Below are 71,378 nucleotides of genomic sequence, written 5' to 3' on the forward strand. Positions count from 1 at the left end.
TTTGGGGGCTGACCATCCAAAGATAGTCCGACAAGAAAGCTTGCTACATATGACTTTGTTGTTCCAACTTCCTTCTGCTTATTGTTTGCCTGCTATATATTTATCCGTCGTATTTTTTGGTGCTGGATATTGAACTAAGCAAGCTTCCTGTCACTGAAATACACTTCATCCTCTTCCCCTTGTTTTATTTTAAACTCTTCCAGGTACTTCTAATTACACCTTAAAAACAATCCTGAACTCTATGTCCTGTAAAATAATTCAGCCTGGGGTTTTCTTTCAATAAGAGGGTTTAATTCATATGGATTATTGGCATATTATACATCTATTTCTGCCTTCACAGTTCTTTGTGTTTGCTATTTGCCATGTTTTCTATGCATCTTTCCATCCCTTTTTTTCTTGCCTACTGAGTATTCTTTGAAAACTGAAAGAATTTTTTTTTGGGGGGTTGGTTTTTCAAGACAGGGTTTCTCTATGTAGAAATTTTTTTTTCCAAAGTAGAAAGATAACTTTACTCAAAGGAAACAGTATAGATTAACAAAAGATATACTGTCAAAATTGACAGTGGCTAAAATCAGGTTACAACTCGGGGTGTCCTTTTATGAGGTCTAAAAGAAGCTTTGTTACTTGTACATCTGTTTTTAATTTTTAATAATAATTAAAAAGAGTTTTCCAAAATTATTTAGCTATCTATATTTTTAGCACGAACTAGAGTAAAATATCTCCCAAGCCTATTATATTCTTCCTTGTACATATTTTTACATTATATTTTGGAATATATACTGCATATATATTATTATGTTTACCTTGGAAATTAATTTAAATGACAAAAATGAGGACAAAGGAACTCTCCCTTTTCTGTTGTTGTACATCTACTATAAGTGTTTTTCTATAAGTCTTCATTAACACTCCAAGTTTTTGAGACAGAATCATTTTATGTAGGCCAGGCTTGAGCCTCTAGCTGTGTAAGTGCTGGGATTACATGCATACACTATCATACCTAGTTTTCTTCAATTCTTTGTGGTATCTTTACAAAGCCTTAGTCTGGAGAACTGGGAACTTTCTCTTAGGCTGGGAACTTTATCTCTTGATGATAGATACACTTTACCTTTGGTAAGGGAGAAAGGACAGAGAATAATCATTTCTGAATATTTATTCTGTGCCAAAAATAGCCCTGGCTGGCCTGGTATTTGCTATATAAGCAGCTGGCCTCAAACTCACAGAGATCCTCCTGTGTCTGCCTCCTGAGCGCTGGGATTAAAGGCGTGTACCACTACATATGGCTGATTCATTTTATTTCTAAATATGTGTATGAATGTATATCTGTATGTTGGTATGCACATATACTGGGTACAGGTGCCTATGGAGGCCGGATGAGGGTGTCAGATTCCCTGGATCCAGTGTAATTCTCCTGGCTTGGGTGTGGGAACTGAACACAGGTCCTCTGTAAAAGCGGTATGAACTTATACTGCTGAGCCATCTCTCTAGTCCCTAAAAGCAATTTAAAAATGTAATATCTCTTACATACTTAGGCATGTGAGCTAAACCCTACTCTGGTAGGCCTCTCGTTTGAAGTTTTCATAACAAATTCTGTTCATCCTTTGGGATGTTTCATGAGTATCATTTATACAGTGCTTCCTGAACTGGATTAAAGTCCTTCTTAAGAATTCATCTGGTTAACAAAATAAAGTGGCTATCATAAACCCTATTAAAAAGTTTTAAAAGATTTACCTTAAAAAAAAAAAAAAGCTCATCTGGATGGTATAATCCTAGATTGCAAAGAGGATGTGAAGACCAAGGGTCTCCAAACTTGTCAATCACTAATTTAGAATTTGAATACCTTCAGCCATCTGATCTAAAGAATTCACCTATCTAAATGAGGTACTTACTAAGATACAAAGAATAAATGAAATTATGCCCTGGAGATGCTGAAGCATGCATGGGCAGCCCATATATGTCAGTTCTGTTGAACATGTCCATATTGGGTTTCATGGTCTAAGTTGATGAGGACTACTGACCAGGTCTCTTCCTCAAGATACAAAGACTCTATTCACTGAGCAATTTACATGTTCCATGCATGAGGGTTAAAAAGTGATAGTAATTAGGTAATCAATAAGGTGCATAGAATTATCAACAAAACCCCTTTATTGTTTATGCAGGTCCTGCTGCTACTCCTCCTCTGTCCCTTAACCAAAACAACTGGAATTTTGGAAGGACTAATTAACATATAGTATGTTTAGTCATTGCACAATGGCCATACTGGAGCTGGCTTCTACTATTGTCGGACAAATATACTGATGGAGTGCCTAAAAGCGTTTTCAGGCAAGTAACTGCCCATTACAAAAAGCTGATGGTGATGGTAGGAAGGATTTTTATTTTGTGGGGTAATGGTGGCACACACCTTTAATCCCAGGACTCAGGGGCAGAGGCAGGTGGATCTCTGTGAGTTCAAGGCCAGTCTGGTCTACAGAGGGAGTTCCAGGACAGGCTCCAAAGCTACACAGAAAAACCCTGTCTCAAAAATCTTTTTTAAAAAAGGATATATTATTTTAGATCTAAGGCTGCATATGGTGAGGAATGCCTTTAATCCTAAAATTTGGGAGGCAGAGACAGGCAGATCTCTGTTCTAGTTAGGATTACTATTGCTGTGAAAAAACATGGCCAAAATCAAGTTGGAGAGGAAAAGGTTTGGCTTACACTTCCACATTGAAGCCCATCATTTAAAGGAAGTGGGGACAGGAACTCAAGCAGGACAGTAATCTGGAGGCAGGGGCTGATGCAGAGGCCATGGAAGAGTGCTGCTTACTGGCTTGCTTAGGCTTTTCTTATAGAACCCAGGACCATCAGTTCCACAATGTATAGGGCCCTTCTCTGTCAATCACTAAGGAAATCCTCTACAGGCTTGTCCATAGCCAATCTATTTATAAAGGCATGTTCTCAGCTGAGGGTCCCATCTCTCAAATGACTTTAGCTTATTTAGTTGACAAAAAACTAGTCAGTACAAAGGCCATCCTGGTCTACATGGCAAGTATCAGATCAGCCAGGGCAACACAGAGAGATGCTGTCTCAAAAGAATTTATGACTAGGATAAAGAAAAGCTACTTTTTAAAAATTACCCTGTATTTTTAAGCTTTACTTTCCTAGTCCACTGTTACTCGTAGAAAAATAATTAAGGATACCAACTATGTGGCCTTCATATATGCTGTGGATATATGAACATGCTATTGATATTATGACCAGTCTCACAACTTCCTCCATGTCGCTTCATGATGAAGCTATTTAAATATTTATGTACTTAAATCTACCCATTTTTGATGGACACTTTGCCAATAATCTTATATTCAGAAAGGGCATATCTGAGTCAAGATGATACAAACCTCTACTTTAGGGCAGCATCCTTTGGTTTCATTGATGAAATGTGAACCATTAATCCATTTAGAATATATTCTATATAGTAAAATATAATGCAAAGAACTCCCTCCTCAAACCACTCCCAGAAATAGTTTCTCAAAATGTTTCTTGATTCTATTATTCTTTCACTGATTCCTATGTCCCAACACATGAAATACATATATTCATTCACTTAAAAATTCTGTTCCTCTATTTTGGTGGCTAAAATACTTTTTTAATTAAGTGCCACTTTATACCAAATTTTGCTCTGCAAAAACTTTTTTAAAATATTTATTTTGTTTTCTGTGTGTTTTGCATGCATGTGTGATCCTCAGAACTGAAGTTATACATGGCTGTGTGCTACCATGTAGGTGCTGGGATCAAGCCCATGTCCTCTGCAAGGGCAACAAGTGCTCTTACTGCTGAGCTGACTCTTTAGGCCTCTCCTTACTTTTCAGAATTTTCCCACTTGACATATTCTTTCCACTCCCAATTTAAAAAGAGACCATGAGTTTGACAGCAAGCAAGGCAGGGTATATGGAAAGGATCAAAGGGAAGAAAATGGAAATATATAGTTCCAAAAATCTTAAAAGTAGCTTTTTAAAAATGGAAAGAGAAAAGCACCTCCCAAAGCCACAAAATAGGAGTCCTTTTTATATCAATCTCAGGGACAAAAACATTTAAATTATATATATATATATATATATATATATATATATTGATCTCACCTTTATTAAAATATGCATTCATAATTCTATGGGCATATGGTAAAGTAGTAATTATGGTTATTTCGTGTACGCTAGACAGCCCCATTGTACCTCACCACCTTCATCCATTTCTCTTTGCTCGTGTACCTGAGGCTTCCCAATATAGCCTACATATAAAAGGTCCTCCTTCTCTGGCTTCCAGTTTGGTAAAAGGGAGGAGGCTATCTGTATACTGGGAATATGCAGAAGTAAAATAGAGGTTAGTCATTTCTTAGTTTGGCATCTTTGTTTTCAGGATTCAGATGTACATCACAACTGCTGTCAGATGGCCCCTTCCCCCACAGCTGTATACCATTCCAGTAACCTTTGCCCCACACCCCATCTCCCCCTTTGCCTATTACAACTCAAAACGTAGTTACATTTCAAAACAGTCTTTACAGAAATAATTAAGTGATGTTACCACACCAGGCCCTAATCCAATGACTGGGACCTTGTAAGAAATTTGGAAATAAATATACAGAGATGGTCGTGGACACTGCTTAAGAGCCAGCTGTCAGCATCATGATCCTTTGTGGTACAGAACTAAGAAATTTCTGTCCACCAGTCTATAGCATTGTTATGCTTGTCCAAACTGAACAATATACGCCATGACTCTGCCTCTCTGCCAATGAGAAAAAAGCTCCAGGACTCTGCCTGATCTCATAGGATTCAGGAGTCTTCCAATTTGCCCTTAATCACATTTTCCAAATTTCAACAAAAATCCTGTTAATACTTTTCCTGCTAAAAGTGTAAAAACAGCCATATGGGGAAAAAACATGACCAGGAACTTCTCCTAGGACTTAGAAAAGCAATCAATCTAGCCCAGAGAAGCCACACTGAGGGGAAGTGAACTGACAGGACATAACCCTATCTCCTACAGCAAGCATTTTGAAAAGATTTTCTCTTTTAATTATGTGTATGTGTGGGCCATGTCCATGCAATTACCTGAGATGGCCAGAAGGTACCAGATCCCTTGGGGCTGCTGCTACAGGTGGTCATGAACTGCTGGGAACCAAACCTGGGTCCTCTGAAAGAGCAGTACAGGCTGAGCCATCTCCAGTCCAAGTAAGGGACTTTTCTTCTGGGAGACAAATGCTTCTGTGCCATCTAAATATTTAATGAGCCTGCATTTGTTAGACTCAGTAATACAAAAGGCACACCAGAAAAGTTTTTGCTTTGAAATTTAGAAACAAGTTTATTTAAGATCTGAAATACAATTCCTAAAATATCAACTTTTCAGAAAACTGTGGCTACACACTAATGCATTGCCTCTATCATGTTAGAACGTGCATTAGACTCAAACACAAAAGCCAGAAAACAAATCACCATCCTTCCACAATTTGAGCAAAGAGAGAATGAATGCCTAAGGAACAACAAAGATGGATTGCAGAGGATGGGCTGTTTACATCAAGCACAAAAAAAAAGAAGCACAAATGCATGGGTTTGCGGGTATATACATTAAGTTGAACCTTTGGCACTAGGAACCAGGGCATCTTATCACGTAGCATTAACACATATTAGAAAACTGTGTAGTGTCAAAGGGATAGGACCACCAGCATTCAAGCAATGTTGTCAACTAGGCAATAAAATGTTCTACTGAATTTCTTCTTTGTCTAATTACTGCATACACTGGTAGCAACTCTGAAATGAGGAAAGGAGCCGAGCACTCCTTTTATTTTCTGCTTACAACAGAACAGCAAACAAACTGAAACATAAGCCCTGTTTTACACTGACAGTTTTAAGGAACATCAATTATACAATGAAAGGACTAAACAGAAGTGTTTACAGATACCAGACAATAGTGAGCGGTCAGTAGACCTTCACAGGGCTTTGCGATGATACTCAGCAGAAGCCACTTTGTAATCACTGGCAGTAAAGAGAGAGGCAGAATTCTTTGCCAGATACTTAAGGAAATCATGCAAATAGCCCAACAGTAATGCAAGGCTTTTCTCATCAAGGGGCGTATAAGCCAACATTGCCCCAATTCTCACAAATAATCTCAGTAGGTGTGGTGCCCCATAGATCTGCGACATTGGCGCATCGGGGTGAGCCAGAAGGATCTCAGCATACTGAGGCCTCTCAAACTTGTAGAGCAGCTGAGTGCCCAGCATCACATTGAAGTACTCCTTTATCCCTCCCACCACCTCATTCACTGCATACTCCTTATTATCAACATTTCCCTGCGATCTCTTACAATTGGCATACTCCTCAAGAATGGCATCCACATTCTTTTTAGCAGGGAGCTGGAACAACTGCTTCTGCCGAGTAACCAAGTCCCAGTCCTCCACCAGCCATGGTTTTAATTCTTCAGGAATCTTCACTTTCACCTCCATTCTATTCTTAAATGCCTCCTCACTCTCCACAGTGGGGTCAGCCCGTGCCCTCTTCTTACGTGGGGGCTGGGGCATTTCGCTGGTGCTGCCGCCATCGCCGTTACCAGGAGCTTTCTGCTTGTTCTTGCGTGTCTTCCGCACAGAACCAGAAGGGGGGTTCTCAGCAGAGCGACCGCCCCATCTTCCTGGGAGGGCTGGTTCAAGATTCTTTGGCTGGGAACCAGCTGACTTCTTTCCGGAGGCAGCTCCCCTCATCTTGCTTCTCTGCATGTTGCCTCGAGTTGGCTTCTTAAAGTTGTCTTCTTCAGCAGATTGTTGTCCACGAGTTTGAGAAGTCTGCTTTCTGGAACTCATTCAACCCTGTTTTTATTCCAACCACTGTAATATATAAAGTATTTTATTTGGTTGTTTACTATTGTGACTTTGAGGCCCATCAGAACACAACACATGCCCAAATCTGTTGGCTATGGATTCCAGGTCCTATTTCTGGACCATTTATAAGTGCATTTCTATCTTCTCCTTTCTCTAATCCTTACTACCACCCACAACCCTTGCCTCACTCAACAACTCATGAGACATGCCCACAAAATCGTTTCTTGATGCTATTTAAAAGACAGGGATTTAATTTTAGAAAAAGATATTGTGACAAAACCATAGAAGGAAGTGGAGGTGAAATTCAAGACTGGAACAAGAGTAAGAATTTCAAAGTATAAGGAAGAATGGCTTAATGGGTTGTAGGTAAAATGAATTAACAGTAAAAGTCTGTGTGTACAAGTCTAGGTATGCCTTAAGTAGTGTAATGGCAAAGAAACGACACACACCTCACACAGCGGAATACAATAATTGAAGGTTAGAGTCAAACTGGCTTCTGTAGCACTAGGCCTGGGTAGCTAATTAAAGCACAGATTTTTAAGGGTTAGTTTGACACCATCAGAAAACAAGATTAGCCCAGTGATCGTTACACAAAGAAAACAGCTCAGTAACTGCTTACTGGAAGAGGAGAGCCTCGGGTAGGTGTGAGCCACAACTTTCAGGTTTTGAGGATGGATGACCTTATTTGTACCATCATCAGATGAGATGTATGCACAAGTAAAGTGCTCAGAGGAGAAAGATGCTTGGTTTGGGACTTTTTATATTGGGGGCGTGCACTTGAACAGAGAAATGTTCACACTCAGGTAAGAGGCAAAGAAGCAGAGATTTAAGTAGCTGTTGTACAGCTGGTAGCATATACTATGAACCAGTGAACCATTTCATTGAGAACAGAGGAATTTCATATAGAATTCTGGAAAACCTAAGGAAGGCATTAGGTATTAAAAAGGAATTATCAAGAAAGAGACCACAGATAAAATAAAATGGTGAGATCTTCATTGGAGAGGAAGAATGTGATTTTGGAAGCCAAAGTTAGGTTTCAAGAGAAAGAATGTTCAGTGAAAATGAGCTAAAAAATAAATCTCCTGCTACTCTTATAGCATGACTCATTAAACAATCCCCTGGACTTACACAATCTTCCTTCTTTCCCTTCCAAGGACTCCTAGTAATTTCCCAGATGGAATCTTAGAGATCTCCTAGGATGGTCTGGAAGGAAGAAGTGAGAATACAACCTAAAAAGGAAAGTAGGTATCCGCAATGAAGATGAACTTTTGTGAAAACATTCAAGAAAAAAAATTACAAATGTGTCTTACACATATGAAGGAAAATATTAAGATTTTTTGATCTGCCAAATGGAGTTGGAAGAACTCAAACAAATGATACATGACAAACGATTCCTGGTCTGTTACAGGTGGCTATAAGCATGTCATGCTGTGGCTGAACAGCTTAGCAAAGCACCTCACACAAACATTTCCACATGTGAATGTAGATACAAAGATTTCACTCAAGTGGCTGCACACATTTACATATTCAACAGGCAGACAGTAATATGAACTACATATACATACTACTGAATAAAGGTTCATATACTGACACTTAAAACTCCATTGGCTAAATAGGTAAGAAGCACAGAAAGGGACCCTAAAATGGACAGATAGCACAGGAAGAACTCAGCCCAATTCTTATGACCAATGCGATCCATTTGTTTTAAACAGGTGTGTAAATGTGTAAAACATGGCTGTTACATATCCATGGCAACCTCTGAGAATAGGATGACAGCCTATCGTTAATTAAAGCCAGATTCAGCCAATCATGTGGGTAGGTATCGTGGAATTCCCGTGGGGGAAAATTCAGACTTAAAGACTGGCTTAGAAATGAAAGCCACAGGTGCTTAGAATATTAGGCAGTTCAAGGAAATACCGTTTAATTCAAAAGACACGAAGGAAGCTCCATGCAGATAGTGAAAGGTGATACCAGCCCTTTAAGCACTGAAATTGGTGAATACAGAAGCTAACAGTATGGGAATGAAAATCATTATGCTAAGAGATAAAAAAATATGCCCTGTAAAAGTTTGGTGGTGATGGTAGCTAGAAATGCTATTTTCTTGTAAACTCTCATCCTCACAAAATGCTGCTGCTAGGTTTTTCTTTTCTTCTTTAAAATGTAGATTTGTGAGTAGGAGAGAAAGAGTGAAATCCAAAAAGCTCATCCTGGGGCTATTTAACTAAACTAAAAAAATAATATATAAAACAAAACACCCAGAAACCATTTTGGAAGCCACAGTGATCATCAGCACTTCTTTACCAATGAACTTGAGAATGACAGCTGAACTTATTAGATTGCTCTTGATTATATTCTATTATCCATACATATTCATATGCTAAATGCAATGGCTTGACATTTCTATACACTCCAGAGCTGGGATTAAAGTTCTACATCCAGTTCTATTCTCTATGCTCTGTACCTTTCCCACAAATTTACCACCACCCCATGAACTTTGTATGTCTCTTCCCTGCACCTCAAACATTGCTACTAAATGTTGTTCAATTAGCTTACCTACCTTTTACTCCAGACTTCCTCTCCCTCATTTAAATAAAATTCAAAGTTCTAACAGTTAATCTTGGATCTTTTGCAGTAGCACACAGGTCTTAGACCAATACACCACTTCCCCACTAAATCCCTGCATACTAGCTCTAGAATAATCCAAACAATCTATTATTTTGTTTGCCCCTATTTGTGTATTGAAGTAGAGGTAAGCACATGTTATCTAATCTTGGATCTCATCCTCTAAAAAAAAATCTTTTAAAGAAAATTATGTCCCCATGTTAAGGTTATAATACGCACCTTAGGCTATGTTCAGACATTTTTTCTTATATTTCTTCTAACACTCCAAGCTGCTTTACTTAGTGGACCAAGGTGCAACATATCTAAGGTGTTTTACCTGGTGCTAAATTGTTTTCCCTTAAAAAAACTATGAATTTACAAACCTAACTGAGTAAAAATGACCAGTTACACACTACATCCTCTGGTAAACACTAGAAAATCTTTTTATTTTTGCCCTGCATGTAAAGCAAGTCTTCTACTGCTGAGTTATATTCCCGAGCCTTAACACCTTTAATTCAGGGCCTCCCACATCTTAGGCAAGCACTCAACTGCTAAGGCAACTAGATCCCAAGCTGCGAACATTATTTGCTTTTTCATTTGAAATGCATGATCTCAAGCCATCTTTTCTTATTTCACTGGTCAGACCTCTTTTTCTCACATGAGCATTTTTATTTCCTTTTCTTCTAGGGTGCTTCTTGTTTCACATTGATCATACCACCAGTTTTTTTGTTAAGATCCCGGCTGGCTTTTCCTTTGCAACCTTTGGCTTTGTTATGCTCAGGGGAAATGATGCTAAACAAATTTTGTAAATTAGTGCCTCTATTATTTCTTTGTATGTTTTTAGGTTCTCCCAAATTTACAGAAGTATTTTCTCAATGTTCATTACTGATGAGCCCATTCTTTCCTCAATGAGAAATGCTATTCTATAAATATAGGTATTCATAAGTTTAAGTGACTTGACTTTTAAGGGGCTCTCTTCCCAAGCCCAGGCTAGCCTGAAATTTGCATCAAACCTCCTGCTTTTGCTTTCCAGCCACTGAAATTACAGGCCCAAGCTGCCACACCCATTTGTAGGCTCTATCAGTGATAATTCTGGTTGTGCTCGTAACAGTATAATGGTTCAATTATTATGGTTTAAGGGCATAAATGTTGCTCTAGAATATTATCTGTAAATGGATATAAAAGGTAGTTTATGTGTTATTATTTTAGCAGCAAAATACTGGGGATAACCTTACAGTGATTTGAGGAAAGGTGATACATTTGTAATGTGGAATATCATGTCAGATAAAGAAATGTCACTGTGAAAGAAATACCATGAAAGAAGTTAGACACGAGATCTATGAATGGAAAAAAAGACACTCAACGACTATTTGTTAAACAAACATAGGTAATTAACAGTATCTATATTGAAACCATAGTCTGTACTTAATAAAAACCATAAAATATTCTTGTGCACATCTGTACACTTTAGATTGTAATTAGGTAATCTAGAAGGAAATGAAGAAAGCTGGTAATTGACTGTAGAGAGAAGGGTTAGTGAGAAAAAAAAAAACACACACACACACACCCCAAAACCCTGAGCCATACACATTATTCATGACTTTGTGATGTGCTCATCCATGGATTTTACATATATTTTCATTTCATTACCACTGCACACTGTGTGCTTCATAGGCACACTACTCAGATGGTTCCCAAAGGCCCAAGTCAAGAGCCTTTTCCTCTGTGAGGTTTCCCTATTTCCGAGCTCTCTGGCCCTTGCTTTGTCAGTCCCTATTGATCCACTTTCAGCCCCCAATCATTCTCCAAATTGCTCTTCTACCAGGGAAGCGCTCTCCGCAGAAACCTAGCTTTTACAAAGGAGAAAAATTAAGAGAATTATTTAACTCCTTTAAAAACGTTGCTGTGAATAGACTGGGACACACCCCTTCCTTTCACTGCTTCATGCAATCCGACTCCAAATGCAGTTATCAATCCCGACAATTCACTGGCAGAAACCTTTAGTTAACTGTACATGTGGGGACCACATCGTTTACACCATTTTCCCCATCTCTTGGTCTCTGTGTAAAATCAGGCATATATAAATCTTCTCATTTGCATTATGAAACATTTCTTATGCTTAAAACCATTTTTTTTAGAAAGGGTCTCATCTCAAGTGCTCCAGGTTAAACTCAAACCCACTATAAAGCTGAGGGTAACTCTGAGCCTCTGAAATTCCTGCCTCCACCCCCCCCCCAAATATTTGATTGCAGGCATGTGCTCCCACAGTTGGCTTGTGCACAGCTGGGGAATCAAACGTGGAACTTCATGTATGCTAGGGAAGTACTCATTCCCAACCCAACAGATCATTTTCAGTCTGAACAAAAGAGGAAAATGATATTAAAGAAAATGGTTAGCTGATGGTAGCTAAAATTATAGTTCTGGAAATTTCCTCAAAAGTAATTATACTTAAAACTTTGATCAGATAAAGCCAGAAGTCTTAATTTCAGAATTCAGCTCTAGTAGTAAATTGCTGCTTCTGGAAAATGAGAGAAACAAAAAATATTAATTAAAAAAATTCCATGAAAATTATATTCATGATTTCACAAAAATGTGTTCTTGTGTGTGTGTATAAAATGTTTCATGACTACTAAAGCTAGAAGTATTATTCCATCAAATACTTGTATGAGGGCATTCTGGAACAAAGGAAGTTTCTTGTTCACAATTACACAGTAAGTGGCACCGCCGGTAATCAAATCCATCAATCCCTCATTTGCTCTTGAGAAAAAATATTCCATTATTTGAATCTGTGAAACCATTACGTAGCACTAATTTTCAGATTTTTTTTTGAGATGAAGATTACATGGCCCATATCTAATGTGTATCCTCACCCTTTCAGAATTTAGAGCACTTTCTCAGATGGGAGCTTATTAATCTTCAAAATATTCCTAGCCATTTAGGAAGGTTATGTGATATGATCTTGTTTGTGAACTGAGGCCAGAAGGAAAGCACTTACCCTGTATTCTGCAAACAGGAATGGTTCTGCAACCAGGGTCAGATCTCCTGATCCTTATTGTGTAGCAAACTTAGCTTTTCTGATGATGACCTAGAAGGTCAAACAAAAAGATGGAAAAGGACAGAAAAGATGTGAGACGGTGATTTTCTTTTCCATCCGTCACTGCAATTTTATCTCACACAAAGGACATCAAAGCTGATAAATGCGCAATTTTTATTTTCCTGTGGTTATATTTTCAAATGTACTTTATTGTTTCTTTATCAATTTTTGAAAAAAAAATTAATAATTTCTCTTAAGGATAATGTGAAATAAATAAAACTGTAACGGAACACCATTACAAATGGATGCGAATCCATCATCCAGCTTCAACAATTACCAACAGAAGGCCATCTTGTTTCATCTGTAACCCCACCCACTGCCCCCCCCCGTTTTTTAAGCTACCGAAAAAATGACTTAAGAATTATGAAAAAATTCAAATATATACCAGGGGGAAAAGACAAATACAGGAAACCCCATCTGCCCACCCCTCAGCTTAAAAACGATTATTAATCGAAGGTCCCAGTTATACCCCTCCCATCTCTCTCCACCGCTGAAATTATTCTGAAGCAAATCCTAGTCATCCACGTATTCTGAAGCCATTTTCAGACATTATTTAATCTTTACGCAAATATATACAAATATACATAGATTTCCACAAAATAAAGCAATCTGAAAACATAACCACACCGCTACCAGAAACGTCTAAAAAAAATCTGACACCCGATTTCATTAAAGAATATTAATTCCGCATTTAAAAATTCCCGATGAGTCTTAAAGAAAATTTTACAATTGGCGTGCTCGATCAGGTTTCAAACAAGGCCTACTCATCGCATGTGCTTCATACCTAGCTTGTTCTCATTCTCCTTCCCCTACCTTTCTCTCCCGCCGCTCGCTCGCGCGCGCTCTCTCTCTCTCTCTCTTTTTTTTTTTTTGGTTTAATGTGGGAAAATTCCAACCCCCAGCTATTTTGAAGCGATTCTCGGCTAGCAAATTTTATCCATAAAATAATTTCTTCTAAAAAAAAAAAAGGATGCGACGAAAATGATAGCGAATCTGCGTAATTTATAATTTTCTTCGGCTGAGCAAATATCTATCTTTAATAACAACTGCTAATATCTTTCGAGAGACAGGCTTCACAATTAATGCCGAACATGCACTATTTTGCTGTGCACATTTGAGTGCACGGCTGAGATGGATACTATTATCGCCGATTCACAAACATGGAAACCGAGACACAGGAGCCTTGCCCGAGTTGGGCGTTGGCGAGCAGGAATACGAATCCAGCTTTGCCTGAATGTGAAGCCGCTAGCTAATCCTGTCCAAAGACGCGGAGAAAAGAGGAAATCATCGACCCTTCCTCCCCACCCCCACCCCGAAACCTGAAGCGAGAATCCAGTTCTTTCCAGCAGCCGACGTGTGTTCACCGCTGCTGCTCCAACCGCCATAGTAAAGCCAGGTTTCTCTGGCAACTGATATCCATAGGCAGACACGTCACCCTGGGGGGCGGGCTTAGCCTTTCAGCCAATCACAGTCGTCTTGTCTCCGGTTTAGAATGTTCCATAACCAAATGATTGGCCCGCCACCCCCACGTCAGCAGTGATGCTCCGCCGCAGTAAAGGCGGGTGCTAGCAACCTGCTTCTTCATGGTTCGGGCCGAAATCAAACCAATTACCGTCCTTCTTCAGTGCCGATTCCAGCCAATGACAGTCTCCCTTTTAGGCTCTTAGCCCGCCCTCCAAATGCGCTGCAGCCGTTGGGTCAGAAGTCTATAGGGCAGCGTGTTCACGTGGCCTGTTTTCACGACCCAGAGTTCCCCTGACCGTGGGTTTTTTTTTTTCCCCCACCTCCTTTCCCTCGCTCTCTCCTTTTCTCCTGCAGGGAGGCATTATGGGTTTGTGTGTCCGTTCCCCTCCCCCGCCCCCGCACCACTGGGAAAGGAAGTGTCTACGTGGCTTGCGGAAATAGGATAGGCGGAAATGAGCTAAGGTTCCCGCGAGTGGGAAGAGCGAGGTCAAAGCGAGGGCCACGCCCCCGAGCCTGTTGCGCAACTCTCGGAACAGGAGAAAAAAAAGGAATAATGAAGGTTTTGATGTGTGTGTGTGTATGTGTGTGTGAGGGTGGTGAGTGCCACAGGCGGATGGCGTGAGAACCTGGGTGTAGGTGCACGGGCACGCTCGCGTGGCCGTGGACTGTGGGTGTGGGCGCCTACCAGCCCTCGTGGCGCCGGAGGTGGTGGGTGTGCGCAGGCGTGCACGCCGTGCGGTGGCGGGAGGGGCCCGATTGTGTGTTGTAGGTGAGATGCTTTATATTGGATTTCTGCTTTTTTATATTGGCAAACTGCATTAATGGAAAGGAAGATAATTAAGACTAAGTACTAGTAACATAAGTAAAGGGCTTTTGTTAGAAAAGGCCTGCGATTTCATTTAAGTTATTTACTCCCCTCCCCCTCCCTTTTTTTTTTCTTGAGACCCGGTCTCACTATGGGTCTTGGCTGGCCTGAAATTCGAGACCCACCAGTCTCTTTTTCTTCCTCTCGAGTACCTGGGATTAAAAGCATGCGCCATTCCACCCAGTCTGATTTAATTTTAGACCATATAGATGCCCTTTATTCCCACGTTTTAGTTCACCAAAATGAACCCCTCTGGTTAAGATACAACACTATATTAGCTACTTAAAACGGCGCGTCTTTAAAATTTTCAAGTATACTCCCCTTCTCGCCATCACCGAGACCTCCCCTTTGCAGCTCACGCATTTTACTGCATAATCGGCAGAAATAATTTGCAAAGCGAACATACGGAATTAAATTCCCCTCTGATAGAGCCACCTCCAAATTTTTGCGGGCTCTAAGCTTCACCTACCTTTTGTCCTAGTCTCCAAGCATCGTGATCCTCAGGCAAATAGGCTTTCGGTCAGTTTTCCAGAAAGTTCACTGGGTGAGGTTTATATCTCTTGAATCTGCCACTAGATGTCACCAAATTCCAGCAAAGGATTTGCTGTTTGGTTCCCGGGGATGGTGAGATTTATTTCTTTTTGCCCCACCCACTTCTTATTTGATGAATTCAATAACCTCTGGTTTCACATATATCATAAATCCCCAAAGAAGAATGAAATCACTAGGCAGGGAATTATATATCCAGATATTTTTGTTATTTCCTTTCCTTACAAAGAAAAAAGTCATCTGTTCTTCCAGATTTTCCTTCTCCCTTGTATTTTTTTTTTAACTCAGAGTTGATAAGAGCCTAAACACTGGTGCTAAAGTCCTCTGTGGGCTTTGGTGGTGCATCTGTAATAACAACCCTCAGGAGGTAGAAGGACCCCAAGTTGAAAGCCAGTTTAGATTATATGTTGAGATCCTGTCTCTATATTTAAAAAAAAAGCCTAATGAAAGAATATCCTTTTTGGGTTTTTGCCCACTTCATTTTCAAATACTGACTGTTCCTCCCAGTGGTAATTGCAGACGACTATATTCAGTCTGTAAAGATAACCCAGAGGTAAAGTTAGACCTCCGTATTGAAAATTATTGTCCTTTCCTCTTGAAATTTTTAGCAGATACGCGTGTTTGCTCCCTAATTTAATGCGATGTCTCCGTGTTGCTGACAGTAAGGTAGGTATGCTTAGTCGGCTTAAGAAAGTTCTATTTTCTTATGCGGAGGGCCATCACACAAAGTTCACACTCTTTAAGTTCCTAATTATAGTCTTAAGCCTTTCTCCCCAAGGTTGCTCACCTGTGCGGTGTATCTTCGAAGATCAGGTCCAGTCTCTAACAGAAGTCTCTGATTAGAGGGACGGGATCCCGGGGAGACGCTCCAGCCGAAGGAGCCGTCTCCAGGTGCACAGAGGAAGAACAGTGCTCGTGGTCTCTTTTTATAGACTGCTCAGAGGGCGTCAGAGGATTCTAGTCCTGTGTCTGGTTATCTTGAAAGTGATGTCACTGGGTTCTGGTTATCAGGTATAGCCTTGGGTGTAGTGGACTTCCTGACGAAGCTCTTTTTGTGTGTCTAAAAGGCGTTTTTTTTCCTATGCTCATTGCATTTTGCATATCTTGGTTGTGTCTTTAAAAATCAGATAGTAGATAGTGAAACATGTTTCACACTTAATTGTGCTATGTTTCAGGGCAACTGAGGAGGTAGCCCTGTGGGTTTTTTTTTGTTTTGTTTTTTGTTCTTTTTTCTTTTGCTTTCTGTGTGTATGCACATGTGTGTAGGAGTGTTTGTGCATATGCATGTTGGGGCTAAAGGTAATCTTCATTTTAGGTCTCTTCCTCTGTTTCTGTCCACCTTATATTTTAAGAGGCAGGGTCTCTCAGTGAACTTAGGCTGTTCTACATGGGCTATACTGGCTTGTCGATGAACTCCTGGGATCTGCCTGTCTCTACCAGTAGTCCCCTTAAAACACTATATGTGCCCCATGTTAGCTTTTATGTAGGTGCTAGGGAATTGAACTGAGGTCCTCTTGCTTGAGCAACAGACACACTTTACCCCCTGAGACATCTCCCCAGCCAGACCCTCAATTTTTAAATATTTTCTGTATATTAGATGTTGAAGTAAATGCTTTTTTCTTAACAAAATTGTATACCATTTTCAACCAGCAAATATCAGCTTCACTTATCAATGATATGTACTTGTGCACATGTCGGTAAAGGTTGTTTTTTTAGGATTTTAATTTCATTGTTTTTAATTATGTATAGGTGTATATATCTACATATGGGTATGTGACATGAGTTCAGAGGTCAGAGGCTTTGGATCCCCTGGAGCTGGAATTGCAGACTGTTCTGAGACACCTGGCATGCGTGATGGGAACCTAACTCGGGTCTTCCGGAAGAGCAGCGAGTGGACCTCCTTGCTGAGCCCTCTCTCCAGCCACAATGGTGAAAGGTTTTTACAGCAGCCTGCAGCTATATTTCCCAGGCCGACCGGAAGCATCAGTATCACCCGGTAAGTGGTCAGAAAATTAGACTCGTAGGCCCAACCTCAAATCTCATAAACCAAAGATTCTCTGGATGGAGTTTGGAAATCCATGCCACTACAAGTTGTTCCACTGAATCCAAGGCTCTCTAAAATTTAAGAACCACGGCTTTGTAGGGCAAAAATGCATCCCTTACATCTGTACACCACTAGAGGGCGCCATAGAATGCAAAGCAGAATCAAAAGGACCTCTGTTTGGACATACCCTGCATAGTATCAGTCTTGTTTTGCAGATTAAGGGATGTAAAAGTGTCACCATAAGTGTTTATCTTTCAGAGTCTGAAGCAATCTTTGCATTACAGATTGTTCTCTGCTTTGACTATGTTGACTGAACCATTAAGAAGATAGTAGAAAAGCAAACTAAGTATGTGGAAATGAATAGCTTGATGATTTTCATATCTTTCCTCCTCTCCCTTCTATAATATAACACAAAAGTCTAGGAGTAGTCTCCTTGCTATTGCTTCTTTCTCAATGTTCTTTCTGTTCTGTAGTTACCCATTTTAGCGTGTGTCATAATATTTTATATATATATAATAAAGGCCTGAGGGTGGTGAGTAAAACAGAAATTTGAAAAACCCAATACAGTGGGTCACCCACTGTATTTCCCTATACACAGAAGTCCCAATAGTAAGCTTATAACTTAGGTGAAACTTAACATCTTTTTATAGTGATGAGAGTGAGTTCTGGGGTCCAGTTGCTTTCATTCATCATATAATTTACAGGTGATAAGATCTGACTAATTCCTGCATTTGTAATTCTAATATTCAGTTAAGCTTTCTAGTTCTCTGGTTTAGTTTCTATTTAAGTGATTTTCCTTCTTTCTTATTTGTGAGACATTGATACTTTTTGACCCAAGAGAAAATGTAGAGAAGTATCTCTCTTATGTTTTGGCCAGGTTTGATCTGACCCCAGATACGCACTCTCTGGGCCCCCTCCTCTCAGCCCTCCAATGGTAGGATTTTGGCTCATCCAAGCACTTTTTAGAACCAGTTGAAGGAATCTGACATTGAGTGATGCTGACCAAGTATTATGACACACCACATTGGGGTGCTTTGTAGAATAACAAGTGTATTCAAGACCAGAAGTGTTTCAGACTTCAAAGTTAGTCAAATTTAAGTGATTAAAAAAAAAACAAGTTCTAGATTTTATAAATTTTAGTGTCATACCACCTATTAATGGAAACAAACATTTTGATTTCGTGATCTTAGAGCCACCTTGTATAATACAGTATCCAAGTAGCGTATGTGACTATTAAAGTCACAATTCATTAGACCACAAAAAAGATCGGTTCGGTTGGTTACTCTGACTGTATTCCAAAGGTGGCTACATAGTGTTACTAGCTGTCATGTGAAATGGAATGTAGACCTTTTCCACCGTCACAGCATGCTCTGCCGCACAGTGCTGGTGTAGATGACAGAAGGGATGGAAAAGGGCCTAGTGTCTATAGTACATGCCTCTTGACAGCTGTCCTCCAACGGTGATTTTTTCCCCTGCTCTTCTCAGGATTAGAGCTGGGGTGTTCCATCATGTTGACAGGGTCAGGAAAGGGAAGTAAGGTAGCTGAGGTACTTTAACAAGGGATATCCTGCTGCTGGACCCTGTATTTGTGGCTGCTGTTGCGGTTTTCTCATAGGTCTGTCCTTGTGCTTTCCTGGGTAGGGTTGCAAGAGCAAGACCATGAATAATGTGAACTAGTTTTAGAATCAGAGTTGTAGCAAAAAAAAATGGCCTAGAAACAATGTTTTCTGTATTCCAGGTAGCACAGGACTCAGCTCTTTCCAGCTGTTATCTTAGCAAATCCTCACGGAAGCCTGGAGAAGTTAAACAGTCACCTAAAGTTGCTCAACCAGTAAATTGCTGAGCAAGACCAGACTTGTTCCTGTCTTCAAAGCCCAGGCTTTTTCGTCTTAGACTGTGTTACCCCCTCAATGTGACCATTCCCCTGCACCCTTAACATTTTAGTGGGATAGAGCCTCAAGTAGATTCCTCACCTAGAGTCGGTTCTCAGAAAATGAGAACCTTTCTTTAGAACTTACAGCTGCACCATTATCTTTGCATGATTTCAACTCGAAGAGAAAGATAGCTTAATTTTATTTGGTTCCAAGGCCCAAGGCCAGACAGAAAGTATTTAAGGTCTCAGCCCTCACAGGATATTCATTGGCTCCATGAACCCTGTATTAATTTGCAAGATCAACGTTAGCTCATATAATGCCTTTGTGGTAATCAGAAGTATAGGCCACCTAAGGGCAGGCAAATTGCAGAGATATGTGCACTCCAGTGGAACAACGAGAAAGTGCCCCTTTCCTTGCCCTTGCTGACCGCTGCAACCTCACCAAGGTAGTTAGTTGAAAAAGACATTCCAGCCAGGAATTTTGTCCTCTTAGTTGAGTACCATTATGTAGGCATGTAACCTGCCTGCTGTTGTATGTAGTCCTTGCTTGTAGTACCTTGTGAATAATAAAACCATCCTTAGCCGGGCGGTGGTGGCGCACGCCTTTAGTCCCAGCACTTGGGAGGCAGAGGCAGGCGGATCTCTGATTGTTCGAGACCAGCCTGGTCTACAAGAGCTAGTTCCAGGACAGGCTCCAAAACCACAGAGAAACCCTGTCTCGAAAAACCAAAAAATAAATAAATAAAGCCATCCTTGGTTCAAAAAGTAGTGATCTGTAGTGGTCAGACTGTTCTTTTGTCTATCCCCAGTGGCCTCCCATGTCTCATACGTAGTAAACAAAATTGTTCTATCCTAAGCTTTATTTGATATCATATATAATTTTATTTTTTGTATGTACGCTTCATCTACATGCATGTGTGTGCACTGTATATGTGCCTGGTACCTCTGGAGGCCAGAAGAGGGCATTGGATCCCTTGGGACTGGTAGTACATACAGTTTTAAGCCAATATATGGGTGCACCAGCCCTAAATCAGAACCAAACTTTAAAAATATCAAGGAGAAGCTGGAGAAATGACTCAACATTTAAGAGCACTCACTGCTCATACAGAAGACTAGGGTTCAGTTCCCAGCACTCATCTGGTGGCTCAGAACCATCTATAACTCCAATTCCATGGGGCATGACACTTTTTTTTAACCTCTGTGAACACAAGGCACACATGTGATGTATATGCAGACAAAACACTCATGCAATACAATTAAATAAATAAGTCTTAAAGTGTTTAAAAATTGGTTCTGATTATCTTATATAATATTTCCTAAAACAATGATTGTTTAATATACAAGTTAAAACCAAATCCTAATATTTCAAGGCAAAGCAAAAATTGCATTTCTACGATAAAGATGTCTTTCTATTTATATCACCTCGTTCCATAGGAATTTCAAAAGGCCATTCCTGCGAATTTCTCTGAATCAGTCTAGTTTGTTAGTCCATGACAGAGCAAATGGAAATAGTGTGGGGGAAAAATTGTCCTTTTAGTGATATCTGTTTTCTCTTCTGTAATTAAACTACCACCTCATGGCTCCATTTGACGTAAAAAAGCTTATTTCAAATGACCAAACCATTGAGAATTGAACCTAGTCAGCGATGACCTTAGATGACCTTGAGATGCCAGAGTTGCACATGATCCCTTGTTTTTCTCCTTCTGAGTTAATAGTTTAGCTTGGAGCGTGCCAAAATTCATGGTTCTGTCAGCAGCACTCTTTACTTGGAAGGATCACTTTAAGCCACCCATGGTATACATTAACTCAGAAAGATAAAGACTGCTTTTCGCCCATGATAGCTTCTGTCTGTAGTTCGAACTTTGCATCAAGTGGTTGCTTTGAATCGTTTTTCTCTAGCTAAGTTTATGTTTGTAATTTCCTCAGAGTCTACATTTGACTAGAAGTGATAAAAATTATGACTTTTGAAACTATTAACTGCCATATTTAAAAGTACATGTCTATACTGTTTAATGGTAGATACAGGGTTGCTTGTACTATTTCCCTACTTTTGTGTAGTACTGAATGTTTCCTTAATAATTCTTTAAAGAAGAAAAAATTGAAAACTACTTCATCAGTCATGGGTTAGAGTACAAACATGGGTTTCTCTTTAGCCAAGACATTGAGTATAATTTATACTTTGTAGTAGAGATGGATCATATCAAATTTAGGGAAAGAATCCAATTGAAAAACTAAAACAAAACCTCTTTACTAGAACTTGATAAGGTCTCCTGAATGTACAGTCTCTCCCTACCTCTTCCCCTCCACCAGACGCCATAGGAAGCCTTGCTGTAATGAGCTACATAAGTGGCCACTTCCAATCCCTCAGGCAATTAGGACCAGAGAGAGGTTGAAAGCCACAGAATGAACCATCCACTTACTGGTGAAACTATTAGCCAGAAGGCAGAAGAACACAGGAATGGAAGCTAGAGGCAAGAGAGAGCCTCATTGAGTGCTGCGGAAGGCAGCGCTGCTATGGAAACAGGAGACAAGATGGTGGAATATGTGACAGAGTTCGTCTTATCTCTTTGGGGAAGATGCCTTTCCTACCTTATTTCTGGTTTTGAAGAGCAGGGAGACCATCTGAAAGCAAAATGTATGATCATGCACATGTGAGTGAAAATGTAAGCATTTAAAGAAAAGGTGTCTTATCGCGCTGCTTAGAATGACAGGTTCGACAAACTATACATTGAAACAGTGCTTTTGGTCTATTTGTGGCAGTGTTTTACCATATGGGGAAGCAAATGAGACTATACACTACTGTGACAGAGTAGTGGTGTGGGGCCCTCGGAGGACGTGTTCCTTCAAGGCCCTGGGGTTGAGGTAAAATGATTGGTAACAGAACAGAGAAGAGAGTAGGAGCAGCTCCTAAAAGGTACAAAGCTGAGGTACACCCAGCTGCTCCCAGCCTAGCGTTCTTGGTGGGACGTCAGTGGGACCCAGGAGGCTACAGCCAGCTTTCAATAAAGCTGGTCTGTGAAAGCTGGCTGGCTAAGAGGACAGAGGAAAATTGATGTTTGCTCCAGAGTGGGGCTGTCAGCTGTGCTCACCGCCTCCCCAGGCTCCCAGCTGTAAACAAAAGTCCTGGCCCTTCATGGCACTGCAGAGCAGTCCAGGCTGGCGTAAGTCTCTGAGGACAGCTAGACCATTTTCTCATCCTGGCTGACAACCAGGAGACAGAAGAAACAATAGAAGGTAGAGAGGGGGAAGGGGCGGAATGCAAGGGAACAGAGACCATTGGGAGGGATTTGTGTATTTCAGACCTTAGGTCTTTGGATGAAAGTAGTAGAGAAATATCTCCAGACCCCCTTCCTTGTGTAACTATCCCAGATAATAGTGAATGACAGAGGGGCTTCAGAGACTCTAGTGTATCACCCACTCCTTCAGTTGCAAGCACATATGGTCATCACCATGCTAGCTGTTCTGGGTGATGCTAAAGGAATCAATGATAGCTTACACATTCAAGGGTCTTATAAGGAGTTTAGGGACATGTGTGACATTGAGTCTTAACAATACCAAATAGACTATTTATTTATTTGTTAGTTTGTTTTGAGACAGAGTCTCATGCAGCCCAGGCCACCTTTGAACTTTCTATGTAGCCAAGGATGGCCTTGAACTCTTCAGTGATCTGCTTCCTCTCTCCACAGTGCTGAGATTACAGACACATAATGCTATGCTCAGCAAATAATAGACCTTTTAAAATACTAAGCGACTAACTTGAAATAGAAGTATCGGAGCAACTTGTCTGGCTGTGGTCACAGAAGGTGGGATTTGAGAGCACTGCAGTAAGTTAGACATGGTTTGGCTATGAAGAAAAGCCATCTGGTATTTCCAGTAGAACAACATTATTAGTAAAGTTGAGACTGGTTTTGGTTGAAACAGTCGATTAGAGTGCTACAGACTCTGTTTATTTCTTACCTCCTTGCACTCCTCATCATGTCTGATCCAGTATTCAAGTCTCCCTGTAGTGTCACTTCCTCCCCATGTTCCTGCCTCATCTCTAGGAGCAAGTTAAGTACCTTATTCTACGTTCCTAGAGTCCCCGCTGGTTTTGCCTTTCCAAGATACCACCATTTTCACTTGATGAACTAATTATATTTCTTTATATTATGCAAGTAGGAAGATTTGACTGTTTTTCCTCCTCCTTTTTGCAAAATTGAAATCTGTTCTTTCACGTGTCCTTAAACTGTCTTGTTCCTGCTCAGCTCTGGTGGCAGAGGCAGGCAGATCTCTGTGATTCCCAGTCCAGAGTGGTCTACATAGTGATGGTAGCAGAGGCAGGCAGATCTCTGTGATTCCCAGTCCAGAGTGGTCTACATAGTGAGTTCTAGGACAGCCAGGGCTTGTAGGAACTTACAGGAAAATTGCCTGAGTTTAATAATATGCTAGAGGATTTCCCTTATACTCTGAGTGGGTCTAAAGTAAGAATAGCTTTAAGATAACTTCTGAGGCCATTAGACATCCTCACATTGGGGTAGGTCTTAATGCCAGGGGATTGGCTTGTTTTCATCTTTGATTCAGGTCCTAAGCGGTTGGAAGGCCAGCGAATGAGAATGTCAGTGGGGCAATACCCACCTATCACTGTCAACGACAGGCCACAATGACTTATAATTCAGCACGCGACACAACAGGAGGGTCTTCTCTAATCATTCACTCTTGTCTCTTTATCAGACATAAGGTTATTGAGGGCTTGCCTGAAAGCTCAGGCCCTCCTTTTAATTTCCCTTACCCCAAAGATGAATAAAAAGAAACAATAATATTGTAGCTAAATTAGTATTACTCGGTTGAAGAATAACATCAGACAGTGACATTTTTGAAGACATATTTGTTAGTTTTGACCCCCCTTTTCTTTTACTTGACTCCTTTTCCTTTTCTCTACCACCAGGATATTTTAAAGAAAGTTTGTGGCTTTCACAGGTCGATGTGAAAGCGCACCTGTGATTAATTACTTTTCTCTCTTAGGTCTCTGTCGGGTCAGGACAGTTGGTCCTGAATCGCAGGCCCATCAGCTGGCCTAGGAACAGATGAAGTGATAGAACAGATTTGGTTCCTATCACAGGGAACGCTAAATGAAATAGAAATCGAATGGATCCCTAAACTCATGAAGAACCTCTGCTGAAGGAAACATGCAGAGCTCAGCATGATTCCCGGAATATTGCCCTAGATCAGCCCGAAATTTGTGCTCTCAGGAACTGTGGCTATTTGGTTTTTATTTTTGTTTTCTGAGGCAGGGTTTCTCTGCGTAGTTCTGGAGCCTATCCCAACTGACTTGTGAACCAGGCTGGCTTCGAACAGAACTGTGGCAAAAGATAAGGAAAGTAGGGACTGAGGACTAAGTGGTTACAATCCATCCCCACAAATTACCATTAGCATGAATCTGTTACAGACTAAGCCAGGGCAGTCCCCAAATGAATGTGTATAGCTAATAAGTAACACTTTGTTAGGGAACAAAGGGAAGTTAAGACAAGGGCCTGAGCTTTCAGTCCAGCCCTCAATAACCTTATGTTTGCTAAAGAGATGAGATTCAATGATGAGAGAAGACCCTTCTGTTGTGTCAGGTGCTAGGATAATAAGACATGGGGTTTCTTGACGGGTGGCTTACGGGAAAGCCTATGAGATAGGAGCTTTCTAAAAGAGTCAAATATTTGTTACTCTGTATGAGAATGAGATGAGCATTAAATGTACTCAAGATAACCCATGTATTGCTGTGAGCAGCGTCTGAAACAGTCTTGCTCTTCTTAGTGGTTCAAGTCGTATATCTGACAGTGAATCTCCTATCTGAATGGTTCAGGAATTGTGAAAAACTGGGCAGACGGTGGGTGGTACACACTTGTAATCCCAGTACTCAGGAGGCGGAGGCAGATGGATCTCTGAGTTCGAGACCAGCCTGGTCTACAGAAAAAGTTCCAGGACAGTCAGGGCTACACAGAGAAACTCTTGTCTCGAAAGAATAACAACAAAATTGTGAGAAACTGAGGACTGATATGGCAGAGATCAGCCAGTGGACATTGTTCGCAAGTGTAAAGGGAAGTCCATTAGTATATCTTTTTAGACTTCTATAGGTTGATCGCTTGAAAAGGGAATTACAGTAAGAAAGTTACCTAATTATTAGAGTTTTTGTCACAGCTGTTTTTTTCCCCACTTTCGTCTGTTTGCTCCTGTGATGATTAATCTTTGTTGTCAACTTGGCTGGATTTAGGATTACCTAGGAAATTACTGAGGGCACTTCTGTGAAGGAATTCCCAGGGAGGATTAACTGGAGGGAATATCCACTTTTAATGCAGGTGATAGCATCCCCTGAGGCAGGGTCTCAGACTGCCTAAAAGGGGCAAGAGAAGAAAAGCAGCATCAAGAGTTCCCTTTAGAGCTCCGCTTCCCGTGCACCATCCAGTGAAAAGCTCCCATTCCGGTCAGCTCTCACTCTTACCTCCAGGCACATGGGGTCAGGAGATCGTGGATGGAAGCCATTGAAGTTGTGAGCCAATATCACTCTTTCCTCCCTCAGCTTATTTGTGTCAGAGATTCTGGTCATGGGATTAACAAGCCAGTTAATATGCCCCCAAACAAGGCTTTCATATATCAGCCAAATGTATAACTGGAGCACCCTTTGACATTAAATGGCTTATATCTGAAAGTTATAGACAATACAGTTTTGGTTTGTCACAAATTTCAAAGCACCAGTAAAAGCAGTAAACTATCTCCCCATCTCCACCAAACAAAATGCTGTAGTAAAGCAATTCTATGAGCTAAAAGTAGGGTTACTCTGATTGAATTCATGCATCAGTGAGTGCGTGTGCGGATGTGGGAGGGTGCCTGCTTTTTCTTCCCTTAAGACCTTGGAGTCTGTTGAAGATGTGAAAATCTCTTGCCCCGCTGATAAGGCAATGCACTGAGAAAGAGTGTTTTGCTTCTGTTGTGAGACTAGAGTACGTTACTTCAATTTTTTTTGTTCCCTACCCTCACTTCTTGCCTGGATACCTCAAAGGTTTATCTTCATGGTGAAATGCTACTGAAATGTTGGCAACTCCCCCACCCAAACAAAGCATGCAAGAATGCATGGCAGTCGAAGAATATGACCCTTTTCAAGGAAAATATATTTGGAAAGAACTAGCATTGCAATTCAGTGGCTGAAAAAAATTTAAGAGCTACAATGTCCATTACATAAAATATTATATAGCAAACACTAATTCCTTTTATGAATAGATTTGGTATGGGTCAGATAGTGATACATACATTTTGATTCCTAGCTTCAAACTCAAATTTCTGTGTGAGAGACACAGGCAAAACAGCATATATAATCTTATATATAGAGAGCTAATACAGAACATTATTGGTGAGTCTAAATCTATCTGAACACTTCACAGAAAACATGATTTCTGGGTAAGTTTTGACAGAATGAAAAAAATCCCTGAGGTGGCAGAAGTCAAGGCAAGTATTTCAACACTAGGGGATAAGCATGCACAAAAGCATGGCGTGTGAGACAGGCTCTGTTTGGTATCTGTGGCGGGATTCATGATTCTGTAGCTAGATCACCATGATTAAATGGAGAAAGTAGTTTAGAGACAGGAGTGGTAAATGAGTAGACACGCTGGTGGGGCCCAGAAGGAAAAATCCAGGGTAGGCCATTTGAGGAACATGGGCTTTTTCCTGAGGTGTGGAGGAAGCTACTCATGGCTTGAAAACTCAGATGTGTGAGAAATAGACCGTTTATAGTGAAATTGACAACACTGTGGAAGGTAGGACAACCATGGACTCAGTGCTTGAAGAAAATGCAGTCAGGGAAGATAGGGGAAAGGGGGCTATTTTAAAAGTATAGTATTGGCAGGCGGATCTCTGTGAGTTCGAGACCAGCCTGGTCTACAAGAGCTAGTTCCAGGACAGGCTCCAAAACCACAGAGAAACCCTGTCTCGAAAAACCAAAAAAAAAAAAAAAAAAAAAAAAAAAAAAGTATAGTATTCAGTAGGAGTTGGTGATTGATGTGTTTGTGGGCTATGGAAGGAGTTGTTAAAGATCTTTGACTCTAAGATGTCTGGCTTTGGTGACTGAGTAGGTAGCCTCCTTCCTTCCTTGTTAGGATTATTCAAGTCCCCCTTGTCGAGATTGAGAGGACTGGGCAAGAATAGCAAAGTTGGAAGGACATTATAAGTTGTTCAGTTCTGAGAATGTTGAATTTGGGATATTTGTGGAATGGAGTAGTAAATAAGAACCAATATTGGTTGTCCTAGCCATGAAAATGGTTACAAACATTGAAGCTTTAGTGTACAGTGAAGATCTGTGAACTCAGCAATGAATAGAATGTCTGAAGAATAAGAACTCAAGGGGCTGGGGAGATGGCTCAATACGGAATACCACTAACTGCGTAATAGGAGGAGCTGAGTTAAATACCTCCAACAGCCATGTTAAAAATCCCAGAATGGACAGGGTGGTGGTGGCACATACCTTTAATCCCAGTACCTGGGAGGCCGAGGCAGACGGGTCTCTGTGAGTTTTGGCAGCATAGTCAACAGAGGGAGTTCCAGGACAGCCAGTGCTACACAGAGAAACCCTGTCTCAAAAAACAAAACTAAAGAGAACGGAACAAATTCAATAATGTCTGGCTATAAATGCCTGTAAGCCCAGCATTTGTGGGGCTGAGTCAGGCAGATCTTGGGAGCTGCTGGGCAGCCTGTCTAGTCAAAACAGTGAGCTCTCAGTTTAGTGAGAAACCTGGGGCTCAGGAAGTAAGGCAGAGAGTGGTAGAGGAAGACACTTGACATCCTCTTCTGGCCTTCACATGTGTGCATATAGGTGCGTTACCTGCATAGTCATGTATATGCTCTACACACACACACACTCACACACACACAACTAACAAATGGTCAGAGAAGCAAGAACTGGAGACTGAAAGCCACGGCAGAAGAGATGTGGCAAAGCAGATGTGGCAGCTGTGGCAAATGTGAGAGAGTGAAGCATGAGAGATTAGAAAAGCTTTGACTTAATATAGCAATTCTGAAGGCAGTATAAGGAATACAGAGAGAGCATTTGAAGACTGGGTAGGAGGAAGAAGCAAGAGATTACAACAATAAGGAGTAATTGATGAGGAGGGGTGTGGGAATCATAGTGAAGGCATTTATTTGAAGGAACTTGATGGTAACTAGAAGTGGGGCACTAGAATAATACTTACAGAGAAGTCCAAAGGCAGATGGATAGTAGTTTTTTTTTTCCCTTTGGTTTTTCGAGACAGGGTTTCTCTGTAGCCTTGGAGCCTGTCCTGGAACTAGCTCTTGTAGACCAGGCTGGCCTCGAACTCACAGAGATCCACCTGTCTCTGCCTCCTGAGTGCTGGGATTAAAGGCGTGCGCCACCACCGCCCAGCAGATAGGAGTTTCTATTCTTCATTTTGAGAGAAATTCATGTTCATTCCCCCCATTTCTCTGTTGTTTGACATTGGCAGCATGGTGTTGTGGTCTACAAATGTGTTGTAGAAATTTATACCTGTCCTGTAACATAGACAGACTATTAGCTGCAGGTTGTACGTGCCTGAAACCAAACAAAGCATAAAGAAACTGACTAAGGCTCAGAGATATTCAGCAATTTCCCATGGACAGTTTTTTAAAGCATGCTGTATCTTAGTAAGTGTCTAGTGCCACCGAAAAGACTGATAATGTAAGAGAAGTGATTGTAGCCTGGCTTTTCTTGCGAGTGCGGCTTTAGAGAGAAGCCCATACTTAATTTGGAAATGTGAAGTCCTAAACAGGTCCAAGTATTAGAAACTTGACAGGTGAGGAAGAGAGACTTTTAGGCAATAGCTAATTTTTATTGAGCAATTTACCGTGTGCTACATTCTGAGTTAAGTACTTGCATTGTCGAATTCCCACAGTGACACTCCGAGGTAGTTACTGTTATCTTTCACTAACAGATGTGATGGCCAAGGTGCAGAATAGTTCAGTCATTTGGTCAAGGTTATGTAGTTACTGTGTCGTGGATTTCTTCAAGCATTGTAGAAGAAACCGAGGCTGAGGGAATTGTCGTTCAGATCTAGGCTCTGTCTGGTACTAAAGTATCGCACTGTCTTCAACATCAAATTGTCATGAAAGGAAGCTAGTAAAATAGAGACTTTGCTTGTGTTTTTTCCAGATCCATTCTGTAAGACGAGAATGGTCCCCAGATTCAGGTGATGGCAAGAATTTCCCGTTATTCTAGGAAATGAATAGTGAGATCATTTTTTTTTTTTAAAGTAACACACCACAAAGCATAGCACAGCAGGGCATTTGTATAAAGCTTTACAGTGACAACAGAGGACAGAAAAGAGCTACTCAGTAGTAGTGATAGTTGAGTTCTCATGTGGCTTCTTCAGGTGGCTTCATGTCAGCAGACTTTCTTTGCTTTCCACAGGGAAGATCGTTTGTGAGGGAGAATTGGCCCAGAGGCTGTTTCTCCCTCAGCTTAAGGCCCACTAACAAGCTGATCTGACTAATAAGCCATCAGCCTGCATTTGTAGACTATAAACATTCGAGCTGGAGACTGTGGGAGAGCAGAATGTGAGGCTGGGAGGAACATCTTAATTGCTTTCCCTTCCGAGATGACTGTCTCCTAAACAGAAACAACATGTAGAACAGGCGGAAGCAGATGGTAGCGCTGTCTAAATTCCCACTACTCTACTCACGTGTCACTGACAGTGTTTATCTAGTGATTGGGACTTTAATTATAGCTTGATCCAAGTCTTAATATATGGTATAGTATTAATGTTTAATAAGAACATTATAATTCTTTTTTTTCAGTGATGAACCTCCAAGGTTTTAGTGTCTTCTTAATTTTGTTTCTGTTATATCTGGAGATTGCATTGTGTACATATCTATATGAATTCTGATTTTGTAGGCTTTCTTCCAGATCTCTTTTTCTATGCTCGATAAATTAATGGAAAGGGAATGAACAGAAACATATGATATAGCAAGTGGAAAGATAGGCTTTTATTCTAATTGCATATATTGTGTATTACTAGGCACTAAGAGCTATGCAGGCTACAAAGTTATATAAAATGCATCTCTTGCCCTCAACCACTGAACTGATGAGTGGAACCTTGCTTTCTAATCCCTGGGGGGCTCCTGAACTAGATTGGTAAGTGTTCCTTAACAGTGCATCCCAACAAAATGAATCCCAAAGTAGTCAAGTCCAGTTTTTGAGATTTTGGTAGCTAGAATAATGAGATAAGACTAATAATACCAACACTGATACAGACCATTGAGTGGTGGGATAAAAAATTTTGAAGTAATATATTCTGGATAAAGTTGAGGGAGGCATTTCACAACTCAGCACAAAGAAAAAGTAAATTTGAATCAGTCTAACACTTTAAACAGAAGGGTGCCTGCTCTTTTTCGATAGGTGGGAAATGTTTATGGTAAAGATAAAGGGGGGGGGTATTTTATTCAGTATATTTCTTCCACTTAGAAAGCTCCTTTTTGCTTGGCCTGTGAATGTGGAGAGAGCAAAAGAACCTACTAGTAGATTAAAGGGAAAGAAGAGGCTAAACCCACGGCAATTCTATAAGGCAGGACAAGCTGGAAGGGAGGTGGAGATACCAGTAGCCTTAACAACTGAATAAATAAAGCCTTTCCTCTTAAAATATATTTATGAAAAACTTATCCAACATTAAATATTAACAAAGAATTAATGAAAATATCCCAAACACTTTATCTTCAAAGGAAGCTCCCACCCCCGTTTAAAAATGCTGTTTAAATCTCAGAATCACATCAGATGTGATTCAGACATAAACTAGTATTGGTCTCGGGGGGTGGTAAGTACTGCAAGAAAGCTGCTAAGTGGGCATGACCTCCAAGTGAGACTCTTCTGTCACCTTTTATCAATTCATTGGTAAGAAGGACCCAAAATTTAGCAATTTTGTGATTGAACAGATTGCTAAATGTCAAACTCCCTCAGTAAGACCTGTACATATGTGGGAAGAATAAAAAAAAATTGAAATCCATTTGCACTGGATTCGATTTTGGCATTATGCAAATACTTCCTCTGCAGGGCCTCCAGTGAGAAGGATAATACCTTCCACCTGGCATTGACTCTGAGTGGCTTTGTGAATTCCTTTGGTCTATTATGTTGGTTGGTACTTTGGCTTCTTCGGCACCCAGCACCAGCTGATGCCCTGATCTGAGTCCCAGTTGGACAGCCTTTATTGCTCAGTACTGTAGCTGTCTCCAGGGCATTGTTCTTGAGACTTCCAACAGCGCAGATTTGTGTAGTTGGCCCATCTGGACAAGATCTGTAACAAGTAGAGCTCTGTGCAGTAAGCTCATCTCCATAGTCCACCCCCACTGTCCCCGCCTTCGGGCTGCAGCAGCCTGACACCCCAGCCCCTTCAGGGACAGTATCAAAGAGATACTCTCTGCTTCTTTCAAAGGGGTATTGCTTGTGGCCTCTCATTGATTGGCACTACCTGGGCAGAAATAGGAACACAGGGGCTCTCTTTTCCCTTTTCAATTTAATCTCCTCCTATAAATGAATTCTTAAATTTGATTCTTTGTATGTGAGTGCTAACATGTCTGGTAAAAGTAATTTCTAGATCTGAATATGGTAATACACACTGTTAATCCTAACACCATGAAGGCTGAGACAGGAGGAATATGAGTTCAAGGCTAGCCTGGGCTGCAAATAAGTACCAGGATATCTTAAGATATATAGAAAGACCTTGTCTCAAAAAAAAAAAAGAGAGAAAGAAGAAAGAAAGAAAGAAAGAAAGAAAGAAAGAAAATGGAAGGAAAGGAAAAAGAAAGAAAGAAAGAAAGAAAGAAAGAAAGAAAGAAAGAAAGAAAGAAAGAAAGCTAGGCCAGCTACCTTGGTCATTCCAAAGTACTGTCTCCCAAATCAAGGGTGATCAAAGGGTATCTCAATGAATAAGATAAATTCAGTAAGAAAATGGAGAAAGAAGGCTGGTCTTGTCTGTGTACTATAGAATTTACATTGACCATTGGACTTAATTGACTTGAATTAGGAATGTATGTGGAATGGAGAAACAATTAAGAGCTGAGATAGAAGAAAGGGAGAAATGGGAGAAAGAAGGAGGGGAGTTGGAAGGGAGGGAAGAGAACTCATATTACATAGTTAATTATTATTCTGGACCCAGAGAAAAGGACACAGTATTTTAAGAGGTTATTTGTCTGTGTGTTCCAACTGCTATCATCATATCTGTATTTTTCTCATCTCATTTCTCTGTTCTTCACAGATCACTTCAGCGAATACATTGTACTAGACCAGTGCATCCCTATGACACAGAGCGACACACCAACCCACTCTATCCTGACCTTTCTTGTATCTGAATCCTATGAAGAAGAAAGGGAAGCACAAAAAGGGTAAAGAAACAACCCAAACTATGGCTCTCTAAGTTGTACAACTACAACCCGAGGTAGGTTGAGTTCTCTAGATGCCTAGATAGGGACACCCTCTGCATGCTTGGTTTCTCCTCAGGAACATTGAAGCCTACGCGATTCAGAACAAGGTTTTATGGTGCCATTATTCGCTTGCCAAGAGGAGGTGCAGTTAGAGATTCCTGGAAATTAAGAGACTTCAGAGAAAAAGAAGAAAACGTAAGCGTCTCTCTAAATATTGCTTCTGAACTCTTCCTAGGTTTAGTACCTTTCATTTCCCCTCTTCTAGATGATCAAATGCATTTCTTAAACAATAAGCTCCCCCCCCCCCACACACACACCTTTTTCCTACCCAGCAGCATAACAAAGCCTGTGGCTACCCTAATTAAGAACTAGAGAAAATACTTCTGGGACAAGGAAGTTTAGTTAGATCTAGAAGGGTAAACTTTCTGAGAGTCCTAGGTTTTTGCCCCAGTTCTAAAAATGGTAGCTTTTCTAGAAGTGAACCTCTCTGCTGGACCAGTCCCCTAGCCCAGAGCAGCCGGTGACTGCCACATCCTTGTTAAGTAGTGGGAACGCGTGCTTTTGTCTCTCTCTCAGTAAGGGCCTCTGACTAGGTCATTTAGAGAAGTACTTGTGGACTAAAAGGACTCCATATCTGAGCTTGCAGTGGGAGGGAGAGAAGTGCCAAATAAAGGGCAGGCTCTGGATGGGAGTAGGAAAGATGAAGATGACCAAACCCAGAGTCCAGTAGTCTAAATATTCTTCACAGAGGATCCCCAGCAATGACAGACAGTCACTCTGGCATCAGGCACATGGACAAACAATGAGAAATGCAGAGTAAGCAGGAAATCTGGATTGAGTAGATAAGCCGTGTTTGTAGTATAGCCACTGTTGGCACTAGGCAGTTCTAGTATAACTTGGGAACTGGTGGTTGAAGTTATGAGGGGGAAGTCAAGAAGAAACTGTTGAAGCTCCTGATAGAGTTTGATGGAAGGGAAAAGCCCACCCGGGTGAAAGCAGGAAGCCAGCAGCTGTATACTATAGCCCCCACCCTGTTCACAGTGCCTGGTGCATGTCTTCCGACCTTAGAACTTTATAGACAACCCAATAGAAGATATTGAAGACAAGAAAAGTAAAGGGAAAGACAGCCCTGGAGATGGTGTCAATTCTCTTGGCTCGGTCCACATAGAGTTTCCTCATGGTTTCTCCCTCCTTTTGAAGAGGGGCTGGAGGTTGGGGACTATAAATTCTGGAACCTTCCATTGGACCTCCATCCCTTGCTTGTAGGCAGTGTCCGAGGCCATAGCCACGAAAATAGAAGCGGCTTTCTCGTATGATGTCTTCTTCCTATAATTGCAAGAGATAAAAGGTGGTATTTGAAGCCAGAGTAAAAGCCAGACCACTCATAAATGCCTCATATCCAATGTCATACAGACAAATGGCTCACTAAACTGGCCCACTACATGCTTTTTGTTGACCACAAAATTATATGCTAAGCAGCTATATGTTGTGCATAAGTGATATGATTTCATTACCTAGTTGCCTTTTGAAAATGTGTAACATCATTTGGAGTCATCTAAAACCACCAAAGTGTCAGCATCTCAATGTCAGATTATTTCTGACAGGGAAACAGAACAACAGCCACAGTGAAGCTGAGATATTTTGACTTGATGAAATTGACTTCAATGAATTTAAAAAGCTTTAGAATTAGATTGTTTGGTATATAGTACTTTTAAAAGTGATTTTGACTTAAAGCTAAGAATTCTAAAAGTTCTAAGTGACCAAATGAGCTAGACAAAGTAGGTTACAGTTGCTCACTCTTCAAAGAGCTGTATGATTCTTTACAAATTAGCTGATCTTAAAAATAAATAAATTAATTAAAAAAAACAAATAAGCTGATCTGAAAAGGGAATCAGTAAATCTATAATAACACTTATTACCCAATGTGCATTACATTTCTGTAGAATGTATGTCTTTTGATAGACACATTAACAGAGAGGAGGTGTGTTTTATATTTTATACAAGTAGTGAGCAGTATGTTGTAGACAGCAGAAAGTCTATTAATACAACCCCTGACTTACAACATTGAGTAGCTGTGCCACAGCTGGGAAGCAGAAAGTAGGGACAGAAAGAGATAAAAGAAATAGATGGGGTCTGGGGGAGAAGAGGGAAGAAATACCCATATGAGAAATATGTCCTTTAAATAGAAGATGATTACATAAATGAAAGTATTGAATTCTCTGCAGGAAAAGCTTTAGCTAAGAGATTGCCTGAAATGAAATCTCCTTTCTTAGGATGTTTTCACCTACCAACTCAAGTTTACCCAGAACTGCGGAGGCTCCAGAGACTAGTAGTCTCTCATCGCTAACACTGGAGAAGTTCAAGGTAGAACAGGAAGAGTAAGTCACCCTAGTTACCTGATGTAGTTCTATAAATTATAAGCACAAGATACATGTATATTGTGTGGGCTTGCCACATGTGTGTATATATATGTGCTAAACATTTTGCACAGTTCAAGGGACATGGAGGGATCTTTATAACAAGGACTCTGCGGCTACAGAACCCAACTGAAAAGTTGTTTTGTAGATGAGATATTGGTATAGCTGGTCATAGTAACTCCTAACTATTACATCACTCAAAAATGAACTGTTAGGAGGGCAAGTCTGCTACTGGGCTTCAGTGGCACACAAACTCAGGCCAGAAATTCACAAAGAAACCCTATCCCTTCCTCTGCCATCTGTTAATTCATATATAGACTTGTTCACTACTGTATTCCCAGTGACAGGTGCCATGCTTGGAACCTAATAGACACTCAGTAGATATCTGTTGAATGGACAACTGGGCTAATGAACCACATGCTTCAGGACATAAGGAATGGAGTAACCTTTTGTTTTGTGATGCCCATATCTTGCCAGGGTCCCAAACTCAAGAGTCCGCTCAGAAAGGGTTCTCACTCAGTTATGAAGCACTTCCCCCACTGTACAATGGCTCCGTAGCCTTTGGCTTCTCCAAAGGGAGTAGCACTTTGAACAGAGGAAAAAATTAAAGTCTGCGCATCACAGAACTTTGCTGTCCTACTCTTGATTTATCAGGGTCTTCAGGGAGAGTTGTATGTGTGTATATATATGTTGTATGTATGTATGTCAGAGTGAGTTCACTACCCTGCTCTTCAACTTGGACTGGTTACAGTTTGGCGGCCTGAAGGCTTTGCTCACTTGCCATTTTAGCCTCTGTTATCAAAGATCTTGATTCATCTCACATGCGTTCTGCAATTAATTTTCACACTCTTTCTACAGGAGAGGTTTGCTGGGTCCATTATACAGGTAAAGAACCAGAGGCAAACAGAGTATCTCAGAAGGAATTGAAAAGTGAGAGCGGTAAGTAAAGTTTTTTAAAAGAATCCTGCTAGTGATCGAGTTCAGGACCTTGTACCCCACTCTTCACTAACCCAACTAGAAGATACAACTACAGAATATAGGTATTGAGAGAAAAACTTCTAATGGAGAAAGTTAGATCGAACTGCTAGTTCTGTTTTTATAAATCCAATTTTTCTCCTTTTATCCAGTAAATCTGAGGGAAATTATTTGGAAACATTTCCCAGGCTTAAAAATGTAATTTCATAGAGAAGGGAAAAATATATCTAGTAAAGTAAGCTGCTCTTGGCTCTTTTTAATTTTAATATGTATCTTTTATGGTCCAGGAAAGATGAATACCCTAAAATCCAAGGATAAAGAGGCCTGGGTTTAGATATTAGATATTTACGACAGATTCTGAGTGGTAAGTATTTATGTGTTGGGGAGTGTCAATGTGCCATTCAATATTACTTTGCAATTTCCATGGTTATTGAAATAGAATTGAATTTTTCTGCATATCTAGGAGCAGAGTGCTGAGAGGCTAGAGAAGGAAGCTAGACCCTAGCCAGCCTGGGAAATAAATGCCCAGTGGAGAAGGGGTATGAAGATGGGAAGGAGTGATAAATGTCAGGGGAGACAAGCAGGATAAGAAATTGGAAATGGAGTGGAGTACTCAATAGCGGATGGAGAGGTGAACAAGCTTCCGAAAGTAAGTTCCCGAGAGGATTTGCTGCTATTTTGTAATTTTTCTAGTTCTCAAGTTATTGTATTAATAACATCAAGAAGTTTTGTCTGTGCAGTTTGACAGCCTTTGCCTTTGGCTGCTGTGTTCAGAGCCAGGGGCTAACCCTGCAGGGATGGTGAGAATCCACCCTTTCCTCTGAATCATTTAGACCATCTGGGAAGACAAAGCAGAAGCATGTGCAAAACACCCACTATTTTTGGCAGCACTGCGGGAGAAGACCACTATGTTGGGGAGACAAGTGGTTGAGGAGAGGTTAGAAAGACAATGACTAGCCCTAGAGCTAGACGGACAGTTGACTGGCTCCTGAAGAACCCTGTCGTGACCTTGACTCTGGGCTCCTGAGAATTATAATATTTCTCTCTTCTTCCATTGGGTTTTCCCAGGCTGAAGGTTTCTAGTTCTTTTACTGGAACATCAAGGCCCCAAAAGAAGGTCTAGACAAACATGAGCTCTCTGTCAACTTCTTTAGCCAGTTTAGGGCATCCAGGATTCCTGTTTAGTACACTGGGGTCACATTAGCTTTAGGAAGCTCAAGAGAGGGGTATTATGGCACAGATTTGGGTTTCAGGCTTTATTCACATTAATAATAAGCCACAGCCCACTTTTAGGCAAGCCACAGTGTCCTATTTAGGCATCAAGCAACTACTAAGTAACTTTGTAATAACTATATGGTGGCACACTCTGTTATAAGCACATGCCAACCTGCATATAAACACGAGCAAACAAAATGTGGGCAGTAGCTGGTTGAATGGGCACAGGATAGGAGGTGGGACTGAGGTCAAGCTGAGTAGCTCTGTGGTAACTAGCAATCTTTGTTACTGGGACGTCAACACAGGCATGTTAGGTAGAAAAGGGACTCTAGACTATTTGATGACCTGCTGTTCATTCCTAGGAAGGCAATGTTAAAATGCATCAAAAACTCCTATGAATGATTTTGGTACCTGCAGACAAGTTTCACACAACTAAAGAAGAGGTCAAGATAGTCTAAAATAATAAAGATACTATTTTAGAAAAGGGATAATCTGTTTTCTTTTCCTCTGCTAACTCTGTACATGTTTTCCTGTCCCCACTATGAGGCAATAAGTCTTTTAAAAAACCCAACTTTTTTCGTCATAATACCCAATCCAAATTCCCACTCCCTCCCCTCTTCGCATTCCCTCCACCCCAACCCACCCACCTTCCATCCATTCCCCAGAGAGGACAAGGCACACTGTGACCCTGGGGAAGGTCTAAGGCCCTCCCCACTATATCTAGGCTGAGCAAGGTGTCGATCCAAAGAGAACAGGCTCCCAAAAAGCCAGCACAAGCAGCAGAGGCGAATCCTGGTGGCAATTCCAGTGGCCCCTCAGTCTGCCCCAGCCATGTAACTGTCAACCACATTCAGAGGGACTGGTTTCATCCCATGCTTGTTCCTTCCCAGGCCAGCTGGTGTTATAAGAGTACTACTCAGCAGTAAAAAACAATGACATCTTGAATTTTGCATGCAAATGGATGGAATAGAAAATACCATCCTGAGTGAGGTAACCCAGACCCAAAAAGATAAAGATGGTATGTACTCATAAGTAGATACTAGCTATAAACAAAGGATAGTGAGCCTATAGTTCATGATCTTAGAGAAGCTAAGTAACAAGGTGAACCCAAAGAAAAACATATAGATCCACCTGAAAAGTCAAAATAGACAAGATCACCTGGTAAAATGGAGAACATAACAGTGGAGGGAGAAGGGAGGGGAAAAAAGGAAGAGGAGGGGAGAAGGGAGGAGTTGAGGAGGGAACCATTATGGGGTTAGCAAGAAACCTGGCTCTAGAGAAATTCCCAGAGATCCACAAGGATGACCTCAGCTAAGACCCTAAGCAGTAGAGGAGATGGTGCCCAAACTGGCCTTGCCCTGTGGTCAAACTGATGAATATCTTAAATATCACCATAGAACCTTCATCCAGCAACTGATGGAAACAGAGGCAGAGACCCGCAGTAGAGCACTGGACTGAGCCCCCAAGGTCCAGTTGAAGAATGGAAGGAGTGAGAATATGAGCAAAGAGGTCAAGACCATGATGGAGTCACCCACTGAAGCAGTCTACCTGAGCTAATGAGGCAAGAAGTCTTATGGAAAAATGTATTCAAAGAAATGCAATTGTAGATCCATCCACTAGAGGGCTCACTATTTAGGACCCGTGAATAAACTAAAGAGCAAAGAATTGGTATTCAGAAAAATATACATGAGACAGGAGCCGTTTTCCCCAGAAAGAAATGTGAAATCATGCAGTTTGTGTGATCATTAGAAGTCATATGGGAGGGGTGCTCTAGGAGCAACCGAGGTGGGAGTTGGGTATTAGGAAGAACAAAGTATTACTATGTCTCTGATAGGCTAGAGTCAGAATTTGTGTGTGTATGTGTCTGTGTGACACTGTGGATCAAATTCATGATTTATGTATATGCTAGGCAAGCACTTTGCCCCTGAGCTACATCTGCTGCCCCCTAGAGTCAAGATTTTTAACAGTAGGTTTGGTTAATTTGGTTTTTGTCCTCCAAAAGTACTCATGTGCTTGGCTTTTTGGTTTTGAAGCCTCTGGATTAGGCAGAAAACAAGGAGTCAAAGCTTGAGACATTGTGCTTCTAAAGATTAAGCAACCAGGAGCAAGGCTTTTGATTTTTCTGTAATTGGAGCTTGCTTTTTTTTTCTCTGGGTAGCTCAGACATCTCTGTTGTCATGACAACTTACCTAGTGCCTATTGTCTGGGCAATTGAGGGAAAACTGCTTCTGTTGTCATGACAACTTCCTCTTCTATCTCCCCCCCCACCTTGGTGATCACTCTGCTATGGAAGGAATGGGGCTAACAAACAGGAGTGAGGAAGGACACCACTCAAGCCTAACAACTCCGAAGTGTCTGTTGAAGATCAGCACACATCCTACAGTCAGAAGAGGCAAGTAGTGATCTTTCAATTACAATTCAAATATAGGGACCATCTTACAGTACTCCTCTTGAAAGGTACTAGTGTCTGACTCTGAGTTCTTGCCAGTAGGATAACTTAGAGTACCTTCCTTCTTGATATAAGGAAAACCAGAAACAACGATTATTATTACAACTAGAAACTGAGTATTGCAGCTCAGATGGAAAGGGATCCTGGTATTTGGGAGCCCAGGAGTACCACAGAGTCACCTTAAGTGTAGCAGCTTATAGTCCTGCCCCAGGAAAAGGTTTTCCCAATGTAACAACTCTACTCTGGCAAGGGAAGGTTTCCCCAGCAAAGTTGTTACAGTTCTGCTCAACTCGGCTCTGCTCCAGCCACTCCATTCTGGTGAAAGAAGACCTCACCCAAACCTCATTCAAGAGATTTATTGGGAGGGAAGAATCCAGGAGGGTGGCTGCCTCTGCCAGGGTGGGAAAAGAGCAACAGCAAACTCAACAGGCACAGGGCTTATATAGGGCTTCATAGGGGTGAAGTTTTTCCAGGGTGAAAATTTTCAGGGTGGGAATTGGTCAGATTTCAATCCCTGAGTTTGGACAATCTCAGATATTGGCTGGATTTCATGTTCAGGGATTGGTTGGTTTTTGTGCTGAGTTGATCAGGGACAGAGTGTGTTTCTTTGGCTCCCATTTCAGGACCAAAGTATGTTTTTTTTTTTTTTTTTTTTTTTTTTTTTTTTTTTTTTACTGACCCTTTTTAACCCTTTGGCTCTGGATTCAGGGCCAGGGTGTCTTTCTTTCACTGGCTCTGGTTTCAGGGTCAGGGTGTGTGTTTTGGCTGGCCCTTTTTACCCTACAGTTACTTCTGAAAGCAGTAGCATTTGTGCTAAGTCAATAAGGATCTAATACTGGCAAATATGCTTTTGTTTATTTATTTTTTGAGACAGGATTTGTATGTAGTCCTGGCTGCCCTGGAACTCTCTCTGTAGATCAGACTGATCCCAAACTCACAGAGATCCTCTTGCCTCTGCCTCCCAAGTGCTGGGATTAAGGGCATGCACCATTATGCATAACCTTGGTTAACATATTTTAAGTGCTTACTATATGCCATACTCTTAATCCCTCCACTACCTTATAGGGGTTAATGTCCCATTGGATAGATAAAACAAACAAGTATTTAATTTTACTGTCACCAGCCTGGGACTAGAATCTGGGATTCCTGGTTGCCCAGTACTAGAGCCCTAGATTGGGACTTGGTTTGTGGGAGGGTTAATAAAGAGGAAGGAGTTCAAAGGAGAAAGGAAGTAGAACCCTCCCTGTTGGTACTCACCATGCGTTGCCGTCTCTGCCTTCTACGAAGTCTCATAAATTCCTTGTGCTGACGAGAGACAAAATTGACGGCAGCATACTCAAGCAGGGCAGCGAATACAAAGAGTAGGCATACAGCCATCCAGATGTCAATTGCCTTCACATAGGATACCTGAAATATCCATCAATAGAGCAGTTATCCTTCTGGAGTCCTTCCATAGACTATTCAGTGGATTTCCAGTCCATATCAATTGCTTGTTATTGTTTAGTTTTATCCTGAAACTTCTGTGATTTAAATAAGTATGTCATGATATGGATGCCTATCTGAAGGCCATGTCAATGAGCCTGGGCTCATCCTTTCTCAGCAGCCTCCACCCTTTGTGTCTATGAGCCTTTCCTCCCTACTCTTCCTGTATTTATTCTTCCTGCATTCCTCTTTTGCCTTCTGATTCTTCCCTTGCAGTAAGTAGCAATCATCAAAAATCATATTTGTTGGCTCTCTGGTGTCCCCTGAGTTTCTCATAGCCACAGTGATAATTGGGGAGAGTTCACAATTCCCATGTGAGGTATGTGGACATTTAATACTCAGAGAGAAATGCTCTTCTAGCAGAGATCACTTAGTTAGAAAGGCGGTATTAGGACTGGGCAATTCTGAGCTTTCAAATCAATGACCTTGACAGTTACCTAGGTACAGGTTTACTGGCAGATAGGAGCTCCTCCATTCCCATCCTCTGTTGATCCTGTGAAGTTTGCTGCTGCCTTTTCAGGCCTCCCTGCTAAGCCTCCATCTCTCACCTTGGACAGAATGGCAGAATCCTGAAGGAGTGCCACCTAGCCTTTGTCGTGACCTTCAGTAATGGCATCCACCCATCTGGTTCCAGCTGTGCTCCTCTAGTACCTGCCCTCGGCAGCTTTTAAGAGTAGTTGACCACCAACCTCTCCAGGAACATGTTACAGCTAGGTGGTTCTAAGAGAAGGGACAGAACTTTAGTATATTAAGATCCTTTCACTTCCTTAACCAGGGGCATTCCCTGTGTAGTTTTGAGCTCTCTCCATATAGCTTCCTGTCAGGAGCAGGATTCCTGAAGAGTAACTTCTTTCTATCAGCTTCTGCACTACATGGCACTGAAGGTGCTGCAGATCCTGGGGAAGGAAAGGTTCCATGGGGTAGGTTTTCTACTTGTTAGCTTTCTGTGATAGTGGAGATTGACCTCATGACTTCATATATGCATAGTGCTTTACCAGTAAGCTATATCCCTATCCTCCCATCTTAGTGGTTCTTAACTGGAAACAACTGCTCCACCCACAAGAGCGTTTAGCAATGTTTACCAAAAAATTTGGCAACATGATTTTAGAGTGATGCTAGCTACTGGTGCATCATGGGTAGAGGACAAGGATACTGTTAAGCATTCTAAAGTGCATACCATTCTTCCCTCTAAAGCATACACACACCAGAACTATCTGCTCCAACTGAGGTGTTAAAGTTGGTAAACCCTGCTTTCATTTCTGGACAGTTCCACAGAAAGAGCGAGTAGTATTGTGTTACTGGCTAACTCTGATTAAGAATTCCTTGGTGCTGTCTTCGCTCTGCCACCTGTGAAGACAGCATCTCATGTAACTGTCTATCCGCCCAGGCCCACTGGGATCTCAGGGTTTTTAAAGACCTTCTATGAAGATCAGTAATGAGGCAGTTATAAGGGACAGTAATGAAGGGCTTTAGCCTGTTAATAAAAGGTACACCTTATGTGTTTATGGCTTATTAATAATAAATGTGTCATTAATACATTTAAAAAAAGTCCCTGTGATCATATCACAACCCCCCAAGACCCTTTGGAGGTTCTCTATAACCCTTGTGATCTAGATGTGTTACACTTACTGTCTTTGATCTCTGCCTACCTCTTTAGCCTCAGTGTGCCGCTTATAACCTATGATCCCGCAACAGTGAAATATTTCAGTGTTTTTAAAGAAACCAGTCTCCTCTCCTCTCTGAGATTTGGCAGAAATTTGGCTTATTCTTTAGCTTCCACATAAGATGCTCTATTTTTGCGAGGCCTTCCATAATCATCCTAGTGTTTATTTTCCTCCTATATGGACTGGCTTACCTAGATCTCTTTAGCATTCATCACATACCTAAACATTTCTTTCACTAGCCTGAGCTTTTCCATGTCAGGAACTATTTTTACAGTGTTCAGTGTTCTATCCCCAGTACCTGAGTGCTTGGCACACAAGAAGTAGTTTTTGAATGAATGGATAGAAGATGTAGCGATGTGATTGTCTTTGCCGGCTCCTACTTGCTGTCTCTTTCCTTCTTTCCTTTCTTTGTCTCATGAGCTAAAGGCAAGATATAGAGAATTTTATCCTCCCTCCCTAGTGCAATTTTATATCATATCTTTCATTTAGCTTTTCCTCTTGCTGCTGTGGAAATCAAGAGCCTGGCAAAGAGATGGAAATCAGTGCCTTTAGGGTGTTGCACAAAGCAATGAAGGGATGGTTTCTGGAGACTATGGAGAAAGACTACCCTAGCTGAGTTTCCTTTCAAAGAAATCTCCTTTGCTCTCATCCTAGATAGTACAGTTATGTTTTTGGGTGGGAGTGTTGTTGCTATCAGATGCCTCTGGCATCTCCTTTGTCTAATGTTGCACAGTCTCAGGGTCCATGGATCTGGTTAGCAAGACTAGTCAGTTTAGGGTCCATGCCTGAATATTTTGCCTACTGGCTAATGAGGCTATTCAGAAGTCACGAAAATATGACAAGTAGTAGTCACGGTTGTAAACAAATAACCTCTTAGCAAAGTTATTTCTCTGTATTAGGAAGCTCTGCCACTTTGGAATGGATGGATAGTGCTCACTTGCAAGGGGGAACCAGAAAGGAAATTCTTTTCAAAAGAAGGCATAAATTGTGGTATCTTCCTGGGTTACAAAGAATCTTCTTACTTGACAGAGATAAAAAATTGGGGCAGGGCTCTTAATGCAGTGATCCCCATATAAGGCTATTATAATAAGTATCATAGCCCAGACTGGCCCAATGGCTCTCCTCTAGAGATGAATGTAGTGTTTTTTCATTTGTGTTTTAATAAATAAAACTTGCCCGAAGATCAGAGAGTAAAACAGCCCCACTGGTCAACTTTACAGACCAGGCAGTGGTGACACACACCTTTAATCTCAGTGGCCACATACTCTATTTTTCATAATAACCCCATGGAGGAGGTAGAATTCTTACTTTCATATTATAGGCAAGGCAACTGAGAGACACTTTACCCAAGGTCATACTATTAGTAAATAATGAGGCTGGGATTTAAACCTAAATGTATCTGCCTGACTCTGTTCTTCTACATTTAAATGCCCTACAGCAATTTCATAAACATGCCATCAGTATCCATATTACACATTGCTTAAGTCTCCAATAAAGAAGTTGTATTTGGAGCAACCAATGAGAGATAGCATTTCTCAGGGCCAGATTCCCAACAAATCGGAATAAGAGGGAATATATTTAAGGCAAGAGTTATTATTCTTCCATGACCTGGTCCGTAGTATGTGCTCAACAACTATTTATTGAATGAAACAAATGACTTCACTTCCTGATTTGCTCTGAGCCTTGCTGACCATAAGGACTTTGAGGTGACCTTTAACTTCCCTACATGAATACACATTGCAGGGAGAACTGTTCTTAGTCCTATCAGCACAAATTTTTCTGCATAGTCAAAACATTAACAGGCCCCAGATGATCAGAGTCTACTGTCTTTAATTGCTATTATATTTGCAACCTCAAAATATTCTCCTACCCCCAAAATAAACACTATATTTAGAACACTTTGTAATAGTACCTTACTTATTAAAGAAAGAGGACAGAATTTGGTTCAAAACGCAGCTATTTCTTTGGTTGTTTCTGGTCAGAATTGACCTTGAGGAAGTCATCTAACCTCTCTGATCTTCATTCTCACCTGTACTCTGTGAGAATGGAACTTTCTATGTGAGAAGGGTCTTTTGATATGGAGCATGCTAGTATTTCCGAAAGAAAATTAAGTAAGGCACTGACTCTGCTCATTCCCAAGCCAGCAACATTCACACTGTTAATGCTGTTATTAATAGTACGTCATGGAGAAGAGGAGATGTTGGATGCCAGCTATTGCTTATCCCCAGTTATAACCTTAAATCCGGGGTAGAAAGGGAGTAGCTCAGTGCGGAGCATGCGATACATGGGAAATCGGGGCTTGGTGTCAAGCAGGCTCTCTTGCGTATCTCTTCACCTTGGGCAAAGAGGCCCTCGATCCAGAGCTCTGGGTTGTCATGGTGAGGACAGTGGTGATGCCGAGGCCTACACGGGCAGGGGCAGCATCCATGTTGATCCAGAAGGAGACCCAGGACAGGATGACAATGAGTAGGCTGGGAATGTACATCTGAATCAGATAGTAGCCCATCTGCCGCTCCAGGTGAAACTTCACTTCTATGCAGGTGAATTTTCCTGTAAGAAAGAAATGAAGTATTAGGCTCTGAGTCCCCAGACTGCAGCTTAGCCTGAGGGAGTGTGGGTCAGGAATAGGGCAGCTCTGCTGAACCAACCTCTGGGATCCTCAGCTGGCCAATAAATGATACTTTCAAAATGGCCCCAGGTAATGCCAGATACTGTACTATGAAGGCTCCCAAATCAGCCATAAGGATTGCCTTCTTGCTCCCAGAATTTTAGCATAGAGCATAAGATCTTTCAAGTAACAATTCCAGAAAGAGGATAAAGAATAAGAGGGCTCCAGACTCAGACTCTCTGGGGTTGAATCTCGGGTTTTCGCTTAATAGCTATGTGATCTTGAATAATTCACCCAAGCCTTTTGATTGTTACGCCTTTTGTTCTTGAGACAAGGTCTTTTTATGTAGCCCAGGGCAACATCAAATTTGGAATTCTCTGCTGTACCACCATGCCAAGTTCTACCCAAACTTTTTGAGCTAGTTTCCTTGCCTGGAAAGCAGAGTAATTAGCAATATCAACTCCATCATTGGGCTGTTAGAAAAGTTAAATGAAATACTGTAGTCGAGGTGCTGAGCACAGAAGCTGTTTCTACTATTAAATCATCGTTATGAAAGAACTAGTTTGGACTTCATTTATATCTCACCATCCTTCCTTGTACTTGCTCATATCCCTGAATCTCTAGCAATAGCTGGAAGAAACACTCCCTGTGTCTTAAGCAAGTGAGAAGAGCAAGCTAGTATACAATGGGAAAGGATTTGCAACAGAGATCAGCTCTGGATACTGGAAAGCAGGTTCCCATAGAGGATAAGGAAGCACTATGCTGTTTCACCATAAAAAATGCATTGGTTCTAGGCACATATCTCAGCGTTCTTCCTTTTTGCATGCCAGCCCTCTTTAATTTAGCCTGCTTCCCACGACTCTGAAGCTAAGAAATATTCATTAGCAGCTTTTCTCAAAACTAGAGACTTGGGATAACACAAGAGGAAAAGCAGATTTGTACAGCCATCTCCATATTCATTGGGAGATGGCTTTCAAGCCCCCCCCACAGATACTAAAATCTGTAGATACCCAAATCTCTTATAGCAAGTGACATCACATTTGTATTTAAATGATGCATACCCTTCTATATACTTTAAATTAGATCTGTATTATTCATTTTAAACATTTGTGTGTGTGTGCATCATATGTGTTGAAGTTGGAGGACAACTTTTATTAGTCAGTTCTCTCCTTCCACCATGTGGAACTGGTGGGAACTGAACTCAGCTCATTTATCCTCTGAGCCGTCTTTTCAGCTCTAGATTACTTATGATATAACATAATGTAAGTTCTATGTCAATGATTGTTACACTGGATTTTTAGGTACTAATGATAAGGAAAAGTCTATATCTGTACAGCACAGATGAAATTTATTATTAATGCTTGTGTTCTGAGGTTGGATGGACCCTTAGACATAGAACATGTGAACATGGAGAACCAACTCTGTGCTTTGATGTTATTCTGACTAAGGCTTAACTCCTATCTGATTACTCAAGATCAGTGATTTGAACTGTTACTGCTTCGGGCTTTGGCATGCTGTATGATTCTATGACCTCCTACTCATTTCTGAGCTCACCGTGGGCTTCTTCCTGTGACATGCCTTTATTATATATTCATATTCTCTTCCTGTGCTTTCCTTCATTCTCTATTGTAATAATAGTGTGGGTTTTAATTATAAGATTAACATTTGTTTAATATAAAAGAATAAGAGACGGAATAACATTCTTAAGCTCATTATTTATCAAATCACTACTAAGTGACTGGAGTTTAATACTTTAAATCCTGTAGCACTTTTTGGGGGTGGGTAAAATGGTTATCTCTCATATTACAGATAAGGGTACTAAAGCATAAAGAGATTAAACTAAATTTTTCAAGGGTACCCAACAGTATTTAAAAAAGCTAGAATCTAAACTCAGGTTTATATTACTGAAAAGTTCTTGTTTTATACATTGTATCATACTGCTTTAGAAATATTTAGTAGTAGTATTTCCTTTCAGGGTTTTTAAATACATATTTTTGCTTTATTTTTATCACAGTATAGCCATGTTTTTTATGCAACATTATATCGTATCCCTTTTGTAGTTTGTGTTTTCCCATGAAGATCTAAGAACTGTGAAAGTATGACGCATACTATTTTACCATGACGGCATATTGTTTTACCAAGTAGGCACACTGTTTAATTTACTTCTACCCTATGGGTGGATATTTAGAGTAATTCCACGTTTTTGTTAGCACTAAAAGTGGCAGAGAAACCTTAGTGACTAAAGCCAGTGAGATATTTTGTAATATTTTCCTAAAATACATTCTAAGGGTAGAATTCTTGTATTAAATAAGTAGGGAAAAATTAGCTTCTAGACTAACATTTCTCAAAATGTAGTGTTTCCTGAACTACCTGTATTACAGGCCTCATGATACTTGTTAACATGCAAATTTCTAGACATTTCCTCTAGTATATGTGATCAAAATCTCATAAGAATCAGTGTTTTTAAAAGACTCCCAGGAGAATATATTGAGTACAGAAGCTTGAAAACAATTCCCCTACATACAAACTGCCATTCTCCCACCCAAGTTTCTACCAGTTTCTAGGTGTAGTTTCTAAATTCAAGGAACTGTTCCTTCCCCACTCCCACACAGCTAAGTTGCTAAAGGGTATGAGGAAACAGCAACTATTAAGAAAGCTGAAGGATTGAGCTGTCCAGTCAGGAAAAAAAAATAACAAAAAACAAAACAGTTCCTCTCCATTTCCCATGCTCCACATTCAGGAAAAGAAGTTAGGTGAGGAGAGCCAGGCAGTGGATGTGACTGCAGAAAGTGTGCCTGGTCGGCTGCCTGCTCCCTCTGGCCTGGTTCCTCTCTATTTGTGCACAGCTCTTGACACCTCCTAAATGTAGACTTCCCTGCTTCCACAGGAAATTGGCCCTTAGAAAAATGAGACCCTTTGGCTGCTCATTGTCACAGCCTCTTCATTCTGCAGCATATGAGAGAGATACAAGCATGGGGTTTGGGATTGGATCTGGATTTGAATTTTAAATTTGACATCTTGTAATTGTGTGACAACTGATTCAAACTCTACCCCCCTTCATACCTTTTTTAAAAATTTATTTTACAGTTATTTTTTTCTACATGCATATGTGCGAGTATGAGCATGTCTCAGTGTGTGTGTGTGTGGCGGTCAGAGGACAGCTTGTGGGAGTCAGTTCTCTCTTTCCACAATGTGGGTTCTGGGGATGAAACTCAGGTTGTCAGTTGACCTGCTGAGCCATCTCTCTAGCCTTTCTGTGTTCTCTTTATGAAAGTGACACTGACGGCCTCTGCCGCAGTGAAATATAAGAAGCGTGTAGCATCGTATCTCTTCTATTCTATTGAGCCTCCAGTGGGACCTGGTTGCCTTGTCCCCTTGTCTCTCATTTTGAGACCCTCTAGTGCCTTATAAACGATAAACACCTGCCTGAGTCTTACCTGTGTTGTAATGCTTGGTACAATAACCTAGATCCTTCTCGTCCCGCAAGATAAATTGGGGAAGAGTCAATCCGTCAGCCACTTGGACAGCAGGAGCATCTTCTAGCCACTCAAATACGAGGTCATTCATCGTGTAGCCAACTGCAAGTGGCAAAGGTATCAAAGAACTTCAGAGTGCATGTTTTAGGTGAGGACAGAGGTGGAGTTAGTTAGCAAGGGTGCATAGCTGGGAAACAAGGTTTGGGGTTTAGAAATGGCACTCTAAATCTTGGAAAAGGGAATGTTTCTGAAGAGGGCATTTCCTCAATTGTCTTACGGGCTTGAACTAAATGAGCAAGTCAGAAACATCCTAGATTACCCTACTATGTACGTCTCAAGCTTGGTAAATGCCTAGAGAGAAATTACTCTGTTAGACTTAGGATATAGGCCAAGAAGTTTGGAAAGATGTCATGGACCCCAGCTGGGAACCTCCTGGCACTTCTTAAACCCAGAGGAGTAAGCATGTGTACCAAGCACATGTCCTGAGCTGAGCCTCGGAGCCAGGGCTTCTGCCGCTTCACCTCAGGGAAGAGAGAGCTATTTCTGTCCCTCCAGTCATGCATGGGAGAATGTGGTCACAGATTCCTAGCCAGGGACTTGAATTGGAAAAAATTGAGACTTAATAGCTGAGGATGCCAAATTGCTCACAGATTACCGGCAGTACATGAAGGCTCCTGTCACAGACATGACTGTGTTCTCACATGTAAGGGCCGACTGAGGGTTACAGTATCTAGAGAGGTGTGCTGTAGCTCTGTGGCTTCAGACGGGTCATCTTAGACCAGATTCCCACATCTACTCTTCTGTCAAATGAGGCTAGTGAAGGCTCCTCCACCAGGTTTTAAAATTGTGAGGGTTGATGAACCTGCCTGGAAAGATGGCGTATGAATTCTAGAGGGTGGACCATGGTGTACTTTCTTTCCATCACTGTTCCCATGTGCTACAAACAGTGCAACATGTTTTCTTCTCTGAGGGATGTCTCCTGATCTCAGGTTTATCTCACCCAGGTGACAGAGTGAAAGTAAATGATAACCTATCCTTGCCATCCTTTGGCTTTCTGCACATTTGCCTGCCCATATAGGTTGACACCTTTGCATAGAGGACCATGGCTGACTTGGCCACTCTAGACACTGTCCTGTGTGCCTGAAGCTGCCGCCTCATTCTTTCTAATCACTCTCTGTATTCATGGAGAATCAGAGCTCCTAGTGTATCTCCATCTTGCCCCAAGCTGGCATATATGGGCATCTTCAGTGTCTTAATCCTGGGAGGGTCAAGGTAAAGCTACTTCAGGGACTGCAGGAGGAAATGGGAACAGAGGAAACACCCTTCAGAGAGTGTCCATGGCCAGTTGAAGCACGTTTCTTCAGAAGGCTGGGAGTCATTATGTTGCCCAGCTCTATGCAATAGTCAGCCCAGAAAGTAATGTGGGAACACAGAAACCACACTGGGCTAGGTGGCAAGGAACCTTGGCTTCTAGTCTCATTCATGACAAGAATTGATGACGTGTGCTTGGGTAAGCCCCTTCATGTCTGAAATATCATTGGAGGATATTGACTAGCTGTTAATCTAGGCCTTGCCTTGCTGTTCACTAGAGACACTTACAGCTTTCCAGCTGCATCGTGCAGGTCTGGATGTCCATTGGGAAGTTCTTGAGGTCCATTGGGCAGGACAAAATGAGGGTCAGTCTGGTGGGAACAGAAAAAAAAGTACGTCAGTTTACTGGGCTGGCACATTGTATAGCATGAACCATCTTCCTACTCTTGTATCTCCATCTGGCTGCTGCTTCTTACTACAAAGTCCCCTTGCTATATATATACTAGGTGCACCTGATGCTGTAGAGCACATTCCCATTCTTGAAGATGCGGAGTAACTTGTTGTCTGTGGTCACCTCATGGAAGTTGGCCCCTTTCTCATTGGCAAAGAAGAGGTCTGGCTTCCAGATAGAGTCGAGCATGGAGGGGTCTAAGTCCAGAGAGTCATCAGGATATTCTCGGTAGGCCAGACGTGGGTCATTCCACTGCTGCCGTAAGAAGACATTTACCCGGTAGTCCTGGAAGGGTGGCAAGGAGGGCCTATCACAGGCGGTGCTTTTCCCAGGGGTCCAGTAAGACCAGCATGAGCAGAAGGGCCATGAGGAGGAAATGCTGGAAATGCAGCTTGGGGCGAGTAGATATTTTCCAGTGGAAAAAGCCCACTTTGGCCAAGTATGGCAAAGAGGGGAAGGGAAATACATTCATTTAAATGTCTATTATATACCAGACTCTCAGCTAAGTGCTTTTTTTTGTAGGACTGGAGGTTGAACCCAGGTTTGTGAGCATGCTAGGCAAATACTGTATCACCCAGCCACTTCCTCAGCTCTAAGTGCTTTCCTCATAAGCATCGTCTTAGTTAAGCCTCTCGTCTTTCTTGCATAGAGAATGGTTTCATGATCTGCACTTTGCATATGGATAACAAAGACCAGGAAAGATTGAAGTCAACTTGCTTAACATGTCGGTGGCAGAATTAGAATTTGAACTCAGGTTTTCCCGATTCAAAAGCCTGCACTCTGCATTGGGTTACTTCACATATCTGATGAACTGTTCTTGGACGAGTTTGCATTTAGTTAGGGACAACTAAGAGTAACCTCTCGGTCATCAATTCCAATTTCCTGTGGCTTAAGCTGTGATCACAAAGCAGGAAGAGGGCAATAGAAAGGAAATGCCTGCTATCTGGTGAGCTTCTCCCATTCACATGGGAATGGAAGTGGGGAATGGGAAGACCCCTTACCATGGTGGTCTCAGTGACGGAGCCAAAACTGTTGATGAAGATGTTGCAGGTCACATTCACAGGTGGGCCTAAGGGTAGCAAAGCACAGCCCATTGGCAGGGCATTCCAGAAAGCTGAGCCCAGGTTCCAAAACTCCCACTCCGAGCTGCAGATGAGCTCACTGCTGGGAAAAGACTGACAGCTACCTGGACCCAGAGGCAATAGGAAACAGAGGCTCTTTCTGAGCTCTGAGATCTAGCCTCAGACTTCCAGTCTTCTTCCTTAAGGCTGGCCACCAAGTACTGGCTAAGCAGTGTGCCACCCGAAGTAATAAGCATGGAGGAGATTTTAGTAGATGGATGTTTCTTACCTTTGAAATTGGGCCTAATCCTGGCATCATATCCAGATGTTCGTCCCATCAGCTTATCCAAGAAATCAGAAGGGGACATGAGCTGGGACCCTTTGGGCCCAGATTTGACATCCTCTTTTGCCAAAGCCACACTGGGGAACAGGAGAAGGAAAGAAGTTTGAGGATAGTTGTTTTCTACATTTATCACAGAATTTGCTTTCCCATCTCCATCCCCCTTTGATGAATCTGCCCCTCAGTCAGGAACAGAAGAGAATGGGTCTCTGGTGTACTGAATGAGTAGACAATCAGTTATGAGCTAACGTGGCTGCCCAGCAATAGTCCTGGGAAATGCTTTCCCACAGATGGGATGTTTTCGCACTTAATTCTCAATAACATGGCATTAGGCCTGTTATTTCCAATTTACAGGTGAGAAAACAGGCTTGAAAGGTAGTTACTTGCCCAAAGTCTCAGAACTTCTGAGTGACGTAGTTAGGACTCAAATACTGGACTAAGGACCTACTTAGTGATCTTTTCCTGAAGGAGCTTTGAAAGCAGTCAGAGAAGAATAGCATCTCACCAATGTGTTGCTAATGTAGCCTAGCCAAGGATTGGAGGGGCTTTAGGACAAACAGCTTCCCTGAGAGCTGGTGTCAGTTGCTTGGGCTTGCTGTGAGATTTGTAGGACTTAGGACCCAGCTTCTGTTGGGGGTTGGGGAAGGCTTGGTTTGTGCCATTTTCTTCTTTCTTGCCTAGCAAGGAGCTATGTTTAAGTATAGGGTCGTGGCTAATACAGGCAGGTGAATACAATAAATAAACAGTAATCTGTCACCATGGGAGAGTTTCCAAACAGAGTGATCATACTGAGGTAAACTCCCATCTTTCTCTACCTCACAGCTTGCTTTGGGGGAAAATGTCACTATGTTGTGGCCTGACATAGAATCTAGCCTCTTTCTTTGGTCAGTTTTCCTCCTAAGAGAGCCGAGGAGCTAGATCGATGGATACAGTGCTTGTTGCACAGGCACAGGGAACATCACGGAGACCCCCAACACCCAGGAAACGATCTGGTGGGCATGGAAGCACCCTTGGAATCCTTTCCCTGGGGAGTCTAGCTCTCCCGTGGCAAGCTGGATAGGTAGACAAGCTGAAACTGGCTAGATATGGGTTCAGCAAATGACCCTGCCTCAATATATAAGATAAAGAATGATCGAAGAAAACATATGACATCAGCCTCAGGCCTCTATACATGTATGCACACATGCATGTATACCCACACATATTTGTGCCCACACATGTGCAAACACTTATACACACATAAACACAAGTTTTCTTCTAGGAGCAGAAAAGCCCTTCCATTTAACCGTTTACTTGTGTACTAGCCAACACATAGACTAAGGACCAGGGACTCTGCAAAAGCCGAGCAGGGGTAGATGGCATGACTGAACTCAGGCCAGACTCCTGGCTAGAGCAGGTACTTTATTGATGCATCTTACTGCCATCCCCACAGCTGCCACGGGTGCTGCACTGTGGGACTGAGCATCAGGGTGACAGCTGCCTTTCTGTGTCCTAGTCTCATTTAAGCCAGTGGCTCCCTTTCCCCAATAAGTCTGTGTTCTAGTCAGTGATTGATAGACTCATTAAAGGGTCCAAGGCACCATATTAAATGCCTCATAAGCCTTATCTAGGTTAATTCATACCAGTCCTCCCTGATTATCTCTTACAACTGGCTCTCTATATCTAAGGGACATTGGTTCTAGAACCCCTTTGTAGGTAATCAAATTTTCAGATGTTAAAACGGTATAGTGTTTGGATATAACCTGTGAATATCTTCTTGTATACTAGTAAATCATTTCTACGTTCTTACACCTGATGCACCGTGAATGTTATACACATAGTTGTTTAGAGAATACAGACAAGGAAAATCCAAATCACACCAGCAGAGGTACTATTATATGTCTTGTATCTGTGATACTTGAATCTTAAGATTTGGAACTGATGGATATGAAAGTCTGACTGTACATAGATTGGAAGATAGGGGACCAATAAGGGGAAAGTGAAGTGACTTCTCCAGGAGCCTCCAGCTAGTGAATTGTAAAGCCAAAATTCAGAGCCAGAGCCGGTAACCTCAAGCCTCAACGTGTCGGTCATAGAACTATTACAAGGCAAGTAGCCGAGAATGATCTATCAAAGAACCAGAGTGAGGAACAGTCAACACCTGTCCCACCATGACTTCCTAGACTTCTGCCTTGAATCCCCAAAGCAGGCAAGAATCCCTTGCCCTGGAGACAGAGGCCACCCTGGCCCCCGGCAGGAGCAGCCAGAGCAGGTGGCTTAGGCAGGCTGGGGAAATCCAAGGAGGTCGGTAGTAATGCTGGGCAGGCAGAAGTCGGCGCCTTCACCACAGGATGTCCACACTAGCCAGGTGCGCTCTGCTGCTGCTGCTGTTGTTGCTTCTGTTGGCCATCTGCCACCTGCCTGCTGGGAGGGCATATGGCCCTGCCTATAGAGTAGCCAGACCTCTCTACTGTCCTCAGCCTCACTCAGGTCACCTCCACTAGGCCCTGTCCTAGAACTCTAGGATAGGCTATGAATCTTCTGTCTATTGTCCCAAACCTGTTTTGGTCCCCCATCTCCTGAGATCACCTTATTTAAGGAAACAAGACCAAGAGTTACTTTGTGAAACCACTCTATCCACTTTTTCACTCCTGAAAGTTCGCAAACACTGGCAGGAGCTAGACAGGTCAAGAACTCGTACAAGGCCCTTGGTTGGTGTAAGGAGAGAACTTTGACTCAGCTCCTGCATGGCTGAGCAACCTTGAGCAGGTCACTACCCTTCTTTATCAGCTTCCATCCATACAGTAAATGGCTTGAACTTAGGACTCTTTAGAGCCCCTCTTCCTCCAATGACCTCCAGTTTCTGAGTACACATGCTGCTTCTACCGCTTGTTCGTGGATCTTGAGGCAGTCTGCCCTCGACTAGGGTCAACTCCGTGACCCCTTTATGTCTGTCATGTCTGTATCCTTTCAGCTCCTCGGAGCTGCCATTCCACTCTGAGCTGCTTTCACTTCCACACATACTGGCCCCCTTTACACCCCTTCCTGCCTGCCATTGACTGTCCACAAGCAATGGGGCAGAAAGCGAAATGCCCCAGGCCACCCCTTGGGTGAAGGGGAGGAAGACATTGCTCCGACACTCTTTCCACTTTGTGAGCTATTCCTTTGAAGAGCAGTTCAGCCAAGCCATAGGCATCATTTCTACCCAGTGTACCCTGTCAGCCTCGACTAGCTCTTGTGATCATGGGAAGGGGCAAATGCTCAGGGGACGTTTACAAGGAGCCCCAAGAATTTCTTGCTTGCAAACCCAGGGAATGACTGCTACCTGGTTCCTCTAAAAGGACAGTGAGCAGCTATGTATACAAGGGCAGGGAGAGCTCAGAAAGCTAAGGTTCAGGTAACCCAGCTCCATCCTGCAGGGATCCTGTCGCAAACCTGTGCCACCTGCAGCCTCATTGGCAGGCATCTGACAAATGTTCCTGCCATTTTAGGGATCCAGCTGGCAGGGAGATGATAGGGTTCAGTTACAGGACAAGCGACCTCCATTTTAGATTTTAGGACTCAGCTACCTAGCCCCTACCCACGCTCATGCAATTCATTCATACAGAAGAAGCTCCACCCGCACTGGGGCCCTACGTCTGTACTGGACAGCTCCTGGGTCCTGACTAAGGAGGGTACGTCTTCCCCTCATGCCCTCCTGACTTTTTTTTTCAAACTTAGAAGAAAGTGTGCCAGCTACCCCGTCTGTTAGCACCAGCCCCCAGTAAGTGATTGCATGCACCTCCTTCTCACCCCCACTGAGCTCACCTGAGGAGGACCTTCCCTGGCAGGGTCCAGAGAAGAAGGAAGAGGGTTGCAGGAACAAGAGTTGCCATTCTGCAGGGACCTTGGAGTCCTTTCTCAGCCTGGCTGCCAAGGTGAGAGCAAGTATTCCTGTGGGAAAGGCAACAGTATAGAGCCCGTCTCCAACTTGGGCTAGAATAAGGAGCCTGTGTGGCTGGGTTAGGAGTTGAGCCCTCTTTCCTCTCCTGCCTCTTTTCTTCCCTGTCCTTAGCAGTCAGGGTCTAGAACTAGTCCCCTGGAACTGAACCTGACACGAAAAACCCTACCAGCTCCAGCTCCGGCTTGCACTTGTCTTGGACTGAGGAGGGCCTCAGCCTGCCCGTCAGGGAGCCAGAAAAGATTCTCTTTGGGTAGCAATCACCCTGCAAACCCTGGAGAGTCTTGGAGGGGAGGGAGGAAGGAGACGAGTAGAAAGATGTTTCCCTCCCTCCCACATCCCCCTAGATGCACCCTCCGAAAGCAGCAATTTAAAGGCACAGTCGCCAGCAGCTGGAGTGGGGTTCCCAGCTTGTCTGAATACTGGGGAGGAGCTTGGGATGCTGAGCTGCTGCCTGGGGGAGAGTCTGAGGTGTCAGGTCCAGCCTCCAACTCTCCAGGAGGAATGCACACATAGGCCCCTTGTTACCCCTGTGCCCAACAGCTTTCTCTTCAGCCTGGAGCCAAGATGGGGCACTAGAGTAAAGTCTCAATGCTTTTTCTAAGGGGAAAAATACCCCAGAGGGGTCATGGGGGAGCACCAGGGTATCCTAAAAATGTCAGCTTCAGGTCAAACAGGTGTAGAGGGGTTGACTGCAGGGGCTGCTTCTCTGTACCCTCTGGATGGAGGCACAGAGCGTGGCAGCCCACAGCCTGCCCCCCTCTCTCTTTCTTCTTCCCCTTCAGCCTGGTACCTATGTATTCTCTCTCCTGCTTGGTTTCCCTCCCTCAGGTAATCTTTGTGGAGCCTGGCACCTGTTTGAGCTCTCAAAATCCTTCCTCCTCAGTATCTATCTCTAGGCCTGCTTGTGGGAAGGACAACTGTCCTGGGTGGAGGTAAAGGACAGCCTGGCTGGGACATTGGTTTGTAAGCTTTAGAGAAATCTGAGGTGGGAATGACAAGTCTAGCAACTCCACACCCCTGGGTGGAGGAAGAGAGAGTGTGACCTAGCTTCTTCCCTGGCTTTCTGCACATTTGCCCTTGCCATCCAGATACATAAGGAGCTCCATTTTCTCCTGTCTGCCTGTTTGTCTGGTTTTCCCCATGCAGTGTCTAAAGAAAAGCAGGGACTTCTAGTGCCATTCCCTCCCTGCTTCCCTCCCTTCTCTTCCTCTCCCTGAACTTTTCCATCATCCACCTTTGTTTCATCTCGGTTTTCCTCTCTTCCTTCTCTGTATCTCACCTCCTATGTCAGTCTCCTCCTCCTTCCCCCTCTCTTTCGTTGTTTTCTTTCTCTAGCTCCCTTGTATCTTAAGTCTCTCACACTCTCTTCCTAAATTATAGCAGTGAAAATCCAAAGACTTGCTTTTCGTTAGTGGAAACTCTCCTCCCAGCTCTGCAGAGTTCGGGTGCATGCTGGGGAAGAGATCAGTGCTACTTTATACTGATCAGTTTGTCATCTGCCTGGCCGTAGCCTTTCCAGCCTCTCCAGAAGGAGATTTGGGAAGATTGGATGCTCTTGCAAGAGGGTCCTATTCCTATATAGGGGGATTAATAACAAGGCATTCGTGTATAGAGCGTGCAACAGCTCCTTTTTTTTGCTGTGTTATTATTAAGGAAAAGGATTTTTCAAATTACAGATGAAAGCCAAAGAAGAGAATTTTCAAGAATAAATGCTGAAATATTGATGAGTGAGCCGAGCTTTTGGAATTGGGACTGAGAATGTTATATGCTTCGGTGCTTATATGGTAGGTAAAAGCAAAATACTAATCACCCTGGTAGCATCTTTAGCCACCCTTTCACCTGCTCACCCTTCCTCCTTGTTTCTCTTAAGCATCACATAACCCACTTTTAGGCAGGAACAAAACCTGAAACCTCTCAGGGCAGAGCAGCAGGCTGGGAAGCTGAGAACAAGGTTGCACTGGTCCTCCTTTGTGTAACTTCCCCAGCCTCTGCCAACCCTGAGCCTGTCTCTTCCCTTGCCTCAACAGTACCCCACTGCTCTCAGGTTGCGAGACAAGACCCTATAAAATTATCTAGTCATAGTTTTCACTTCACTGATTTGTCTAACACTGTTGTGTCTTCTCAGTTGGGGGCGTGTTTTCACTGGTTGCCTACCAAGTATTCTTCCCTGTAGTCTTGCCCATCTGGACTTCGGTGTTCTTTGTTGCTTTGTCAAGCAAGACATATGGAACCACCGTCATTGCCCCTAGGTTTGAGTTAGGAGACCCTTTGCGCATTCTCTAGGGTCCCTCTCCCTCCATCTCCTCAGCATACCACACTCGCTGATTTCCTTTTCTCTCCCCCACTCTGTCAAGAGCTCCCCGAGAGCAGAGACACATTATCTGCCAAATCCACGGCACAGGAGAGGCAATTAGGGAACACATTTTAAAAGATGCACCCTTGGCACCCAGATCCTCAAGTTTACCACCTATGGATCATTCTCTGTCAAGTTAGAATGATAAGTTCAACATCCAGAGAAAGGAGCAACGTGAGGCCATGGTGAGAAGGAGAAATGAGGAAGCAGATTTTATTCCCTTGCCCCTTGGGCCCCTGGCCTCACAGTCATCTGGAATTCTTGGCTAATGGAAGGCATAGTCCCCTGGCGACTGATCCATTGTTGCAGGTCTCACCTCCTCTGTGTCTCATGGGATCCCTGCAAGCTAAAAGCGTGGCAGGGTCAGCTTCCTGGGAGGACAGGGTCTTTCTCATGAGAGGCTGCAGCAAGGAGCAAATGTCTGGCTGGTCTGATGAAGAAGTCCAACCTCCTGAGGGTGCCCAGGGGCAGACTCTGAATAAAGAAGGAAGCTGCTGCTTGGTATTGGCAAGAGTCAGCTGAGATGTTAATTTTGAAATTTACTGTATTAAAAGGGAAGCGGTTTCTCTGAAATGATGGTGGAGGAAGGGTATAAAGTTGTGTCCAGCCTTGACCTGTAGCTGTTTTGCCTTCTCATTGCCACACTATGATGCATACCAATCTCCACATTCCAAAGAGCACTCTATCTTTTCCAGTTTGGCGACTGGAAGCTACTTTCACATGAAAACTGGCTTCCGTGCATTGCTGAGGTGGTATAGAAGTTACAATAAACAATGTGTTTTTCACATTTTGTCTTGAAAAAAAATCACTTCTTGAAGTGTAGTTTTATAAGTGCTTAAAGTGCATTAAACACATTTTCACAAATGTTTAGTTCCACAAAGGGGAACCACCAGTTTCGGTCCTATCCAGTGAAAACTGTAGCTGTACCCTGGTGACCAGCAGACTTCCAGAAACTTCCATGCGAGCAGCAGCATTTCATTATTAGAATGGGTATTATTTATAAATTCTGTGCCTTCAGGGCTTCATTTGGGGAGGCAAAAATGGAGAACGGTTTGGCATAACCTCCTGGACCTATCCCAATAACTGTGGATGTTGTGGTCTTGACACTGCCCATCAGCGTGTTTCTGTTAGATCTCCAAGGAACATGGCTACATTATTTTTCTGTATGTGAAATTTTCTTTTTAGAATCATTTTTAACTTTCCGGAATGTGATAGTTTATGTGAAAGGAGGAGTTCCACTTGGTGCTTGGGAGCATTGGCAGCAGAGACAGGAGGCCATTTAGCCCTCCACATATTGGAAGACTATGGCAAAGTACAGCATCAAAGATGCTGGGATTCTCAGAGTGCTAGATTCAGGTAGGGCAAGGGAGAACAAAATTGTACATGTTGCATGTGTTCATCCAAGCTTTAGAGAGTGATTGGTTCAAGTTTGATGCTTCAAAGATTTGACCTGCTTTTCATGAAACATTTCAGGCATGGCCTTTGCAGGACTAATGTGGGATTATAAGCTTCTGAGAGGCTGAGGTTAACCGAGATCCTTTCCGTCTTCAAGGACCGGCCAGATCTCAGCACCAGAACAACATCATTGGGCAACCCTGTCTTTGTTGCTGGCTTCTGTACTCAGTGGCCAGACTAGAACAGTGTGCTCATGCTTTAGCTAGAGAATATGTATTGACGTGCACAGAGGTATGCACTGGCTCTCCCCCACTACATTCTCAGAATCATCATCCACTCCAGTATTCACTTGAGGGCAATTGACTGGCTGTGCACAAGTTTCATTAAGGTTTCCCACAGATTTTGCTTTGATTCTCCTCAACTCTTGGCTTCTACAACTACTCCACATTCTTCTTCAGAGTTGATAGGACCATGTCATGACTCCCCTCGAAGCTAAGTCTTCTTTTGTTTGTGGCCATGTTTGTGAATATTTTTTATTCACTTGTTTGGACGTTGTTGATAATCCGTGGCTGTGGAAAGTGAGAAGCCCTTACATAGCAAAAGCAACAGAATTTAGGAAAGTAAGTATTTATTGTATCAAATGGATTTCGTTTCTACTAGCTCATGCATGTGGCATGTGTTTCACAAGGGTGTATTGAGGGCAAGTCATATGGCAGATGTTCTAGATGCCAGAGACGTGATAGTGATGTCTGTGCTCTTCTGTACCATGTATTTTAGTGGGTTAGTAATACAATTCCTTTCCAAGAGGGCTCCTGCATTGGATTATCAGGTACAGACCTGAGTGCCTCTCATAGCATCTGAGCAGATTCCATATTGCAGGGCCTAGAAAACAAGCATCTTTTCAGCAGGCAGTAGTGAGCTTCATTTCCATCTATTGCAGGATCTACCTGCTCGTGATGACGCGCCTCATCACTCTGCAGACTCCCTGCCAAAGTGCTTATCCTCTAGTCATCCAGCCATAAACACATTCTCCTCACTGGGACAGTTAGGTGAGATTCGCAGCACTGTTCACCGTGGGACCTCTCTAAGTAGTTTCTAATCATTTAGGATTGTGGTTGCCTTCCTTTCCTGTTCTTTTCCATCTTGATTTTAGTTTTTCTACCTTCCTTTCCCTTTTCATTTTGATTTAATTAAATGCCCACTGTGTTAGTTAAGACACCAGACACTGAAGCAACAACAACTTTGCTTGGTGACTATATAGAGCTATCTACAAAGTTGAATGCCAAGAGTTAGAAATTTGACTGAATGAACATTGGATTAGCCTAACCTTGAACTCCCATAGGGCTTGACATCTGTGCATGCACATATGTGTACATGCAGATAGCCTGAAGGTGATATTCCTGCTGCTAGCCATTATCATGCAAGAGCGACTGACTATAGCTGAAGAATTTGGATTTTGATAAGTAAACTTTTTGATTTCCTGCTGTGGTTTCTACATATACTGTGCTAATGAAGCCCTGTTAGCCAGGATAATTGGAATCCCTAGGTAAGGGGCAAATGGAACCACTTACTTTTGTACCAGGGATGATTACTCATTTTTGTGACGTTTGATTGCATATGGCCCCAAATAAAAAATTCTAATCAATATCAAGTACTTACCAAAGATGCTAATCACATAACAGGCTGCTCCAAACCTCAGCAGGTCACACACATCAGCATTTGCTGCCATCTACTCCTGCAGTGTCAGCAGCAGCATCCTTCGACACTGGGTGTTGCTTTGAAAACTCTGACTTCTCTTTTCTCCCCATTGTCGGTTTCCTTCTGTAACCTTCACATTGCCTTTCTACCATGTATTACATCCCACGTGTTCTCTAATCCCCTCACTTTGCACAGCGGTGTGCCCACTGCTGAGTCAAAGGCAGGTGCTCTTCCACGACTGCACATCCAGTACAACTGCCTTCAATTATTGTCCAGTTTCAGGAGAGACAAATAGGATGCTGAGGTCTTAAGATTTTCAGGCAAGCAGTAGCACAGAGGCAGGAAATCTGCTCAGCCATTTCACTGTAAGCAAAGGGACTGGGGGACCATGTGTTCTCCATGTATTTCGCCAAGTCTACCTATGAAATAGTAAAAGGGAATAGAAGACAACTGTTTAGAAAGCTCACTGAGCAGGGATGAGCATTTTAGCCCTGCGGAGAAGCACCTATTAGGAAACCAGGAGTGTGAGCAGGGGAGTTCAGCCTAGGCAGATGTGCTAGAAGGAGAGAATTTTCCTTGCTTTTTTTTTTCTTTTTCTGTTTTAATGGCTCTGATGCCAACAAAATGCTTGCTGTAAATCCATTCAAGATGAAATAGCAGTCAGAGGAGAAAGCTGAAGTGCTAAGCCTCGGATTGTCATGCATGCCTGCGTTCTCAGCACTTGGGAGACAGCAGCAGCAGGAAGATAGTATGTTTGAGGTCAACCTGGGATACATAGAGAGGATGAGGCCAGTTTCAGCAAGGGAGCAAGACTCTGTTAACAAAGCAAAACAGATAATATACATGTGCACAAACAAAACAAAACCCACAACAAAAAATACTCCACCACCACCAGAATGCCAGGATCCAGTCTCCCAGAGAAGCTTTTAATCAATGCTGAAATGTTTGCTGTCTAGGGATTCTTCATTCATGAGTCATGCTATAGAATTTAGTCTACTGTAGCCTCTAAGGACTCCAAAAGATGCTCCCCGTGACACTGTCCTGAGTGGATTGATTACCTTGTCCTGTAGAGACGAAAAAGTAAGCAGTTATTATGAGAAGTTTCAGGCATTCAAATGGGCTTAAATTGTTAGAGGTAAGGAAGTCATTGTGCCAAGTTGGTGGGGTACAGAACAATTATCTAATACATACCCCACTTTGATTTCCCCATACATAGCTATATAATGTTTACAAATTGGCAAAAAAAAAACAAGATAGACAATAGAAGATAATATATAAAGCTTCTATTCTGTAGCTTGTGGCCAGGAAATATTTAGCTATCTAATGTTTAGTTCTGTGCTCTGTCTCTCCACTGCTCTGGACCAGAAGCTCTTTCAGAGTGTCACCTTCCAGAGATGGACTGAATTCTTCTGATGCCCAGCGAGAGCTAAAGATAATCTTTTCATTAAGAAAATCAGGTAGTAGGAAGTATAGAATGTTTGATTCCACCATACATCTCCCATGGTCTCAGGAGGTGATAGGAAGTAGAAAAGAAACAGCATTCAAGTTTTGAAGGAGTCTAAAGCCACCTTGGAGGCTTTTGTACAGAGGAACTACACCTTCCAGCCTGTGTTCCCCCCGGAATGTGGTTGTAGAATAGGCCTTTTTCCCAAAAATCAAACAAATTGCCCTGACCTCAGGAGGTAAAGACAGCCAGGCTTCACTAACTCTTCAAGGTCAAGTGAGACGAAACTGGATTCTTAACGTTTGCTTAAAGTATTACGGAGCAATAGCCAGAACCAGTGTTTGCTTCCTTACCAAACTTTGCTGTGGTTAGAGATGAAGTCGTCTCAATCCCAGTGAAGATATCCTTTCTTCCACAAGATAAACCATGAAGAGAATAGCTCGTTTTTCAAAGGGGCTTATTTCTCTTCTTTTTGAAGTCTCCTCCCCACAGTGCTAGTCCCCTTCAGTCCTGCCTAGTAGCTTGCCGCACACTAGCAATGATCAGAAATATCAGTAAAATTGACTGTCCTCTTAGGTGATGTAGACATGCCTTCTGACTTCTATTTAATGGTTGAAACATTTTGTTTAGTGAAGAATGGGGAGAAAAACTAATATTTGACAGAAGAGGATTTTTTTTCATGTGGCAAAAGAAGAAAAGTTAGACTTTCCTATACTCTTTAAAATCTTATATAAAAATCAAGTAAGATGGGGCCAGATATTTAAGCTCAAATGCAAGTCCTTCTTTGTGAAGGCCACAGGTATGACCAGTAGAGTCACTGAGGCGAAAGGCTCAGGGTAACCCAAGGAAAGCTCCTCAACATAGTTTCATAATGAGGTGCCATACTCCACCCATAGTGGGCAGAGAGGCTCTTCTTTATCCCCAAGAAGTAAGCAACCTGTAGTGACGTGTTTCCTTCTCCAAGAGACAAGAAGTAGGTACATGATGTGGGGAACTGTTGAGTTCCCTGCTTTAAGAAAGCCCAACCTTACTGGGCATGGTGGTACAGGCCCGTAATCCTAACATTTGGGGGGGTAGAATCAGGTGGATCAGGAGTTCTAAGCCAGCTTAGCTATATAACAAGTTTAAGGCCAGCCTGGGCTACATGAAACCTTGTCTCTAAATGCACAAAGCAAAACAAACAAAACCCATCCTACCAGTTGGTAGATGGCCCAGTACCAGCAGATCCATTCTGTCTCTGGCAGAATGTAGCATCAGGAACTTTTCTATGTAGAAGGGATTCTGGCCATACAAAGTTGACCGCTGTGTGCTAGACACTTTATATGGTACTTTTGTAGTCAGCAATCATTTTGTTTGACTCATAAATATCCTTATTCCTAGAAACAAGCTCAGAAATGGCCACTGACCATCTAGATCTTCTAGATAGGACTTTTGCCCCTACCAACTTCTCAAGTATATGTGGAAGTCTACGACCACCAAAACTTGGCTTATAGGGCACAATAACTGTAAGTATGTTGGGTGAATGGGAATGAGTGTTTGCAGGCACTGCCTGAAGAAAGAAGAGGCACACAGCTAGGGTTCCTCCACACCTTTTCCGCTCCGCTTCTCCTCTGCACTTGAGCAAAAGACCTGTTGTTTTGTGCTGCTGCTGCTGGTGATGGTAGTGGTGGCATTGGCGGCAGTATTTGTGGGTTTTGGGAGGGGTATTCTTTTTTTTTTTACAATACTTTTTTTATTGGCCAACACATACTTCGAATAGTGCCAATTAATGCATTTTCTTTGCCCCCCATTATTCTCATTAAATAAGTCAGAACAGTATGTTCCTTAGATACACAGCAGTTCATAAATGATGTTATGACTTTCAACCCTGGGGCCCTTCTTTCCTTTCTTTTGCTCTATGGTCTGAGATGGTTTTGCTATACTGTGTTTCTAGCTCAGTGGTGGGAATATATCAGAACAGAGAATGTGATCCTTACAAGAAATACCATTTAGAGCTCAGTTAGAGCAACAGCCAATACTTAGTAGGCCATTGGTGCTATGGCTGATAAAGCATCCTGAATGAGGGTGTGAATCTGAAAGAAGAGAGATAGAAATATTGCTAAGGGTACAGAGGACTGGAAATTGGGAGTTCAGAGGAAAAAAGGCAAAGGAGACATAGTAGGGAAGGGAAAAATGGGAAGACAGGAAGAAAAGGATTGCAAAAGATAGTGAAGGGGTAGAACTAAAGAGACACTAAATTGCTCCTGGAACATTAAGCACAAATGAGGGAAAATAAAATTAACATCTTTATTGAAGAGGAAAACAAGGAAGTAGGAAATATTCTTGTTTAGGGAAATCTCATATAGAAAGGAGCAGGTGCTTGGGCCTTTGGAGGTTGGTTACCATGGTGATGCTATATGTCTTCTTTTCTATTACCTTGTGGTTCTGTCAGCAGATGGTTCCTTTCTGCTTTAGTTTCTCACACCAGGGCCTAGCCCTTATTGAAGCATTGGTATTCCCATCTCCAGTGCTTTTGTTACACTGTGAGACGTACTGGCTGTTGTCTAGCTCCTTTTTGCTAAGTTGCAAGTGTAGGAAGACAATGGAGAAACTTCATACTAGGAAGATGGGAGGCAGAAGCCTGTGGGTACCTCTTTTCAGATGAGTGGAAAGGCACGTTTAGCAGGCCAAGAGCACTTCATGTCTGTTGAGACTGAGAAAATTTTGTAACAGAAGCCTGTGTGTACCTCTTTTCAGATGAGTGGAAAGGCACGTTTAGCAGGCCAAGAGCACTTCATGTCAGGAGAGACTGAGAAAATTTTGTAACGTCTTTTTTAAAAACAAAAACTTTTTACTGCTTTTTTTGGTGAATTTTACCTCATGCATCCTGATCCCCTTCATCTTCCCATCCCTTCATATCTGCCTTCTACCCTTACAACCTCCCCTCAAAAGAAAATTTAAAAGAAAAGAAACAAACAAACGAGCAAATAGTCTCAGCAGGGAAGCTGTCGTGTGGCCCAGTGAGTCATATTCATCTTTACTTGCAGGTGTTCATTGCAATGAGTCATGGGGCTGGTTCGAGGCCTCTGGTCTCTGCTACACCACTGATAATGAGCTCTCACTGGGGCTCCTCTTGGATAACCTATTGTTGTGCTGTGTCGTGGAAGTCCTGTAGCTTTGGATCTGAGGTCTGTCCCCTTCACAAGCTCCAGCAGATCACAGATGAGGTGGATGCTGGGGTGGGCTACTTCATAGCCCTGGTTCTGGGCCTGGGTGGTAGCTGAGTTGATCAGCCTGCGGACTCTCCCTCATCATCACCACCAGGGCAAGTTTGCCAGCACTTCCCTGGCCAGCTCACCCAGTGCAGTAGGTAGCAAGGAGCGGGGTCAGTTCTCCTCCTCTCATGCCTAGGGCAGGCTTAGCCATACCCACTCTACCAGGGCCAGCTCTACTGTTTTGCCCAGGTGAGGGGCAGGAGCAGCTCTCGTGCCATGAGACTAGGTAGCTCTCCCTCCTGCCACAGGTAGCAAGGGTGGATGGGGGAGGGCATCTTTTCCTCCCCCATGTCAACACATGGCAGACGGAGGTGGGCAGGGCCAGCTCTCACACCCTCATCGCCAGCTCACCTGTTTCCTCACTCTAGTGTGCTGCCTAGGTGAGATGCAGGGTCCACTCTCCCTTGTGCTGCAGCTGGTGAGGGGCAGTAGCATCTCTCTTTTAAAGATAAAGTAAGCACCTCCCTGGAAAACTTGGGTCAATAAACATCTTGGGTTGTTCAAGGCTAAGGGATTTCCATGGAAACAGAATTTTCGATGTTGTTATAATACTGAGCAGATACTAGGCAAAGCAAGATGGTTGTCCCCACTTCCCCCTCTCCCCTATGGAAAAAAACCGTAAGTTTCAAATACACACTGAAAGATTAAAGAAGGCTCATGAGACAAACTCACCATTTGCCTGCAGTACGCAACATGGGTATTGATTTAGTGCTAGTTAATTACTACTAGTTTAGTTTTTGCTATCAATTGATCATCCTCACCTTAACTCATCATGTGTAAAGCGATTCTCTGAGATCAAATATTGAAAGCAACTGAGACGTGGAAAAATGGAAACTTCAAGACCCCATTGTGATCTGCTTAATCAAAGTCACTGTCACAGTACAGCCCAGGCATCTGTACTTCCTCAAGTTTTTATGATTTCCCCCAAATCTGATAGGGGTTCAAATGGGGGAATGCTTTTTAGACACCTGAAACCCAAAGGGCATGCGGCCTTCAGAGAACTTGATTCCTCCAGTGCAGAAGCCCTGCAAACACCTTGGCTCCAGGGTGGATCCCTACTACTCTTGCCATCTGCACTCACCTTCCCTCACACTTGCCTCAATGTTGCTTTGTTTTTCGTGGGAACGAGACTAAAACATCTGTCCTCAGTTCTTTCCTGATCCCTACTTTGTCCTTGTTGGAATTTGTGATCCCACACATTACTGTATACATGAGTGTTTGTTCTCAACAGGGTCGAGACCAGGCCTGTTTCTCCCACTCCTGTGCATTTGCAGCATCTAGCATGGTGAACATGACAGCTAAGTATTGCTGAATCAATACACACATGACCGAATTGACAAAGAGGCACTGGGGCCCATCTTAGCCTGTGGAACAGTGCAAAAAGGCCATGTTTCCATGGGGCCAGTCCTAGAGGGTCTCTTTGCAAGGCCTCTAGCAAAACTCCCTTGTCCAGATGGGAGGATGGCTACAAGCCATCTGTGCCCTCATGTGGGAGAAGGAGACAGGAGAAAGAAGGAGACTCCCAACTCTGTTCTCTTTCTCCAGTCATGACACTAATCCCAGTGGGAGGACCCCACACTCATCTCAGTGAACCTCATTAACTCCCAGAGTCGTCGGATTTAAATAATTGTCATGCTGAGTGGGGGTAAGGGCTTCAGCATCTGAATTTTATGACCATCCAGTCCTTAAAGTCATTAATAGGTCTGGACAGATAGCTCAGTGGGTTAGAGTGCTTGCTTCACATGCAGGAGAACCTGACTTCAGATCTACCTAAACCTGTCTGTACATTTCTGTAACCCCAACATTGAAGTAGGTATGGGTAGAGAGAAGAGAATGCCTGGGTCCTGCTAGCTACCAGCATAGCAAATAAAATCCCCAGGTTCAGTGAGAGACCTTTTCTCAAGAGAATAAGACAGAGAGCAATTGAGGACATTCTGGCTTCCACGCTTCCACACCCATCCCAACACACATACACAGACAAGTATGCATCACACACATAAACAGCGAAGTATAATGGGCTGAAAGGTGACTAAGCAAACAGTCAGAAGCAGAGCAAGCAGCACACCTAGTATCTTGGGAAAGAGAAAAGGGAAGACCCTCAGCTCCTGCTGACCAGTACCCGAGAGCCCGGGAAGGGAGCCAGCTGTTTCTTGCTGCATCTCTTGGCCTACCTGCTCCACGTTCTCAGCCCCTGAAACAGCCCTCGGCATTTACTGCCTGCAGTCTGGTGAGAGATGGAAGCACCAGTCCCCATGCAGTATTTCCAAAACTGAATATAATTCTGAAGGGTCGCCTTAGGCAACTCACGAGTGAATGTCATGTTCCTTCTGCAGAGACAGCTGAGAGCACCTTGCAAGGTGAAGCTCTAGGGATCAAGGGCTGCGGCCTCTGATGAGGACCCAGCATTTCGAGTATTCACCAGGGCCCGGCACTGACTGCGGTATTGATGTCTTCAGTAGTCTTTGAGATGGCTGCTGCTGTTGTCCTTCCTTACGGATGAGGAGACTGGGGCTTTGGCAGAGAAGACGGGTTGTCACCGTCACACACTCAGAGGAACCAGAACTATACTGTGATCCTCGTGTCCTGTCCATAGAGCTCATGATCAGAATCCCCTTCCAAGAGTGTGTGCTGTCTGCTATGTAAGAAGAGGACTCGGGCTAGGGGAGGCCAGCCAGGGTCCTGGATTCAGACAGCCAGTTAATGCTAGCGCTGAAATCAGCAGTTAGGTCCCCTTCCCCTCTTCAGCTCTTCTCTATCTCAGGACCCCAGTGTCTCTAACTACATTAGTGATAACTTGTCCTGTGTCTCCAGCCACATACGGTACAGCCAATCTAGACAGGGCACTGAGGTCTTGTAAGTCCCAGTGCTAGATCACCTGTGAGTGAGTGCTTAGTACTCAGAAGACTCCGGAACTGTGAGTCCATGGTGAAAGTGGGCCCTTCAGGTCGGACCAAATTAGTGGAGAAGGATGTCAGCCCCAAGCATGACCATGACTACCCCAGAGTCACTCAGTGGATGGCATCTTCCAGAGGTTCCTTTCAGCCTTCCTTTTGTGCTAAGGTGACGGCTGCTGGCCTTGCTATCGGCCTTCCTCTTAGGCTCTCCCCCTGTCTAGCTGTGGGGGCCGGATGGAGTTGCTCACCCCCACCAAGGGCTTTTAATGAGAGGTATCTGGTAGCAAAAATGAATAATTCAGCAAAGGAAGTCCAGGAATGTTAGTGTTTCCGAGCGGATTCCCTTGACAGTGGGAGAAGCAGAGAACCACGGCATCTTATGGGGGTGGGGTGACAGCCTCCGAGGGAAGGATCAGGAGGAGGGACACGCAGGAATCACTAGCAGAAATCTAGGAGAGCCTTGTCAAAATCTCTGTCAATTTGGAATTCAGCTGATTTAGGCTGGTATAAAATGCTCACTAAGCTGTGGCTTTTGCTTTGTCAAGGAGTGGTCTCTTAGTGGCCATTGTCTGTCTCCAGAGAGCAGTGTTGTCATCTCTGGGTGGGAGTTAACCTCTTTTCTTAATTCGTTGGACTTTCCAACTGATTAAGATGACTGGAAAATTTTATACAATGTATTTTGAAACCCTCCCGGTACCACCTTCCCATGCCTTCCCACCCATCTTGGTGATTTCTTTGTTTTTACCTTCTTTCTCTATTGAGTCTGGTTTGCGTTGCCCAGCTGTTCTTAAAGTGGTGCCTGTCTTGGTCTGTGTCAACCTATCAGGGGTCACCTTGTTAAAGAAAATCGACTCTCCCTCTCCCCGCAACTATCAAATGCAAGTAGCTCCTCAACTAATGGTGGGATCGCATGCCTCCCTCCCCCCTCGTATGCTGCAGTTCTTTCTGGCTATAGCTTGTGTGGGTCTTGTGCATGCTGTCACAATACCTGTGAATTCGTATAACTGCTCTGTCATGTCTGGAAAGCACCGCTTCCTTGATGGCAATGCCTCTTTTGGTCTTTTCACTCCCTGTTCCATGAAGGTTCATATGACAGCCCCTCCCCTGAGGTCCAATTTCTTGTTTAAGTACCAGGGCAGAAAAACAAATAGCACAGAAGCACATTGCTGCTAGCACAGAAGCACATTGCTGCTCGTATTGTATCTGAGCATGAGCCCCTCCCCTGTTGTGCAGCAGCTGTTGGGGTCATTCTTAAACAGCACCGTTGAGGGTAAGACATAAATTGATTCTTCTACAAGGTGATGTGATTGTCATTCTGTTGGGGCATGGAGAGTTTCTTGCCATTAGGACAACGCACTGAAGCCTCAGCTGTTTGGATAAAAAGTGGCAGTCTCTTAGTGAGGAGTCAAAGGCAGGCTTTCCAGGGCTTTTGGTGCTAGTCACATAGGTTCTGGTGTTCTAGAATCAGAAAAGAATGATTTGACCCCAGCTCTCCGACTCTTATTACTCCTTAACCAAGTGACCTAGGAAATCAGCGTACTCTTCCCAAACTTCAATGTCGCACCCTTGGACTATTTGATAAAAGAAGGTGTGCGTGTGTGTGTGTGCGTGTGTGTGTGTGTGTGTGTGTGTGTGTGTGCGCGCGCGTGCGCGTGCATGCATGTGTGCATACATGCGTGCGTATGTGTATAAAACTAAGATTTGGCCCTTGTGTTTGGGATATTTATAGGAAGAAAGGTGCAAAACCTCCAAGTTCTCAACTGAGACCCTTTGGCCAGACTGGTTTGCTCGAGGTCAGAGCAAAGGACGTGGCTAAATAACTGTGCCAAGCTAACACACATGTCAAGGTGCCAGCTTAATGACTTTATTATTAGTGGCACTTCCTCATCACCAGAGAAACAGGAGAGGAAAGCTTTAGAGTCTAAGGGACCTGAGTTTGGTGCCAGACTCTGCCATTTTTAGTCATGTGAGTTTGAAAAAAAAAATTCTTGACTCTCATTTTCATCAATGGAATGGAAATAATAACACTTTCTACCTCTCATTATTTTTTTCTGAGTGTTAAATTAGAGTGTACATATGCCCTGACACATAGTAATTGCTCAAAGAGTCGGTATCTAGATGTTATTTCTATTTAATGTGATCAGGCTTTATATGTGTAATAGGATTAACTTTAAAATTTTTTTAAATTCACTGCATATTAAATGTGTGCCTAGAAGTACTGGAGA

The 71,378-nt window shown here is 42.6% G+C and overlaps 2 protein-coding genes and 1 long non-coding RNA gene across 7 annotated transcripts; 1 reads left to right on the plus strand and 2 right to left on the minus strand.

The window, feature by feature from the left end:
- Positions 1 to 5,301: 5,301 nt before the first annotated feature.
- Positions 5,302 to 15,380, minus strand: LOC121436890 (mortality factor 4-like protein 2). Of its 5 annotated transcripts, none has more exons than XM_041636793.1 (4): positions 15,332 to 15,380; positions 12,435 to 12,524; positions 7,967 to 8,067; positions 5,302 to 6,844 (listed from the first exon to the last, which is right to left on the minus strand). In XM_041636793.1, the coding sequence occupies exon 4, from the start codon at positions 6,818 to 6,820 to the stop codon at positions 5,954 to 5,956; it is 867 nt and encodes a 288-aa protein (XP_041492727.1). In that variant the 5' UTR covers positions 6,821 to 6,844; positions 7,967 to 8,067; positions 12,435 to 12,524; positions 15,332 to 15,380; the 3' UTR covers positions 5,302 to 5,953. The 5 variants fall into 5 exon arrangements, with proteins under 5 accessions (XP_041492727.1, XP_041492728.1, XP_041492725.1 ...); XM_041636794.1 differs by lacking the exon at positions 15,332 to 15,380 and adding an exon at positions 13,853 to 13,999 and having other exon boundaries at positions 7,967 to 8,041; XM_041636791.1 differs by lacking the exon at positions 15,332 to 15,380 and adding an exon at positions 13,853 to 13,999.
- LOC121436891 lies at positions 14,517 to 38,799 on the plus strand. The gene is made up of 9 exons (XR_005972852.1): positions 14,517 to 14,556; positions 17,161 to 17,407; positions 32,579 to 32,705; positions 32,821 to 32,939; positions 35,018 to 35,122; positions 36,020 to 36,100; positions 36,424 to 36,500; positions 36,600 to 36,785; positions 38,749 to 38,799. It is a non-coding gene; the product is annotated as an uncharacterized LOC121436891 (long non-coding RNA).
- LOC121436888 (glycine receptor subunit alpha-4) lies at positions 33,780 to 56,047 on the minus strand. Its single transcript, XM_041636790.1, has 9 exons — positions 55,980 to 56,047; positions 52,143 to 52,273; positions 51,794 to 51,861; positions 50,854 to 51,077; positions 50,630 to 50,712; positions 48,992 to 49,132; positions 45,282 to 45,496; positions 41,058 to 41,207; positions 33,780 to 34,070 (listed from the first exon to the last, which is right to left on the minus strand). The coding sequence occupies exons 1-9, from the start codon at positions 56,045 to 56,047 to the stop codon at positions 33,780 to 33,782; spliced, it is 1,371 nt and encodes a 456-aa protein (XP_041492724.1).
- Between the last annotated feature and the right edge of the window lie 15,331 nt (positions 56,048 to 71,378).

Source organism: Microtus oregoni, unplaced genomic scaffold, assembly GCF_018167655.1.
Source record: "Microtus oregoni isolate MIOR12 unplaced genomic scaffold, Mior012 000050F_006, whole genome shotgun sequence".
Classification (NCBI taxonomy): domain Eukaryota; kingdom Metazoa; phylum Chordata; class Mammalia; order Rodentia; family Cricetidae; genus Microtus; species Microtus oregoni.

Excerpts from the sequence above, each read along its gene's own strand:
- LOC121436890 (XM_041636793.1), bottom strand. The coding sequence starts at position 6,820 with ATGAGTTCCAGAAAGCAGACTTCTCAAACTCGTGGACAACAATCTGCT.
- LOC121436888 (XM_041636790.1), bottom strand. The coding sequence starts at position 56,047 with ATGGCAACTCTTGTTCCTGCAACCCTCTTCCTTCTTCTCTGGACCCTG. Across the intron at positions 51,862-52,142 it reads GATTAGGCCCAATTTCAAAG|GCCCACCTGTGAATGTGACC; the intron begins GTAAGAAACATC and ends TGCTACCCTTAG. Across the intron at positions 51,078-51,793 it reads CCGTCACTGAGACCACCATG|GACTACCGGGTAAATGTCTT; the intron begins GTAAGGGGTCTT and ends CCACCCTTCCAG.